The 72,089-nt window shown below is 42.6% G+C and overlaps 1 non-coding gene and 1 pseudogene across 1 annotated transcript; one reads left to right on the top strand and one right to left on the bottom strand.

Moving 5' to 3' along the window:
• Positions 1-11,226: 11,226 nt before the first annotated feature.
• On the bottom strand, positions 11,227-11,301 carry Trnat-agu. The gene has a single exon. It is a non-coding gene; the product is annotated as a tRNA-Thr (tRNA).
• A 12,878-nt stretch (positions 11,302-24,179) lies between these two features.
• Positions 24,180-54,299, top strand: LOC124547104 (annotated as a pseudogene).
• Positions 54,300-72,089: the final 17,790 nt, after the last annotated feature.

Raw genomic sequence — 72,089 nt, 5'->3', positions numbered from 1 at the left:
AGACACAACACTGCATTACTGAACATCGACGGTCCTTACGATTTGTTGAGTGCTATGAGTCGTTGCTGTTGGTAAAGGGTACTTTAGATTTCAGCCAACGGCAGTGTGGTTCTTTAGTTGCTAACCAGTGTCCTCGAATGTATAGTGTCTTAGGTAAATGGCTCAAATGGTTCAAATGGCTCTGAGCGCTATGGGACTTAACATCTGTGGTCATCAGTCCCCTAGAACTTAGAACTACTTAAACCTAACTAACCTAAGGACATCACACACATCCATGCCCGAGGCAGGATTCGAACTTGCGACCGTAGCAGTCTCGCGGTTCCGGACTGAGCGCCTAGAACCGCTAGACCACCGCGGTCGGCTCTTAGGTAAATGTCTGCACTCCTAGTACACAATGAAATCCCCGCGCCACACATCTGTTACATGCCACTAGAAGGGCTAAAACTAAATGACGATGCTAAACCCCATTTTATCAACGCAGCATCTTTAGTGTATTTCAGCAGCGTGCGCGATGTATCCAATTTTGCACGTGGCAATACGACTTGTACACCCCGTTCAGTCACTGTGCCTCCAAGGACCCCTTTGGAGCTTCGACCGTGAGCACGTTGACACTTCAGGACTTCACCCGGAAAGATGCAAGCCGAATCGGTCTAAACTACACGAACAAAATTTGAAAATTCTATCACACTGAACGTCGGGAAGTGGTCACCCGCATTCAACAATGTTCACAACATATAAAAATTATACCTCCTCGATAGATTGAGAAAAATGCAACGGAACGGCACGCTGCCTATGTGTAGGTAAATGAGATTGCAATTTAGACCTAGTCTTTCGTAAGTCTAATTTGTAACGTGTTAGTTAAAATTTTAACCGTTGTACACCATGTCAGATATGACTTTTTTATGTTTTCGTTACTTATCCTGAAATGCAGATGAACGTCTACTCAAGATTCCTTTAGTCGTCTGAAGCGGTCTCTCTCGTCTTCGCTATAGGGAGAAGTCTGGCTCTGCCTCCTGCCCTGGTTGTGGCGCGGGGTGGGGTGGGGATGCAGGAGGCCGCAAGGCGAACGACCAATACTGCTGATTGCCGCCGGCCGGTAATCCCTCTCGGCCATTGTTTTACTTACGGGCGCAATTGAAGGATTAGCCGAGACCGCAGCCGCAGCGCGGTTGCTATGAGACGTGGCTCTGCGGCTGGGCGGACTCCGCCAGCTTAGGCGGCCTCTGCAGAGCTGTCCAAACAGCGCGGCCAGACAAACGCTTCCACTCCAAGACGCTCGCGTTACTGAGCCGCTGTATATCCTCCTGGTCTGTAGCCGAAATCCGTGCAGTCACGCCTGGTCGCACGGAAACGAGGCCTAGGAATCAACTGCAGTCCTGTAACTTACAAATCAAAGAGCAAAGTAGCAAGGTGGATGTTCAACGTCCCGGGTCGGAGAACATTCACAAAGTGGACAAAAATAAAGACGGAAGTCATTCGTGGTTTCGCTTAATCAGTCATAGTGACACACGCCTCAAGTGATTTATGGAAAGAAAGAAAAACGTAAATTGAGGGATTTGGACTCTTCCCTCCCGAAAATGGATACAGTATCCTAGTCAATGTGCCACCTCTCTGAATCATTTATGAACTGTTAATAAAACTAGGTCGCTTTAACAAGGGAACGAACCATTGCCACTATTAACTACGTTACGAATTTAGCGGCATGAAACATGTCAGTTCAGTAATTTGACAGTAATTGTCTTTTTTCACGATGTAAGGGTACGTAGGGTAAAATCACTCACTGTAAGCTGCATGTTCACTGGCTTCGTCCACCCACTACCCCACGCTAAGTGTAATAATTAAAGGTAATGTAACGCAGAATAAGAACAACACACGGTTAGGTGCAGAAACTAAAATTACAAATTGTAATTAACACGTAATTTATCCACCTAAGACATCACTCAGACAAAAAGCACGATTTAACTACTGTACAAATGAGACTTAGTAAGTGGTTTTACATGGCATCAACAAAATACACACCCACTCAGGTCAATTACAAAGTTGGGCGCAGACCAAAGGTAACCACTTCGTCTTGTGCTATTTCCATCACGGCAAAGTAGTGGCGCCTATTGGTGTGAACAAAATATTAACAATCGCCACACACAAGGAAAAGTGGCCCTAATGGTCACAGTTTTATGCGACTCACGGGACAGCGTAATTGGCCGGCCGGTGTGGCCGTGCGGTTAAAGGCGCTTCAGTCTGGAACCGCGTGACCGCTACGGTCGCAGGTTCGAATACTGCCTCGGGCATGGATGTGTGTGGTGTCCTTAGTTTAGTTAGGTTTAATTAGTTCTAAGTTCTAGGCGACTGATGACCTCAGAAGTTAAGTCGCATAGTGCTCAGAGCCGTTTGAACCATTTGACAGCGTAATTGAAATGCGGAAAGATAGAATTGGCTACCGCTAGATGTTTACTCGAACTAGCCCTTATAATCTTTTTTAGAACTTTGAGGAAACCAGGATATGAAAGTATTCTTCAGCAAACGATGCATCGAACTCCTTGTGACCGTGAAACAAAAGAAATGTTCAGGAATAGGTTTCAGTTAAGGGTGAAAGGATTTACAGCATAAGATGCACTGATTCCTACGATTAGTAAGAATAGTCATATGAGATCCCACTACGAATCACAGTAAATGGAAGAAACACGAAAGTAATAGGGAGTAGCAGAAATGAGAATTGCGAGAAACGTTGCATGTAAATTGGTGACCACGATGTAGACGATGTTGAGGAATTCTGATACTTTGTAAGCACAATAACTTATGACAGACAAAGGACACAGGCAGGACCTTCCGGGCCAAAGGAATTTATTAGTATCAAACATTGGACTTAATCTAATGAAAAAGTTTCTGCGAATGTACGTTTGGAACTTAGCATTGTGTCTAAATGAATAATGGACTGTGGAGTAACCGAAAAAAAGAGGCCCGAAGCGTCTGAGGTGAGGTGCTACAGAAGGATGTTGAATATTAGGTGAACTGATACTACACACATCAAAAAAAGTTTTGCATCAGCCCGGTTCCCAGAATTCCTGCAGATAGATATTGACTGGGGATACTGTATCACAGACACAGTCCATTTGACTGTCCAGAGATATCACTAAACACGCCCAAAGTTGTGAACAAACATGCATGAGCAGCGCCTATTAGACGGAGGGGGTGCGACAGCCGATCAGTTCCAGTCATTCCACCAGGAAGGAGGTATACGGTCCGTGTTGTCTGTAGTTCAATCATGACTAAACAGTCAATACCGCGGCTCGATCGCGTCCGCATTGTTACTTCCTGCCAGGAAGAGCTTTCAACAAGGAAAGTGCCTAGGCGTCTCGTAGTGAACCAAACCGATGTTGTTCGGAAGAGGAGGAGATACAGAGAGACAGGAACTGTCGATGACATGCCTCGCTCAGCCCGCCCAAGGGATACTACTGCAGTGGGTGACCGCTACCTACGGATTATGGCTCGGAGAAACTCTGACACCAACGCCACCATATTGAATAATGCTTTTCGTGCAGCCCCAGTACCTCGTGTTACGATTCAAACTGTGCGCAACAGGCAGCATGATGAGCAACTTCACTCCTGACGTCCATGGAGAGGTCTGTCTTTGCAACCAATGCACCATGCCGCGCGGTACAGATGGGCCCAACAACATGCCGAATGGACCGCTCAGCACTGGCGTCAGGTTCTCTTCACCGATGAGCATCGCATGTGCCTTCAACCAGACAACAGTCGGATACGTTCTTGGAGGCAACCCGGTCAGGCTGAACGCCTTAGACATTATATCTTACATGATTCTCCATCGTTAACTGTGCGTATACAATGAAGAGCCAAAGAAACTAATACACCTGCCTAATATCGTGTAGGGTCCCCGCGAGAACGCAGACGTGTCATGGACTCGACTAACGTCTGAAGTAGTGCTGGAGGGAATAGACACCGTGTATCCTGCAGGGCTGTCCATAAATTCTTAAGAGTACGAGGGGGTGGAGATCTCTTCTGAACAGCACGATGCAAAGCATACCATATACCCTCAATAATGTTCATGTCTGAGGAGTCTGGTGTGGTGGTCATCGGAAGTGTTTAAACTCGGTGTGCTCTTGGAGCACTGAAAACTCACGCAGCGCAACCTGTTTAGCAGAGATGTTACCCGCTATTACTGAGATGCTATTGAAGCTTTACTTTTCCGCGTAACATCCAAAATACTACCAGAACCACAATTTCTGTATAAAACGTATAAAACGAAACCCTTACAATTACACTACCAAAATACCAAAACTCACCTCTTACTTTTAGTGTCTCATTAACTAATCTAATTCCCTCAACATTCACTACTTTAATTCGATACATTCATTTATCCTTGTTCAGCTTTTGTTGATTTTCATCTTACATTCTCCTATCAAGGTGCTGTCCACTCTGTTCAGTAAACCTCAGAGTTTTTGTTTCTTTCCCCTGAACATTAATTCCTTTACCAAATTGTTCTTTGGTTTCCCCTAATTCTCCCACAATGTACAGATTGAATAACATCGAGGATAAGACACAATCCTGTCTCACTTTCTTCTCAACCACTGCTTCCGCTTCAAGCCTCTCGGTTCTTGTAAATGGCGTATTGCTCCTGTATAAATTGTTAGTAATTTTTCGTATCCTGTACTTTAACCGCATCCTGTACTTCCGACCCTATAGTCGGAATTCGTAGTCAGTGTTGTCACTATCTTTCCATACAATGCTGTGTCTATAGTGTAGGAGAAATCCTCGGATCAGATTCCCAAATTTCTCTGGCAATCAAAATGATCTTCCTCGAGGTCGACTGCAGTTATGACGCTGCACCACACCTTACACAGTCTGAATTGTTGTCAGAGGTCACAGTCACAATCTCCTTCCCCCATTTTCCTGTCGTCTATGCCTATTTCCTTCTGCATAAATAGCGGGAAATTGAAAATACGAAGAGGGTCTTTGTCCTACTGACTGGTGGTATTGCGCCGGTCTGCATGTGTGACAGATTTCCCTTGTATATTTAGGACATAATTTATACAGCGTGTTTTCGTGTGAGCGTGCAAAAAAAGGACATAGAGAATGTTCCAGTGAACAATCTGAGATACGGAACTTGTAGTAGGAGAAGCCAGGTTGAGGAATTGTGTACTGTTCTGACTAGCAATCCTTTTTTCTAGCTTATTTACAACTAACTGGCGTACAAGTTTACACGTTATATGCTGTTTATTTACTTGTACATTCTCTATTTCCTGCAAGAAAACGATCAGGATGAGCCTGATTACCAGGGAGATATGACGCATGTTTTCTTTATTTTACATGTCCATAAGGTGGTTCTGTTGTATCGTATTTACATTTTCCCATGAGAGAATGTGCTATCAATTAACGGCAGACCCATTCGTTACTCAGTGCTATTCAAAGACGCACAGTACCATCCGATGAAGTATTACCGGTACAATATTTCCTGGTATCTGGATTGGAAGGGGAGGTCCTATTCCATGGCCTGCGGGGTCACCTTATCTGAATCCTCTTGATTATTTCCTATGGGGATATATATAGTCAGTTGTGTATGAGACGCCGGCGTATACGGAGATGGGATTACCTGTCAGAATAATAGCTGCCTGTGATGCGGTTCGAAACATACTAGGGGTATATGTCAAGGTGCGTCAGAAGCTTGTTCGCCGATATAATGGTTGCATTGAGGTTGATGGCCGTCAGTTTCAGCACATCTTCTAAGATACAATACAAATGGTATATTCATTGTGTCAATGATGGTATTTGCAGTTATCTAGTGTAAACAAAAATGTACATAGTGACGTGATTTTATTCCTATTATCTCTTTAAGGTGGTTTCTCAGACGCCGGATTCCTACCTCAAATTGTTCAGTGGAGCATCCTCTATGTCCTGTTAAATTTTTGCACGCTCTTACGGAAAAACCCTGCATGTCACGTGGTCACTTATGGTTACTGTGTATTTTCCAAGATAACGTTACCATAATTAATGTAATTTGTGGCCCTACAATACACGGCTGGAAATAGGGTCGGAGGACTGCCTCTTGAAGTGCTTCTTTATTCCATAACTTAGAAACCCACTATCGCCTTCAGGTACGGTGCCTTGTTAATCTGCTCTACTCTACAGTCTGTGTATCGAGTTCTGGTACTGCAGTATACTGGTTAATATCCTGTATTATTCTGTATATAAGGGTGCCACTCAGGATGGGAGTTTCTCTCCCTACTGCTGATATATAGCGCTGTTCATCGGTTCACAGAGCCTCGAAAATTATTTCCATCCTTTAAATATATCTTAGGTCTTAGGGTTATATAAGCAGTTTTGATCACTGAAGGTGATAAGTACTCTGCACATTATTATTATTGCTACATCTTGGATCTTTACAGTACGTACGAAACTTTGACAGCGGCAGTTGATCAGTTTTCCGTGTCATCAACATATAAGAGAGTGAAGATGGGTTCCACCACTGTTAGTTGGCTATGGTGCCGATTTTGTAAAAATGAGTAAACATTAAGTTGTACTAAAAATGGCTAACGTCAACACACCTGCCAACGATGCGATAAGATTGTACCACACTCCACCTCACGTACAATCCATGTATTTTTGTCCATATAAGGGGCAGCTTTGACAGCTAGGATTGTGCTCATGAAAGTTCCTGTTGGTAGACATTTGGAAGAAGAAGAAAGATCATCTGAAGAATACTTTGTAGACTGAAAAATATATACGATTTCTTCCAGAAATGCATTTTCTTTTATTGGGACTACTGGAAATTAGTTTAGGTACACAGTACCATCCTCGGGCTACGTCCTGTTTTGACACACATACATGAGTACCAAGCGTGATGACTCCAAGCCACAGGATGGGCTGAGCATGGCACTGTGTACTGAAAATGGGAACCAATAGACAAAATAAATTATTGCCACTTTAGATGATAACATGTTTTTTTTCTGATTCTGGTGGTCGGTTTTCCATCCAACAGTATGCCAGGAATATGTTGTTTGTAGATACTCTGGTTGGGTAGGGGATCCGAATCACTGTTGGATACTAAAGAGACCAACGAACACTTGGTGGCGTATTGGAAAAGAAAACAAATAATCGCGTACAAAAGGTTTAATTAAATTTTGCACATACATTTACAAATTGGAAACAACTCTTTCGTCACTCTCACTTTCTGCAGTTTTAAAAACATCCATCCCAGTTCTTAACTTAAAATTTAAATCTACAGCAGTATCACCTAGCTCTTTCCCCAACTAGTAATCTTACAAATACAAAGAAGGTATGAACATGTGACCTGTAATTGGAATTTTCATGCTCATCACTCCTCTGGTAAAGAATTCCGGATTAGCCCTTAATCGGATATCTATGAGGGGAGTGTCAAAGGGAAGGTAACCATGAGAATAAGTTTAAAAACTCAACCAAAGGCCAATTTCCTACGAGTCAGGGTGTGGAATTTCAAGAGTTTGAGCGTGGTAGCGAAGCTAGAAAATCTGAAAAGGGAAATGCAAAGACTCAGTCTAGATGTAGTGGTGGTAAGTAAAGTGAAATGGAAAGAAGACTAAAGATTGCTGGCCAGACGAATATAGGGTAATACCACCAGCAGCAGAAAATGGTATAAAGGTTACATAATACAAAAGTATGGCAGAAAGTGAGTTACTGTGAACAGTTCAGTGGTGGGGTTGTTCTCATCAGAAGCGATAACAAACCAACACCAACAACTATAATTCAAGTACACATGCCAAATTCGCAAGCAGAAGATGAAGAGATAGAAACTGTATAAGCGGATATTTAACGAGTAATTTAGTATAAAATCGGAGGTGAAAAACTTATAATCATGTGGGATTTGAATTCCTTTGTAGAGGATGGAGTAGAAGAATTGGCTATGGGAGAATATTGGGTCGGTAGTAGGAATGAGAGAGCAGAAAGACTAACTGATTTCTGTAACAAATATCAGTAATGCCGAATACTCCGTTCAAGAATGACAAGAAGATGAGCTATTCTCGGAAAAGGCCTCGAAATATGGGGATACTTCAGTTAGATTACATCATTATCAGGCAGTGATTCCGAAATAAGATAATGGATTATACGGTATACCCAGGAGCGGGTACAGACTCAGATAACAATTTAAAAATAATGAAGCATAGGCTGAAGAGTAAGAGATCGGTTAGGAAGAACCAGTGTGCAGAGAACGGGGGTACGGAAGCACTAACATATGAAGAGATACACCGGAAGTTCTCTGAGATTATAGATACTGCGATAGTGAATAGCTCGGTAGAAAGTTCAGTGGAAAAGGAATGGACATCTCTAGCTAAACGCTGTCAGAGACGTTGCAAAGGAATAGAAAGCTACAAGGAATCTGTGAGGAAACAACTGGTAGCAGAAGAAACACTTCAACTGATCGACAAAAGAATCGACAGCGAAATTCAGGAGTACAGAAATACGAACACTTAGGAAATAAATAAATATGAAGTACAGGGAAGCTAAGTCGGAATGGCTGCATGAAAAATATGAAGAAATCGAAAAAGAAATGATTGTCGAAAAGAATGACTGAGCATACAGAAAAATCAAAACGTCCTACGATGTAACTGAAAGCAAGCGGGGTAAGATTAAGAGCGTAATTGGAATTCCACTATTAAATGCAGAGGAGAGAGCGGATAGGTGGAAAGAGTACATTGGAGGCCTCTATGAGGTGAAGAACTTGTCTGATGACGCGACAGTATATAAATCAGTAGTCGTTGGGGAACAGGTAGGGACTCAGTTATTACACCAGACTTTGAAAGAGCTTCGGAAGACTTAAGCTCAAATAAGATGAAAAGAATAAATAACATTCTATCAGAATTTCTAGAATTATTGGGGGGGGGGGGGGGGGGAACAGGATTGACAACAAAAAGGCTTTTCGCGTTTGGTGTATGGACTGTATAAGACTGGAGATACAGCATCAGATTTCGGATAAACACCAACCACAGAAATCCGAAACGGAGAAGAGCGAGAATTATCGCACAATCAGTTTAACAGCTCATGCAGCCAAGATGCTGACAAGGAAAATATACTGAACAATAAATCTATTATATGAAGATCAGTTTGGTTAAGGAATTGTAAAGGCACCAGAGTGACAATTGTGACTTGTGGTTGACAGCGCAAACAACACTGAAGAAAAAGTAAGACACGTTCATCGAATCGGTCGCCCTAGAAAAAGCTTTCGACAGTGTAGAATTGTGCAAGATGTTCGAAATTCAAGGAAAAATAGGAGAAGATCAGAGGGAAAGATGAGTGATATCCAATACGTACAAAAATAAAGAAGGAACAATAATAGTGGAAGAGAAAGAACAAAGTGCTCGGTTTAAAAAGGATGTAAACCAGGGTGTAGTCTTTCGCCCCGACTGTTCAATCTATACACCGATGAAGCAATGACGAAAAACAAAAAAATAAAAAATAAAAGATATAAAGAGTGGAATTAAAATTCAAGGTGAATTTTTTGAAGTTGTAGTCAGCTGTTGTATGTTACATGTACATCACATCTGCACATTTCTATCCCATTAGGATAATTTCTATGTTGTGCATCGTATTGTTTCAGTTTTTTGTCTTAGTGTGTATATGCTATGCATAGTATATCGATATACTAGTATTAATAGTGTACCACCAAACACTGTTACTAATGAGGTGATAATAGGACTGACGCTGGCGGTGGCGCCACATCTGCTGATGCCACTGCTGCCACTGCTGGACCTCAGGTGATTTGTGCTCGTTGGTGAGTTGACTCTCAACTTGTGGTTGAGTGTTATTTCAGTTATAAACCGTAAGATAAGGCACTCTTGCTAAAATATCGTTGGTCTTATTAAGTCACATATTATAGCGATAGAGGTAAGTATGATATAAATATAGCCATCTCGGGTAATAAATTATAGTGGTTTAGTTATTGGGTATAAATTAGGTCCTAAAAACACATCTGAAATCCGGCAACTATCTAGGTTGGAACAGTACCACTAGCCGATAGGACAAAGCCCCAGCTACGATTTTGAATTTCCTGCCATTTATAAGCAAAGCAATTGGCGTAGAAGGGAGGAGGAGAGAAGGGAGAGAGGAATGTGGACAATGGTCTTGACATTTGGGGCTATTTGGCAATATCAATACCAGAAGCTTTCTACTAATACGGCCCCCATACTGGCTCCTATCAGATTTCCCAGCCGTCTGTAAATAATTCGTCTTACAGTCGTGATTTATTAAACTCATAGTGGGAATATGCATCTGTTTATTTTGAGATTGGAATAATCACCATGTCCAGTTAGTCTATAGGTATTTCCCCTTCTCGCACATCTTGCACACCATGTGGAATAGTTTTATCATGTCTGCGTCTCAAGAATATGGAAGTTTGCGCTTAGGTACTTCACAGTGTTCTGTTAAACTCACAGTATCATGGTCTCTCACCTCTTTCTCATCTAATTCCGCTTCCCTTTCTGTATATTGTCTTCAAGTTCATTCACTGTGTGTGCCCTTCCATGTACTGTTAGCTTCCCCTTCTTCGCTTAGTACTGATTTTCCAGCAGTGCTGTTGATATTCTTACAGCTGATTCTTTGTCCAAAGGCTTCTGTATCTTTCCTATAGGCGGTGTACATCTTCCCCGTAATTATACTTGCTTCTATGGCCTTTTATTTGTCCTCTAGCCAAGCCTGCCTAGCCAGTATACATTCATCTTCTACTGTATTCCTTTCCTCTGTTTCAATCAGTTGCTGTGTAAGGCCCCGTTTGAAACTCTCAACAATCTCTACTTCTTTCAACATTCAGGTCGCATAATTTTAATTTCCTTACCGTTTTTCAGTTTCTTCGCTTCACTGTACGATTCAAAACCAATTAATAGCGGTCAGGGCCTACATCTGTCCCTGAAAATGCCTTGCAGTTTACTATCGGGTTCGGAAACGTTTGTCTTACCACTGTATAGCCTATGGGTAACCTTGCAGTATCTCCTCATCTCTTCGACGTATACAACCCTCTTTCACGATCCTTAAATCAGAATCATGCTTTAAGTTGATGTAAATACGAATGTTTACGGGGCCTTAAAAGTCTTCAGAGACGCAGACCGTTTCATGTGGTACAATCATACATCAAGTGGCCTTCCTGATGAAGGACACTTGTAGTGGTACGAACTTAGAATTATCTTAATACCTTCAGCTGCTGACGGGCGTTGATATATATCAAGGGGGACAGGTGAAAATGTGCGCCCCGACCGGGACTCGAACCCGTGATCTCCTGTTTACTAGGCAGATGCTCTGTCCAGCTGAGCCACCAAGGGCACAGAAGATAGTGCGACTGCAGGAATTACCTCGCGCACGCCTCCCGCGAGACCCACATTTTCACCTTGTATGTTCACACAAAACATTCGTAGTGTCCCACCCCAACAGATATCCATATAACTTGTAGTGGTGGCTACAGTATGGTACATTTTTCAAAACGACGTTCTGTACACTACACATTATGACTTTAGAGATAGTATTCACTGCAGTGTCGTGCTCTTCACAGGCTGCACCTTTACATATGAGTAAATTGTCCCCAGAAACAAATGCATTGTTATCCAGTCCTGTGTCAATAACATGTCATCATGCCAGTCACATGAATATTTCAGAGTAATAATGCACTGGAATACTGAGAAAATCAGTTTATTTACAACACAGATTGGTTACAAATAAGTTGTAGACTACTACACAGTTCCAGTGAACGAAACCGTTATCAGGCGAATTGTTAGGGGATATAGTTTGTATACAACGAATGCTATTACCAGCAGTCACGAGCTTCTTTTACTTTTGAGAGAGTGTAAGCGAAATCTTAGAAATCATTACCTGACAGGGACTCGGAGACAGACGCAGTACGTCTCGCCAAAATCTTTTTCATAAATTCCCGAAGTAGTACCTCAGGGAATAAATCACAAATATTCATTAGATCAGTGCGTATAATTCCTGTAGGGATTGCTCAAATTAATTCTAACTTTTTAAACAGTCATTCTTCTCAGGCTTGATCTGTAAGGTAAGGAGCGTTGAACATTTCCCTCATGTAGGGTAACACAGCCGTGAATGTGTTAAAGGGAGTGGCATTGTTACACTCAGCTATCACTTAAGTAACAGGTATTTATTTGATTGCGTTTCGCCCCATGTGACGCACAATAAAGCAACTGTCTTTTAGTAAGGAATCTTACTAAGCGGTACAAATCCGGGAGCTTAACCTAGAGATCACATTTCGTTACATAATTTACCTAATCACTTGCCTACGACCAATCTTACACGTTTTAAATAATGAAATTATTCTATTATAGAACGAAAAATGTCAGTTTAGAATCTTAAAGAATGTAGTCTGAGCCATTTGCTTAACATCCGAGTCATCTAACGTAGAGGATCTCTGTTGAAGTCCAGGTACACATGTCAGAGACCGAACGATCTGTGCACGGTTAACAGGTGTCAGTTTTCATGGTCGTAACACTTCCTAGAAGCGAGTGATCACAAAAGCGAAGACATTAAATCATATGAAGTGGTATCAATTATGCTGTTACTGATCTTTGAAGGAAAGTGTCATGGTTGTACTGAGTGATGAGTCTATCTGACTTAGTGGAACCCAAACGTAATGGCGTAGAACACACGGCAATCACGTTCACCGCAGTCTGAAAGAGGTGATGTTGAAAATATGAGCTGCTAAGACATATTACCTTGGGTCGAGGTTAACAGCATGTAGAAATTCCTTTGAAGGACATCGTAGTCGCCGTTGACGCTATAAATTACGTTGCTTTGCTGTTTTTTGTTCACGTGTTGAACAGCTGTGGAGCATCTCTAACAGTAATCACATTCCGTTTTAGAGTAGTGCGAAGGGAGAAAAATGTGGTGGAGGTATTATACTGATCTAAGCATGCAAACAACGGTTACTTCGGTAAGCATATCACTGATTTAAAAATAAATGAAAACACCACTGTATCCTCCACAGAAACGAATCCCTATAGAAATTAACGTTATCAATCCTGCACGAAAAGGGAGAAAATAAGAATTACTGAAGTCTAATTTCTCTTTCACACCACCTAATTAATGTTCTTCACCTACAACCCTCTTCGCAGGGACTCAACTCTAAGCGAAATTACCTCATTTAATAGCTGTATCGACGGGTAGGGGAAAAAATTGCATTCCTTAACAGCTAATGACTTCTTCTCATTAGCGCACTCTGCTAAGTAGTTATCGACTTTTAAAATTAATTATTCCGCCTTATTCCAGTTGAGAAACGGCGTTCGTTCGCGGCCTTTGTTTTTGTCGGGGACTTCCCAAGATTAATAACACCGTTGGTAAGAATAGCAAAATAATGCGCCTTTTGTAGCACGGACCTGGTTATCTCCATTAAGGAACAATTAGTGATATTAATGATAATGCAGTTTTGCAGCCGAGAGTTGGTGGCTTGGAGCTCCTATATCATGGTCCGGACTGCGGATATGGTGGAGGGAGGCGTTGTCTTGGTGGTCGGTAAGTCGGTGTGTAATCTAGTACAGAGACCAGGCCGGGCCCCTGGCTCAAGGTGGGGACATCTTTTAAAATTTCTTTGTTTTATTTTTTAACTGGGACAACGATGCACCGGCCTGCTAGCTAGCTTACGGGCGCGCGCCTCTTGAAACTGGTGATAGATGAAAGCATTGTTTACTTCGCGCAATATTATCACAATTGTTAAATGAAATTAGTTCGCTTTATCGTGTTGAAAAATCGTTTATTCCGACTGAAATTTCAACACGTAGTCATTTTCAAGCATTCTGAAAGCGATCAGTCGTCAAATATAGTACACGTTAATACGGAACTGACGACGGCTGAAAATGAATATTTCAGAGCTACTTATGTGGGATGTTGTAACACACTCAGAGTAACACAACGCTGTGACATACTGTGAAAGAGCAGTTACATGTGGTGGTGTGAATTTATCTGCAGCTCCATACACTATACACTTTAGAAATCTAGTGAAATAATAATACAAACACTGCAGTATAAATTCATTCGTACATGGTGTAAGTAGGCTGTTTATGTTTTCTTATTGGCAACGGTACGTAGCGCTCTGTATGAAAATCACTGGCTGTGCTGTGTGCAGTCTGTGGCTAGTTTGCATTGTTGTCTGCCATTGTAGTGTTGGGCAGCGGCAGCTGGATGTTAACAGCGCATAGCGTTGCGCAGTTGGAGGTGAGCCGCCAGCAGTGGTGGATGTGGGGAGAGAGATGGCGGAGTTTTGAAATTTGTAAGACTGTCATGAACTGCTATATATAATATGACTATTACGGTAAATACAGTGTTTGTTCTCTATTAAAATCTTTCATTTGCTAACTATGCCTATCAGTAGTTAGTGCCTTCCTTAGTTTGAATCTTTTATTTAGCTGGCAGTAGTGGCGCTCGCTGTATTGCAGTAGTTCGAGTAACGAAGATTTTTGTGAGGTAAGTGATTTGTGAAACGTATAGGTTAATATTAGACAGGGCCATTCTTTTGCAGGGATTATTGAAAGTCAGATTGCGTTGCGCTAAAAAATATTGTGTGTCAGTTAAAGCACAGTCTTGTATAATTCTTCAAAAAGGGGACGTTTCATAATGGATCAAAAGCGACAAAGCTGTAAACATACAAAGAGGATGAGCTCTGAATTCAAAAAAAGGCTAGTGTACGGAGCGATGTCATCTGGATTGTGAAATGTGGGCGCAGAAAGGAGGAAGCCGACATAAATTAGCGTTTTTGACTCCATACCCCGTACCTTTTATGTCTACAGCTTTGCCGCTTTTGTGTTCCATTTAGCATGTCTGCTACACGAGATTTAACATCTTTTCAACGTGAACGGTACATGGAACAGCAGATAAATTCACACCACCACACGCAACGGCTCAGCATGTGACAGCGTTATATTATTGAGTGGGCTACAACATTCCATGTAGGTAGTTCTGAAATATTCATTTTCATTCTTGGTCAGTTCATGTTAAGGTGTACTATATTTGAGGACTGACTGCTTTCAGAATGTTTGAAAACGAACACGTGTCGAAATTGTAGTCGGAATAAATTACGTTTCAACAACCTTAAGCTAAATGATTTCGTTAAAAAATTTCATGAAACCTTTAGACCCTGTCATCACAAAATTATCATAGTTTTTAGTACTCTGTGGAGAAGTGAACAGTGATAGCCAAATCTGATGCAGTTTGATGAAAATATATACGAACACAACTATTTCTGTATCATGAAAATATGTGGCCCTTGCTTGTTGTTAAATGTAATGTGTTCTTGGCTTTCTTTCTTAGGTGGATTTCAGTGATAACGAAAGCTTGCAGTGACTCCCCGTGATGTTCTTTAGGAGGAACAGACTGTCCTGAAAGACACTGCGATGGTGTTCCGTCGTCAGTAGTTGGTACTGAGCCGTGGTGACTGGCGCTAGTTATGCTCCACTTGCTTCACTGTTGTCGACACTCGGCTGGTCTTCCATCTCTGACTGTGCGGCCTTGAGTTTTCCGGGTGGCCGGAGGCTCTCTCTGGTCGGCGTTCAACGCGGCAACATGTTTTGAAGGCAGGCCATACTCTCGATCCGCTGTGCCTGAGCCTCGCCGTCCTTGCCGTTTTGCCGCACGCCGAGTGTACGGTGCTGATTAGTTGACGCTTTTGCGTGCGAAACGGTGGCGGGTCCGTCATGTCATGCTGGACACCTTGTCATCGTGTAACAGGAAGCATTAAGCTACATGTGATTAATATTCTGCTGTTAACCTGTGAGGATTTGTGAAACTTCTGGTGGCATGTTGTACCTGCCGGAGATCAGTTAAGGATGTTTCTGAATAAGAGAGTGTTATACGGAAGTTACGAAGTCTAAGGCTTTGAAATGTTGTTTTCGTAAAGCGGAATCTAATTATTTTGGGAAATGCAAAAGGTAACAGAGTTTTACTGCTTGGTTTAAAGTTCCTGGCAGTGTAAATTTGATGTAATATGTTAGTCAGTGTGCTTTTCGCCCAGTTTTGGTTTTAGACTTTCTTTAATATGAAAGGCAGAGCTTTTGTTAGTGTAATTTTAATTGTTCTTTTATTCGGTAAATGTCTCAGTTTGGTTTTCAGTTATGTTACAGATAGTCTCGTAGTTAGTAAGCCTTGCATGGTCGTGAAAAGGGCGAATCACGAGTTGCATTTGGCTGTCGCGTGAATTATTTGCTGTTACAGAAATGGTCGGGTATGTGAGGCAGATGAGGTTTGTCGCCTTAGAGGGCAGGCTGAGATTGTGAGTGTGTTCGGCGTGTTTTCCGGCCTGGCTTGCAGCCTGATCATCTTCGAATTGCTTGGCGATTGCTTTCCACCGGTTTGTTCCGAGTACCACCGTGTATAAGCCACACTTCCATCCTTTAGTTATGTATCCGGCCTGTCCGCCGGGACGGACGAGATCTTTTCATAAGCAACGCAAGGTGAATCATTAGCGTTATGTAAATTTTGGTTACGTAAGCAACGCACTTAATAGCGTGCATATGGTGGTGACTGTCTGTGATCCTTTTGCAATCAGATCTAACTGTTATTTTTAAAAATGCTGTTGTTAAATTAGTTCATGATCATATAGTTTTTTTCTAAGTTTGGTGAAGGACAAGCATCCGAAATTTAAGGACTTGGTCTTTGGTAGTTCCATTTTCAATTTTGTATTTTTTTTAAAGAGAACAAAGGTTCGAATTAAATTTTTATATTGTTATTCCGATCCTGTATTTTTGTAATAATGAAATTTGTTCTTTAGTTGAACTTAAAATTATGTGTCAACCACGAGTTTGTCCATCAGCAAAGATCCCTAGCTTCCCATCTCCTTTGAGTAGCTGGGGTTAAATTGCAATTTTGGTTTCCCATCCACGTAATTTGAACAGGAACACAGCTCAGGTGCAGAACAGGTAGACATAATTCGTAGTGAAATCATACAGAGGAAATTATTCTGTTCTGAGTGCCTATACTTCTAAGTGTCTGATGGGACGATAGTAATGGCATGTCATCGGTAGCAGTTATAGCTCAGCGTGTTTCTACACCACCTTGTAAAACACCGAGCAACGTATTCCATGAACAGCTAAGAATATTAGCCGTTAGCCATGTAAAATATGTCACAATGAAACATAAATCGCTGTAGTGTTTCCTCTTACCTACAGACTGTTTGAGGAGCACTTCTTCTCCCGAATGTTTACACAAAAAGAAACGTCTGTCAACATGATGCTATCCGTCAAAGCTAACCCTTATACAGGTTCAGCATTAATAAAACCTAAAAACAGCAGGGACTGATTCCTGACTAGAATTGGAGGAAAAAAGGTCCTATGAATATGTGTCCCAAAATGCATCGTTGTCACGGTAGATGGCGCTGACGAATGGAAGTTCCTCTGACCAAGTGCCGTGTGTTCCTTGTGTGTTGCAGGCTGTATGATCGACGCACCTCATAGAACACGGGTGTTTCATGTTTTCTTGGAAACGGAAGGTATTGCACGCATGGCGTGGCCTGCTCGCTCTTCTGATTTGAACCCCATAGAGCATGTCTGGGACGCACTGCGGAGACGGGTTGAATCACGTCAGCATCTACTAATTACCCCCCAAGACTTGCGACCAGCTCTGCAGGAAGAATGGACGTCATTGCCTGAACATGGGATTGAGGACATCACTCACAGCGTGCCACGTCGTCGTCAGGCCTATACTGCTGACAGAGGTAGTCACATCCCATACTCAGCGCTTCGTGGCGTTTGCTGTGTTATTCAGTGGTTTGGCATTTAACTAATTTGTAAATGGAAATGATAATCTTATTTTATTAGATTGAGTAATTACTAAATAATTTTTCTCCCGGCTAAAGATTTGATCAAGTTGCTAAAGAACTTCAAGTTAACGTCGTGTTAAAGTGTTGTCTGTAAGTTGTGTAAGTGTCACTAAATCACAATTCATACAACAGATTCTATACAACTATTGATTAAGATGGAAGCAGTTATCTTCAGCAAAATGAGCATTAAAACCACCGAATATCAGCCGCGCACAACACTGACGTATGTAACCTAAAACAATATTCTTCGTAACTCGTGCGTAATTAATTTCGGCTCCATACATCAGCTAGAAAAGTTTCTTATAAGGATCGTGCTATGAGCACTGTTTTTAAAGAACCAATCTGATTCGAATCATTTCCATTAAAATGAGTTCGGGACCACCGGTGCACATTTATTTTTACACATTTGCATTACCTTCGGCATTTATCCTGCAGAGTTGCGTAATTTAAATTTGAATTTGCCGCTGAGATAATTGTTAAGATGGCGCAAGACAATTGAAAAAGACTTTCTACTGTTAGAGCAAATAAGTAAGTATTTAAAATGCTTATTAAACGCTATAAAATCTACTTTCGTATTGTGCACTATTTAGACTTCATCAAGCAAACATTTGGTTTTTTTCTAAGGACAACACAGACAAAAACGCGATACAAATCTCTATCATCAATAGCTGCGCTCCTTTCAGCGGAAAGAAATAACTAACACAGATAATGCTTACTGAGAGAGGAATTAAAGTTACAAATAATTATTCACTCATGTTTATAATAATAATGAATTCTATTTTCAAGTAATAATTAACAAATAATTACAATTTCTTAACAGACCTCAGTTCGATATGCGTCCGCAACCTACAAAAGCCAACCAACAAAAGGTAAAAACAAAGGAAGACAAACGCAGATCATAAATGGAATTTACAATTATCATTGTCTTTGTACGATACACATCGATATGTCCAATTACATCAGAGAATATTGTATAAATAATTAATATTTATCATTGTTTTCACTATTTTTTCATATGTCGAATAGATAATGTTTATAACTGTTACAGGCATGATTTCCTCTCGTCGCACTGTAGCTAAAATTTATCTCGTGGATAATACAACTTCAATCAGTTGCCAGAATGTGTGTGCAAATCCGTTTAAGTTGGAAAAAACGAAGAATATTTTTTTCTACCTTTACGCATTTCGTAGTTGTTTACGTTCTGTATTTTTTACATAGCTACAAGCGCACATGAGTTCTCAAGATCTCATCTCGATACCTGACAGCAGTTAAACATTACAGATTCACCCGTACGATTTCACGAGGAGCTGTTCGAGTGGTAAGCATAAATCCTGCGCATATCTCTAGGGATCCTCCTCTATATTGGTCTCTTTCCACAGTGTTTTGGTCGCGCAACCGTATTCCACGTTCCCTCCAGAGGCGAATCCGTCGAGAATCACTGTCCAGACCAAATCGGTACTTATCTGTGAAAAGAACGTTGGACAATCATTCGATCGTCCACGTGGCATGTTGACGACACCGCTCTAGACGTTCCCTTCCGTGAAGACGCGTCAGAGATACACATGCAGCAAGTCTCCGACGATAAAGGCCACTCTGCTGAAGCCTTCTGTAGAGATTTTGCCTCAATAAAAAACGTCCAGCGGATGCTGCGATGTCAGCTGCCAGTTGTTGTGGAGTACTAACGCAGTACCGTTGTACGCTTGCAGACAAATAATCATTTCTCTTTCTGATGTCACACGTGGTCGGCCCTGCTATGGTCTTCGGTATACAGTTTCGGTCTCTATAAACTCGCCACATCCAAGAAGCAACAGAACGATTCACCTTATGCCGTCGGGCCACATCGGTTTGCAACTGTTTTACTTCCATTCTTCCTATGCTTCTCTACTGCAGAGAGTCTGGTAGGAGTGTTGTCTGTGCCATACTGGACCATCTGTGACTGTGTACTCAGAGACTGTGATTGTGGGACTTCCGACCAATAAAATTCCGTTGGTTTGGTGGATACCCTGACGCCATCGCTAGCGTGGTTGTCCGTTGACCAGAATGCCATCTTCCTTGAAGAACACGATCTTTCGGACATGTGTTCACAGTTGGTATGATTATATCGTGACTTAGACACAAAAGGGCAAATGGCGGTTTGCTTCCTAAATTTTTGACACCAGTGTATGTATGCTTGATATGTGCTTGAAGTTGTGCAACGTTCTTCTACCAGTAATTCTTACCAGAGGGTATCGAGACAATAGCACATTTATATCTCCCCGTTTCATTAGAAACATTTTGTAGGCATACTGAACACACAGATTTATTTACGTTTTGTTTTTCATCACTGTTGGTAGAAGCACATATTTTTTTTATAGTTACTGATTGCTTTATCTTCTTGAGGACGTATCTGATGGTAGTTTACATGTTATTACAGCTGGTTGGGCTGATTTAGATCCTGAACAAAATCACCTAATGTTGAGAAGGGAATATAACCTCATTCATGTTTCATCAAGTACAAGGTGCACAACTTTGCTTCCATCGTTTGCCGATAGGTGGCGACAACGGTAAATAGCGGTCGAAAGAAGCACATCGCAGACGTCAGGCAGTTACCTTGGACCTCGGTCAACATAACCACATCTACATCTACATCTACATTTATACTCCGCAAGGCACCCAACGGTGTGTGGCGGAGGGCACTTTATGTGCCACTGTCATTACCTCCCTTTCCTGTTCCAGTCGCGTATGGTTCGCGGGAAAAACGACTGTCTGAAAGCCTCCGTGCGCGCTCTAATCTCTCTAATTTTACATTCGTGATCTCCTCGGGAGGTATAAGTAGGTGGAAGCAATATATTCGATACCTCATCCAGAAACGCACCCTCTCGAAACCTGGCGAGCAAGCTACACCGCGATGCAGAGCGCCTCCTTCGCAGAGTCTGCCACTTGAGTTTGCTAAACATCTCCGTAACGCTATCACGGTTACCAAATAACCCTGTGACGAAACGCGCCGCTCTTCTTTGGATCTTCTCTATCTCTTCCGTCAACCCGATCTGGTACGGATCCCACACTGATGGGCAATACTCAAGTATAGGTCGAACGAGTGTTTTGTAAGCCACCTCCTTTGTTGATGGACTACATTTTCTAAGGACTCTCCCAATGAATCTCAACCTGGTACCCGCCTTACCAACAATTAATTTTATATGATCATTCCACTTCAAATCGTTCCGCACGCATACTCCCAGATATTTTACAAAAGTAACTGCTACCAGTGTTTGTTCCGCTATCATATAATCATACAATAAAGGATCCTTCTTTCTGTGTATTCGCAATACATTACATTTGTCTATGTTAAGGGTCAGTTGCCACTCCCTGCACCAAGTGCCTATCCGCTGCAGATCTTCCTGCATTTCGCTACAATTTTCTAATGCTGCAACTTCTCTGTATACTACAGTATCATCCGCGAAAAGCCGCATGGGACTTCCGACGCTATCTACTCGGTCATTTATATATATTGTGAAAAGAAATGGTCCCATAACTCTCCCCTGTGGCACGCCAGAGGTTACTTTAACGTCTGTAGACGTCTCTCCATTGATAACAACATGCTGTGTTCTGTTTGCTAAAAACTCTTCAATCCAGCCACACAGCTGGTCTGATATTCCATAGGCTCTTACTTTGTTTATCAGGCGACAGTGCGGAACTGTATCGAACGCCTTCCGGAAGTCAAGAAAAATAGCATCTACCTGGGAGCCTGTATCTAATATTTTCTGGGTCTCATGAATAAATAAAGCGAGTTGGGTCTCACACGATCGCTGTTTCCGGAATCCATGTTGATTCCTACAGAGTAGATTCTGGGTTTCTAAAAACGACATGATACGCGAGCAAAAAACATGTTCTAATATTCTACAACAGATCGACGTCAGAGATATAGGTCTATAGTTTTGCGCATCTGCTCGATGACCCTTCTTGAAGACTGAGACTACCTGTGCTCTTTTCCAATCATTTGGAACCTTCCGTTCCTCTAGAGACTTGCGGTACACGGCTGTTAGAAGGGGGGCAAGTTCTTTCGCGTACTCTGTGTAGAATCGAACTGGTATCCCGTCAGGTCCAGTGGACTTCCCTCTATTGAGTGATTCCAGTTGCTTTTCTATTCCTTGGACACTTATTTCGATGTCAGCCATTTTTTCGTTTGTGCGAGGATTTAGAGAAGGAACTGCAGTGCGGTCTTCCTCTGTGAAACAGCTTTGGAAAAAGGTGTTTAGTATTTCAGCTTTACGCGTGTCATCCTCTGTTTCAATGTCATCATCATCCCGGATTGTCTGGATATGCTGTTTCGAGCCACTTACTGATTTAACGTAAGACCAGAACTTCCTAGGATTTTCTGTCAAGTCGGTACATAGAATTTTACTTTCGAATTCACTGAACGCTTCACGCATAGCCCTCCTTACGCTAACATTGACATCGTTTAGCTTCTGTTTGTCTGAGAGGTTTTGGCTGCGTTTAAACTTAGAGTGAAGCTCTCTTTGCTTTCGCAGTAGTTTCCTAACTTTGTTGTTGTACCACGGTGGGTTTTTCCCGTCCCTCACAGTTTTACTCGGCACGTACCTGTCTAAAACGCATTTTACGACTGCCTTGAACTTTTTCCATAAACACTCAACATTGTCAGTGTCGGAACTGAAATTTTCTGTCGATTTGTGTCTGCATCATAAAGTTGTTCTTGATTGAAACCGTCAGTTTACGAGCCTAATTCTCGTCATTTGCGGGAGGTGTTACTATTTTGTTTCAATATGAAGAAAACAGCGGCAAAGTCTGATAGAATGCTCTCAGGTACGTATGGTAAGGACGCTATTAGTGAAAGAACGTGTCGTGAGTGGTTTCAACGCTTCAAGAACGGTGATTTTAACGTCGTAGACCGGCATAGTGGTGGAAGAGGGAATGGTTTCGAAGATGTAGTATTGGAGACAACGCTGAGTGAAGACTCGCATCAGACTCAAGAAGAATTGGCACGATTAGTGGGAGTGACACAGCAAGCCATTTCGAAACGTCTCAAGGCTGTGGGCACGATTCAGAAAGAAGTAACTTGGGTCCCGTGTAAGCTGAAACCACGACACGTTGAACGGCGTTTGTGTGTTTGTGAACAGTTGCTTCAGACGCAAAAACGGAAACGATTTCTGTGTCGCATTGTGACCGGGGACGAAAAATGGATTCATTACGATAACCCTAAACGCAAAATCTCATAGGAATATCCCGGCCATGCTTCCACGTCGACGGCCAAACCGAATATTCACGGCCGGCCTTGGTGGCCGAGCGGTTCTAGGCGCTTCAGTCCGGAACCGCTCGACCGCTACGGTCGCAGGTTCAAATCCTGCCTCGGGCATGGATGTGTGTGATGTCCTTAGTTATGTTTAAGTAGTTCTAAGTTCTAGGGGACTGATGACCTCAGATGTTAAGTCCCATAGTGCTCTGAGCCATTTCGAATATTCACGGTTCCTACATCAAGCTCTGCATTTGGTGGGACCAGCTCGGCGTCGTGTACTATGAGGTGTTAAAACCAAGTGAAAAATCACAGGTGCTTGTTATCGAACGCAGTTAATGCGTTTGAGCAGAGCATTAAAAGACAAACGGCCGCAATACGGCGAGAGGCACGATAAAGTGATTTTGCAGCAAGACAACGCTCGACCCCACTTTGCAAAAGAGGTCAAAACGTACTTAGAAACGTTAAAATGGGAAGTCCTACCCCACCCGCCGTATTCCCCAGGCATTACTCTCTCTGACTGTCATCTGTTTAGATCAATGGCGCATGGCCTGGCTGACCAACACTTCAGATCTCATTAAGAAGTCACAAATTGGATCAATTCGTCGATCGCTTCAAAAGATGAACAATTTTTTCGACGCGGGATTCGTACACTGCCCGAAAGATAGGAGAAAGTAGTGGCCAGTGATGGAAAATATTTTGAATGATACATGTGTAACCACCTTGTTGCATTAAAGCCTGAAATGTTGGGGAAAAAAACGGCGGAAGCAAAGCAGTAGATAAGAAAAATTCTTTCTTTTGCGGCATAATTTATTTGTTTTTACCATACTTGTATAGTCCTGTTTCACATGATATATGAAGCAGTACAGATTGCTAAGAGTGCGTCAACAGAATAGCAGAATACACAAAGAGGAAATTAAATTTACTCATGAGCAAAAATAGCTGGAGATCAAGCGCACACGCACTTACACAAACACGCACACACACACACACACACACACACACACACACACACACACACACACACATAGACAGGGTATTCTGACACATGTTGTACACAAGAATCATGGATCTCACATACAACTAAGTGAAACAGACATACATTTGTTACGAAAACGCTTTAAATACAACATTAACAAGAGTGAATTAACAAACGCAGACATGAGGGACAATATAACAGAGGCAGAACATTTTATGACAGAGGTAAGAAAAAACCGAAACAACGACATAAATGAGGAACTAGTCAGAGGATTCACAGCATTAGAAGTTAATGGCTTCATGATAAATAAGAGCGCCTTAGGAACTATAACGGCAGAAGAGCCTTAACTGTCAAATCAGTAAAGGGAAAAACTTTATGAAAGGCGGGTAGTAACTATAAAAGCAGACCAATATATTATTACTGAGGCAACGGATGAAGAAATCACTGAACTAAAATCTTAAAATCTGATCAACTATCAGACTTCAAACAAAGCTAGAAACCAATGTAAAAGAATTCAAAAGCAAACTCACATAAAATCTGAAACTAAATTTTAAAAAAATACGTAAAGACAGTATTCACATGAGACTGGCTATTAATTTGAACAGTGGTCCCACATATCTCACTGCCAAGTCTTCACACAAGAACATTTTAAACAATAGGGCAACAGGAGTTTAAGTACTCCTTCGAATTAATCTAAAATATGATTTTAGATACATCCTGTCAAATACATAGCTGTTAACTTTGACTGTGAAAGATATAATTATTTATTTGATGACACAAAACACTGTAAGAGAAAAACAGACAGGAAATTCGGAAATCCCTAACACTGCTACAGAAGATCTTCTACAAATCATAAACGGTTCAGCTACTGAATCCTACTGAATCACACGGAACTGCATCTTTTCCTGAGCTCATAACGGTGGATAATCCCCGTTGGACAGGATAGATTTGCAAACGTATAGTGTACTGATTGGAAGCGCTACACCAAAAGTGCTCCAATGCAGTTTCTTTTAAAGTATGACGATTGAGATAAGACTGCATTATTAAGGATATTATGTGTAATTTGTTGCATACTTAGAGGTTATTTTAGAATTTTGATATGCAGTTTGATTTGCAGCGAACATTGCGCGCCAAAGGCGACGAACGGTTTCTTTGTTACAGCTTGGAAGTGAACGGTTGAATTCCATAATGATACATCTACAGTCATATAAATGCACTAAAAATAGTTGAAATTAAATGTTATCGTATCATATAAACTTGGTAATACACTCTGAATTTCGGTTTTGTCTGCGTATTTAAGTAATCACTTAATGACGTAATTTAACTTTACCGATTAGTACACAGGTCGCAAGATACAAAGAGCAAATTATCGGTATTAAGACTCCTGACGTGTACTCTTGTCATGTTATCCCTCAGTGCGGAAAGAGTAATGTAGAAATTAGTCACTGGTATTTGCACTTCCGCAATATTTTCGGGGTGAATCAAGTTCAACTTGCACCTAAAATAGTGCAGAAATGCACAGTGCTATGGATGTGCGATTTTCACAGAATGTATTGGTTATCAGGGGCTCGTACTGTTGACCAACGAACACATCGTAATAATACCCTTTTTTTTCAGGCATCACCCTTTTAAATGGAACAACGCCTATTGACATTAACAAAGTAAAAGAAAGATAAATCAGAATGTTTACGAGATAATTTAGTTTGAAAAGTTCCCATACCAACAACTGTGCAATATCTTTGGTAGCCCACATTAAAGAACAACGAAAATGCAAACACTAGTTACATGGTTCCTTACCAGTAACGGGACAACTGTCCATCACAAGTTGTGTTCAAAATGTCCACCGACAGAGGCTATACACTCTTCCAGTCTCTTATGGAATGACTTCTGTACACGCACCTATCATTTCAGAGGAGATGTATCACCAGGCTGCAGTAATATTTCGTCGCATATTGTCATGTGTAGCTGATATGCCCTTGTAGACAGCATCTTTCACAGAAAAAAGATTCGGGGAACGGGCCGGACAAAGCACAGGTCCTCTGTGTCCAGCCTAACGATTTGGTAACAATTCGTGAAGACATTGTATAGTACTTCACTATGGGCGGATGTCCCCGTGGTCTAGGGGTAGCGTCTTTGATTCATAATCAAAACGTCTTCGGTCCCGGGCTGTATACCCGCCACTGTTTAAATTTTGATAAATAATCAGCATTGGCGGCCGAAGACTTCCGTCATAAGAAGTCAGCCTCATTCTGCCAATGGCCTTGTCAAAGAGGGCGGAAGAGCGGATAGAGGTTCAGGGCACTCTTTTGTCCTAGGGGTGGGAAATTGCCCCTAAAGGCGAAAGAATCAGCAATGATCAACGACATGAGGATGCAGAAGGCAATGGAAACCACTGCATTAAAGACACGTAACGTGTATCCACAGGACATGTGACCTGTATTTGAAGAATTGTGTCATGATGATCTCTCCATTGGCAAAAGATTCCGGAATAGTCTCCCATTCGGATCTCCGGGAGGGGACTGCCAAGGGGGAGGTTACCATGAGAAAAAGATTGAATAATCAACGAAACGATAACGTTCTACGAGTCGGGGCGTGGAATGTCAGAATCTTGAACGTGGTATGGAAACTAGAAAATCTGAAAAGGGAAATGCAAAGGCTCAATCTAGATATAGTAGGGGTAAGTGAATTGAAGTGGAAGGAAGACAAGGATTTCTGGTCAGATGAGTATCGGCTAATATCAACAGCAGCAGAAAATGGTATAACGGGTGTAGGATTCGTTATGAATAGGAAGGTAGGGCAGAGGGTGTGTTACTGTGAACAGTTCAGTGACCGGGTTGTTCTAATCAGAATCGACAGCAGACCAACACCGACAACGATAGTTCAGGTATACATGCCGACGTCGCAAGCTGAAGATGAACAGATAAAGAAAGTGTATGAGGGTATTGAAAGGGTAATGCAGTATGTAAAGGGGGACGAAAATCTAATAGTCATTGGCGACTGGAATGCTGTTGTAGGGGAAGGAGTAGAAGAAAAGGTTACAGGAGAATATGGGCTTGGGACAAGGAATGAAAGAAGAGAAAGACTATTGAGTTCTGTAACAAGTTTCAGCTAGTAATAGCGAATACCCTTTTCGAGAATCACAAGAGGAGGAGGTATACTTGGAAAAGGCCAGGAGATCCGGGAAGATTTCAATTACATTACATCATGGTCAGACAGAGATTCCAAAATCAGATACTGGATTGTAAGGCGTACCCAGGAGCAGATATAGACTCAGATCACAATATAGTAGTGATGAAGAGTAGGCTGAAGTTCAAGACATTAGTCAGGAAGAATCAATACGCAAAGAAGTGGGATACGGAAGTACTAAGGAATGACGAGATACGTTTGAAGTTCTCTAACGTTATAGATACAGCAATAAGGAATAGCGCAGTAGGAAGTACAGTTGAAGAGGAATGGACATCTCTAAAAAGGGCCATCACAGAAGTTGGGAAGGAAAACATAGGTACAAAGAAGGTAGCTGCGAAGAAATCATGGGTAACAGAATAAATACTTCAGTTGATTGATGAAAGGAGGAAGTACAAACATATTCCGGGTAAATCAGGAATACAGAAATACAAGTCGTTGAGGAATGAAATAAACAGGAAGTGCAGGGAAGCTAAGACGAAATGGCTGCAGGAAAAATGTGAAGACATCGAAAAAGATATGATAGTCGGAACGACAGACTCAGCATACAGGAAAGTCAAAACAACCTTTGGTGACATTAAAAGCAACGGTGGTAACATTAAGAGTGCAACGGGAATTCCACTGTTAAATGCAGAGGAGAGAGCAGATAGGTGGAAAGAATACATTGAAAGCCTCTATGAGGGTGAAGATTTGTCTGCTGTGATAGAAGAAGAAACAGGAGTCGATTTGGAAGAGATAGGGGATCCAGTATTAGAATTGGAATTTTTAAGAGCTTTGGAGGACTTACGGTCAAATAAGGCAGAAGGGATAGATAACATTCCATCAGAATTTCTAAAATCATTGGGGGAAGTGGCAACAAAACGACTATTCACGTTGGTGTGTAGAATATATGAGTCTGGCGATATACCATCCGACTTTCGGAAAAGCATCATCCACACAATTCCGAAGACGGCAGGAGCTGCCAAGTGCGAGGATTATCGCACAATCAGCTTAACAGCTCATGCATCGAAGCTGCTTACAAGAATAATATACAGAAGAATGGAAAAGAAAATTGAGAATGCGCTAGGTGACGATCAGTTTGGCTTTAGGAAAAGTAAAGGGACGAGAGAGGCAATTCTGACGTTACGGCTAATAATGGAAGCAAGGCTAAAGAAAAATCAAGACACTTTCATAGGATTTGTCGACCTGGAAAAAGCGTTCGACAATATAAAATGGTGCAAGCTGTTCGAGATTCTGAAAAATGTAGGGGTAGGCTATAGGGAGAGACGGGTCATATACAATATGTACAACAACCAAGAGCGAATAATAAGAGTTGACGATCATGAACGAAGTGCTCGTATTAAGAAGGGTGTAAGACAAGGCTGTAGCCTTTCGCCCCTACTCTTCAATTTGTACATCGAGGAAGCAATGATGGAAATAAAAGAAAGAATCAGGAGTGGAATTAAAATACAAGGTGAAAGGATATCAATGATACGATTCGCTGATGAAAGTGCTATCCTGAGTGAAAGTGAAGAAGAATTAAATGATCTGCTGAACGGAATGAACAGTCTAATGAGTACACAGTATGGTTTGAGAGTAAATCGGAGAAAGACGAAGGTAATGAGAAGTAGTAGAAATGAGAACAGCGAGAAACTTAACATCAGGATTGATGGTCACGAAGTCAATGAAGTTAAGGAATTCTGATACCTAGGCAGTAAAATAACCAATGACGGACGGAGCAAGAAGGACGTCAAAAGCAGTCTTGCTATGGCAAAAAAGGCATTTCTGGCCAAGAGAAGTCTACTAATATCAAATACCGGCCTTAATTTGAGGAAGAAATTTCTGAGGATGTACGTCTGTCTGGAGTACACCACTGTATGGTAGTGAAACTTGGACTGTGGGAAAACCGGAACAGAAGAGAATCGAAGCATTTGAGATGTGGTGCTATAGACGAATGTTGAAAATTAGGTGGACTGATAAGGTAAGGAATGAGGAGGTTCTACGCAGAATCGGAGAGGAAAGGAATGTGTGGAAAACACTGATAAGGAGAAGAGACAGGATGATAGGTCATTTGCTAAGACATGAGGTAATGACTTCCATGGTGCTAGAGGGAGCTGTAGAGGGCAAAAACTGTAGAGGAAGACAGAGATTGGAATACGTCAAGCAAATAATTGAGGACGTAGGTTGCAAGTGCTACTCTGAGATGAAGAGGTTAGCACAGGAAAGGAATTCGTTGCGAGCCGCATCAAATCAGTCAGTAGCCTGATTCCCAAAAAAAAAAAAAAAAAAAAAAAAAATAGGCTGGACAGCAGTCATACTGGTACAACAGGATCCTCCTGGTCTGTAAAAGAACGTCGTCTACCAGCTGTGGAACATGGTCTCTTAGGAAGCTTCCATACTTGTCCCCATTCAGTGTTCCATCTACGTTACATGGCCCTATAAGCTGACGGCTCACTATCCGGCATCACACTCACGCTCATGCACGCGGACATTCCGCCTGGCGAAGGCAACGAGAATTGTCAACAGTTCAGTAGTGCATGTTTTGGTGGTTAACCTGGCAGTGATTGTTAAATGTGGTTTCACCACTAAACAAGATACATGACACATGTGGACTCCCTTGTTTTAATGTCCATAATGGTTTCCATGCAACTGTTGATGGAGAGACATGTGATAGTGATGCAACCTGTGTCGATGGAGAATGCGTGGAGGACTTTCATGACTCATGCCACTTCCTCCTGCAGTTTCAAGGAAGCTAACATGCGGATCCACTGCAACAGCAACAAGAATATTGATTTCCCCCTGTTCTGTAGTCACTTGTTTCCTTCTGTAACATCTTCTAGCTCTTACAATACCACTTTAACGTAACTACTTGAGGAGACACCCATGGTTTAGGGGTATTGTTTCTGATTGGTTATCAAGTCACCCACAATGCAGGTTTCGAACATCGCTACTGCTTAGGTTTTGAATAAAAATCAGCACTGGCAGACGGTGACTACTGGCATAAGAAGCCATCCTTATTCAGCCAACGGCCCTGTCAAATAGGACGGAGGAGGAGATTGAGGACAGTCTCTTGTAACTGGGCAGGGAAACTGCCACTAAAAGCGGAACAATCAGCAATGATCAACGGCATGAGGATGCGAAAGGCAGTGGAAACCACTGCATTAAAGATACTGTGTGTATCCACAGGACACGATCTCTCCACTGGCAAATGATTTCGGAATAGTCCCCCATTCTGTTTTCTGGGAGCAAACTGCCAAGGGGGTGATGATCTTGAGGAAAGGAGTGAATAACGAAAGAAAGGATAATGTTCTACGAGTTTGGGTGCTGAATGTCGGTGGTTTGAACCTGGTAGAAAAGGAGAACGCTGACGCTCAATCTAGTTATAGTGGGAGTCAGCGAAGTGAGCTGGAAGGAAGACAAGGACTTCTGGGTAGACGAGTATTAGGTAATATCAACAGCGGCAGAAAATGGTATAACGGGAGTACATTCGTTACCAATTTCAGTGATAAGGCTATTTCATTGCAGTTGACAGCAAACGAATACCGCATCGACAGTTCACATTTACATGCTAAAGATGAAGACCTAGAGAAAGTAAATGAGGATATAAAACGAGCGATTTAGTACATAAAGAGAGATGAAAACCAAATAGCATGCAGTTGTGTATGGAGTAGAATAAGGTGTCGCGAGAGAGTATAGGCTTGATAGAAGAAACGAGAGAGGAGAGAGACTAACCGAGTTCTGTAACAAATATCAATTAGTAATAGCGAATACTATGTTCAGTAATCACAAGAGGAGGCGGCATACTTGGAAACGCGCCGGGAGGTACGGGAAGATTTCAGTTAGATTACATCACGGTCAGGAAAAGATTCCGAAATCAGATATAGGATATTGAGGTGTACCCACGAGCAGATGCAAAGTCAGATGTCAATTTAGTATTGATGAAGAGACAGCTGAAGTTTAAGAGACTAGTAATGAAGAATCAGTACATAAAGAAATGGAGTACCGAAGTACTAAGAAATGAATAGATAAGTTTGAAGTTCACTTAGGCTAGTAGACAATGCGATAATGAGCAGCTCAGTAGGCAATACAGCTGAAGAGGTTTGGACGTCTCTAAAGAGGGCAATCACAGAAGTTGGAAAGGAAAACTACGAAGAAACCATGGATAACAGATGAAATATTTCAGCTGATCGATGAAAGAAGGAAGTACGAAAATGTTCAGGGAAATTCAAGAACAGAGAATCACAAGACACTTAGGAATGAAATAAACATGAAGTGCAGGGAAGCTAAGGCAAAATGGCTGCATGAAAATGTGAAGATATCTAAAAAGGAATGATCATCGGAAGGACGGATTCAGCATATAGGAAATTTAGAAAACCGGTTCGGACGCTGCAGTTGGTAATGGAAGCATGTCTGAAGAAAAATCAAGACACTTCAAAGGATTTGTCGACCTGGAAAAAGCTTTAACAGAGTAAAATGGTGCAAAATATTCGAAATTCTGGGAAGTATATGGAGAAACTGTGTGGAAAGACGCAGAAGTATCGCGGTTCAGGACTGAAGCGCCTAGAACCGCTCGGCCACAGCGGCCGGCGGATCACGAAGTAGACGAAGTTAAGGAAATCTGTTACGCAGGAAAGTAACCTATGATGGAGCAAAGACGACGTAAAAAGCAGACTAACACTGGCAAAAAGGCATTCATGGACAAGAGAAGTCTGCTACTATTAAACATAGGTCTTCCGTTGAGGAAGAAATTGAAGAAAATGTTCCTCTGGAGCACAGAGTTGTCAGATAGTGAGACATGGACTGTGGGAAACCAGAACAGAGGAGAATCCAAACGTTTGAGATGTGGTGCTACAGAAGAATGTCGAAAATTAGGTGGCCTGATAAAGGAAGAAATGAGGTAGTTTTCCGTAGAACCGTCGAGGCAAGGGAAATATAGGGAACACTGACAAGAAGAAGGGACATCTGTTAAGACGTCACGATATAAGTACCATGGTACTAGAGGGAGCTGTAGAGGGTAACAACTGTAGGGGAAGACAGAGACTGAAGTACATCCAGAAATTATTGAGGATGTAGGATGCAATTTGTACTCTGAGGTGAAAAATTTAACAAAAAAATTAGGTGCTTGATAAATAATTTCCATGATGGTTAACGTCTATTGGGATATCTCGCTGCATAAACCGTACAACGAACTGCATTCTTCCTACACTCTCTATTCCGAATTTTTCAGCATTGCTAGATCCCATCCTACACTCACGACCTACTGCGTGGACCGCCACGCACTAACTTGCCAGCCAGTGCACTCAAGCAGCAAGCATGTACACTGTAAACAAACATAACAGCATCGTACCTAGCAACTAGGCAGGTTGAACGGCACGACCAAGTGTCGGTGTGGGAACTTTTCAAAATAAAGTATATCGTAAACGAATCGCACTAGAATCCTGAAACAAATACCATTGACATTCCAATTTACCCTCCTTTTAGACTGTTGATATCAATAGCCATTGTACCCTTTCTAAATATTATTACAACCTGACTATTGGCTAACAACGTGAGCCCCTGACTACCAAGCCATCTTCTGAAAACCGCACGTCAGTAGCACTTTCGATTTCCGCGATACATGCTGTGAAAAATTTCACGTGATTCACGCCGTATATTGGTCAGAAACAGTAAGAGAAGTTTGCAAAAGTATTTCAGGGTAGGTTGTGTTTCAAGAACAATGGCTCAGTACCCGAGTTAATCAGTATCGAAGTTATCCAATCACGCGATTATATGAGTAATTTCAAGCAGCCCATCAGAGACGATACGAAAACTGGACATAGGACGGTAGTATGGACTGAACGCGATTCAAAGGCTGAGCAGTCTCGTTCGCTGTCGCCTAAGCTATGAGAGCAGCATACACTAATTGTATCTGGCGCTATGCTTCAATTTGCGCGCACAACTGCCTGATTAGATAATTTCAATGGTAATTAACTCGGAAACGGCACAAATTAAGGAACTTTACTAACAATTATGTCGCAGTACAGCCTGCCCAAATTCGGAGTAGGTATTAAAATCCATGGAGAAGAAACAAAAACTCTGAGCTTCGCCGATGACATTGTAATTCTGTCAGAGACAGCAAAGGACTTGGAAGAGCAGTTGAACGGAATGGACAGTGTCTTGAAAGGAGGATATAAGATGAACATCAACAAAAGCAAAACGAGGATAATGGAATGTAGTCGAATTAAGGCGGGTGATGCTGAGGGAATTAGATTAGGAAATGAGACACTTAAAGTAGTAAAGGAGTTTTGCTATTTAGGGAGCAAAGTAACTGATGATGGTCGAAGTAGAGAGGATATAAAATGTAGACTGGCAATGGCAAGGAAAGCGTTTCTGAAGAAGAGAAATTTGTTAACATCGAGTATAGATTTAAGTGTCAGGAAGTCGTTTCTGAAAGTATTTGTATGGAGTGTAGCCATGTATGGAAGTGAAACATGGACGATAAATAGTTTGGACAATAAGAGAATAGAAGCTTTCGAAATGTGGTGCTACAGAAGAATGCTGAAGATTAGATGGGTAGATCATATAACTAATGATGAAGCATTGAACAGAATTGGGGAGAAGAGGAGTATGTGGCACAACTTGACAAAAAGAAGGGACCGGTTAGTTGGACATGTTTGAGGCATCAAGGGATCACAAATTTAGCATTGGATGGCAGCGTGGAGGGTAAAAATCGTAGAGGGAGACCAAGAGATGAATACACTAATCAGATTCAGAAGGATGTGGGTTGCAGTAAGTACTGGGAGATGAAGAAGCTTGCACAGGATAGGGTAGCATGGAGAGCTGCATCAAACCAGTCTCAGGACTGAAGTCCACAGCAACAACAACAACTCAGCCAGCCCTGCAACTTCAGTACAAGTTTTCCTGGCTTTCTGACATGTATCAATTTCTGAACAATAGTAAGGGGTGAAAGCAAACTGTGTAATTCAGCATAAAACACTTCGATTCAAGTAACAGTGTTCGTGTGTTGACTGCAAAGAATATCCTTATACCATAATATTTTATCACGAGTGTTTTTAGTCCAGTATTACTTTACGTCAATCACCCAAAATGGCTGACAGAGTGATTATGGATGGCCGTGATCAGTTGGAAATTTCGTGGCTGAGTCTCTTCCTTCATATTGAAATATTAATATAACTAAAATCTTGTTTTTCACGTTTCGTCTGTTAGGTTAGAATTAAATTATAATTAAGTCGTATACTGGGTGAGCTAGTACTCTACCTACAAACTATCAGACGTGGTAGTACAGATCAAAACAAGGAAAAATGTAGATAAAAAATGGAATCTGCTCATGACATAATTATCACGACATTCCAGAAGGGAACCACAACTGACTACATAACGAGACTTACCCCCATTAATCTATCTTGAACCGCAACTGGTGCGCAAGAAGCAGTTTGCGGTACGTCTTTCAGTTCTTTTCGGACATGAACGAGAAACTTCATGGATTTGCTAATGAACTTCCTCAACTATATGAAAAATACGCTCCCTCAAAGATCGGAAAAGTAAGAAGGACACCTGTACCTCGGCTAACTAAAGAACTAAATCAACTCATGAACATTAGAGATGCTGCACAACGTGCATACAAACGGGGCCCTTTGTTTGAAACAAAAGCGGAGCGGAGTCAGTCAAGCTGTGAGAAATGCAGAACTCAGTCACGTCTGTACATCTACATCTACATCATACTCCGCAAGCCATAAACTGGTGTATGGTGGAGGCTACTTTCGGTACCACTATCTGATCCCTCCAATCCTGTTCCACTTGCGAACAGTGCGTGCGAAGAATTATTGTCGGTAAGCCTCTGTATTGGCTCTAGTTTCTCGAATTTTCTCCTCGTTGTCAATACGCGGCATGTGTTGTCCGACTCCTACTGACAAGTGCTGTGCCGAAATTTCAGTAGTAAACCTCTCCGTGATGCACAACGCCTCTCTTGTAACGCCTGCCAGTGGAGTTTGTTTAACATCTCCGTAACGTTCTCTCGCCAGCTAAACGATCTCATGACGGAATGCGCCGCTCTTCGTTGGATCTTCTCTATCAGTCCTATCTGATAGGGATCCCCGATAGATGAGCAATACTCAAGAATCAGGCGAACTTATAAGCCACTTCTTTGGTAGATGAGTTACATTTCCTTAAGATTCTTCCGATGAGTCTGATTCTGGTGTCTCCTTTTCCCACAATCTGTTTTATATGGTCAATCCACCTAAGGTTGCTCTGGATAGTTACGCCTAGATATTTTACGGTAGACGCTGTCTCTTGTTCCAGAATGAGATTTTCACTCTGCAGCGGAGTGTGCGCTGATATGAAACTTCTTGGAAGATTAAAACTGTGTGCCCGACCGAGACTTGAACTCGGGACCTTTGCCTTTCGCGGGCAAGTGCTCTACCAACTGAGCTACCGAAGCACGACTCACGCCCGGTCCTCACAGCTTTACTTCTGCCAGTATCTCGTCTCCTACCTTCCAAACTTACCCGCGAAAGGCAAAGGTCCCGAGTTCGAGTCTCGGTCGGGCACACAGTTTTAATCTGCCAGAAGTTGCTGTCTCTTGTTATTAATAGTGTAGCTGTACAGTAGTGGATTTCTTTTCCTATGTATGCTCAGTCTGCAAAATTTATTTATGTTCAGGGTCAGCTGCCAGAGCCTGCACTAATCATCAATTCTCTGCAGGTCGTTCAGCAAATTCTGTCTTCTGGCGTTGCTACTTTGTTATAGAGAACTGCATCATCTGCGAACAGCCTTAAAGAGCATCCGACGCTTTCTACTAAATTGTTTATATATATTGTAAACAGCAACGGTCCTATCGCACTTCCCTGTGGTACTCCGAATATTACCTGTACATTAACCGGCAACAGAAATACACCAGCTGTCCCATGGAAAAATATGCATGGTCTTAATATAGGCAAAGAACCCAACATGTATTTCACTTCAGCTACAGCCACAGGTGAACGGCAAACGAAACAAAGATAAATTGATTACTTCATGGGGTTAAACGACTGTGGCCACGAAAACATGTTACTGAGAAAAGCGTCAAAAAAGCCTTCATACGTATCAGATCAGCATCTATTAGACACGATGGCATCCTAGTTCCTCTACTGCCCACTGTAGCACGTATCTTCAAACTCTCCTTAACCACAAGCGTTTTCTCTGAGACCAGAAAACAGGGACCAGTTAAGAAAATATCTAAAAAGGACTAGCCACAGCACCTCTGATTACCGGCCTACGAGTATTTGCATTCTTCCTGCACTATCCAAGCCCCCAGACATACTAGACCAATACCAATCAGGTTTCCGTAAACGTCGCAGCACAACAACTGCCTTAATGAAGGTAATAGACGGTCTGATATTTGGCATGATTGCACAGGAGGCGACTGTCATGTGCTTCTCAGACTTCAGCAAAGACTCTGTTGACTTGGACATTTTTACTTGCAGAAAATTTCTCGCAGAGCGCAGTGTAATGGTTTCAATCATACTTGACGAATCTCCAGCAATGCTTCATGTCCATCATCTTAAGTCCCAACGGAGGCTGGCAGTATCTAGCGTCCCCCAGGATTCGATATCAGGTCTCATACTTTTTTCCACAGTATGTCTGCGATGCGTCATGAGCCCTGTCCTACTGCCTGTGCAACATGTAGGCTGATGATCTTCAAGCGTTACGCGTATTGGGAGAACTAGTCGGTTGCCTACAATTAGTGCAACATAAGGTGAATTTGTCTGCGCAACTGTACGGCCCCAGGGCCGATAGAACGACGCGGCCGGGCTGGCCGCCACGGCTGATCCAGGCGAGCCACTCGCGTTATCAAAGGAACGGTTGTTGGAAAAATCCCGAAGTTGGGAATCTGGACTGCTGTTACTCGCATGTCCTTTGTGCAAGATATGCTCAAGGAAGTGGCAGAGTGTCAGAAGATCTTAAAGATGACCGAGTCACAATAATTCGCAGTCACGTTGCACTATAGCTATCATCCCTGAGAGCTACGTATCTATCTGCTTTATTTATTGATTTACGACTTTTTTTTGCATACTTTTCATTATGCAAATGTTTGTCAGAGCATCGTATTCCCCACATATACAAAGCAAAAGAATGCAGCTTGAATACCTCATTTCCTTTTTATATTTGTCTTTTTATTTAATGTATAGTTTACTAGTTTGGTAGTAACTTTATTTTATTGCAAGAGATAATTTAAAAGTGGTAAATCGCATGTGTTGGCGGACACCACGTTTCTAAAAGAATGCCGAAAGACACTTCTGACATGCAGGCCTAAATAACTGTTTAAATTACACTCCTGGAAATGGAAAAAAGAACACATTGACACCGGTTTGTCAGACCCACCATACTTGCTCCGGACACTGCGAGAGGGCTGTACAAGCAATGATCACACTCACGGCACAGCGGAAACACCAGGAACCGCGGTGTTGGCCGTCGAATGGCGCTAGCTGCGCAGCATTTGTGCACCGCCGCCGTCAGTGTCAGCCAGTTTGCCGTGGCATACGGAGCTCCATCGCAGTCTTTAACACTGGTAGCATGCCACGACAGCGTGGACGTGAACCGTATGTGCAGTTGACGGACTTTGAGCGAGGGCGTATAGTGGGCATGCGGGAGGCCGGGTGGACGTACCGCCGAATTGCTCAACACGTGGGGCGTGAGGTCTCCACAGTACATCGATGTTGTCGCCAGTGGTCGGCGGAAGGTGCACGTGCCCGTCGACCTGGGACCGGACCGCAGCGACGCACGGATGCACGCCAAGACCGTAGGATCCTACGCAGTGCCGTAGGGGACCGCACCGCCACTTCCCAGCAATTTAGGGACACTGTTGCTCCTGGGGTATCGGCGAGGACCATTCGCAACCGTCTCCATGAAGCTGGGCTACGGTCCCGCACACCGTTAGGCCGTCTTCCGCTCACGCCCCAACATCGTGCAGCCCGCCTCCAGTGGTGTCGCGACAGGCGTGAATGGAGGGACGAATGGAGACGTGTCGTCTTCAGCGATGAGAGTCGCTTCTGCCTTGGTGCCAATGATGGTCGAATGCGTGTTTGGCGCCGTGCAGGTGAGCGCCACAATCAGGTCTGCATACGACCGAGGCACACAGGGCCAACACCCGGCATCATGGTGTGGGGAGCGATCTCCTACACTGGCTGTACACCACTGGTGATCGTCGAGGGGACACTGAATAGTGCACGGTACATCCAAACCGTCATCGAACCCATCGTTCTACCATTCCTAGACCGGCAAGGGAACTTGCTGTTCCAACAGGACAATGCACGTCCGCATGTATCCCGTGCCACCCAACGTGCTCTAGAAGGTGTAAGTCAACTACCCTGGCCAGCAAGATCTCCGGATCTGTCCCCCATTGAGCATGTTTGGGACTGGATGAAGCGTCGTCTCACGCGGTCTGCACGTCCAGCACGAACGCTGGTCCAACTGAGGCGCCAGGTGGAAATGGCATGGCAAGCCGTTCCACAGGACTACATCCAGCATCTCTACGATCGTCTCCATGGGAGAATAGCAGCCTGCATTGCTGCGAAAGGTGGATATACACTGTACTAGTGCCGACATTGTGCATGCTCTGTTGCCTGTGTCTATGTGCCTGTGTTTCTGTCAGTGTGATCATGTGATGTATCTGACCCCAGGAATGTGTCAATAAAGTTTCCCCTTCCTGGGACAATGAATTCACGGTGTTCTTATTTCAATTTCCAGGAGTGTATATTAAACGTCAATACGTTGTCGTTTAACATGAGATCACTCTCGCATGAATGCTGCTTTATTTATTTGTGAACCAACGGCTGCTTCATTTATTGTAAATGGTCTGAAGATAACCGTGTGTTTGTAGCATTTCTTTTATTTAAATACTGTATAACACCGGGTGTCCCAAAATAATGTATACACTCTTTGAAACTGAACATCTCGTTAATGAAAGGGGTTAGAAATAAGATTTTAGTGGTGCTACGTGCCTCATGGCCCGAGTTAAGGTGGTAAATGTTCAAACTGGTGTCCGTCCATTGCAGTGCACCGTCGACAACGACTTAGGACTAAGCGACATGCCAACTTAACTGTTTCCAAGGGAGTAGCATCACAGGCTTGCTCAATTTGCTCTCTAAGATCATCCACTGTGTGTGGTCTCACTGCGTAAACTGTTTTCTTGAGAGCACCCCACAGAAAGAAGTCTAACGAGCGGGATATTCTACACTTCACCTTCGTCATGTCCATCTGCCAGGGAATGTACGACTGAAAAATGCCCTCACATCCAGGTGAAAGTGAGATGGCGCCCCATCATGTTGAAAGTAATAATCTTCATTTCCAAACACAACATTAAGACCACGAGTTATCACTTCCAACATCTCCGAGTCACCCGTGACAGGTTTATCAAAGTAGTACGGCCCGATTAACCATCTAGAAGACAGACCACACCAGCCTATTACTTCTGGTAGATTAACATGCCTTTGTTCGGTCACGTATGGATTCTCCCTGGCCCAGTACACGCAATTATGGCAGTTAATTGTTCCATCAAGTTTAAACGTCGCTTCATCTGACCAAAGAATTCGATCTTGGCATCTTTGCTCTTCTCCACATCTGTTAATGAACCATTCACAAAATTCGCTTCACCTATCAGGATCATCCTCGTTAAGAACATGGAGAAGTCTTGGAACGTAAGACTTAAAGTACTGAGACCGCAAATTTCTATGAACACTGCCTCTGCAGACCCCAGTCTCACGAGAGCATTGCCTCACAGGTTTCTTCGGGGGACCGTGTGTATGCCTGGATTACTGCATCATCACTCTCATTGTCTGTTGAAACTCTCTTTCGTCAGCTATGTTCCTTCTTCATATCGTGCTCCGTTCCTTCGACTTCAAACTTATCTTTGATTCTTGTAAATGTTACTGTTGTCGATGGCGGTGTTCCAAATTGAACTCTCCAACGTCGGCGTACCGCACTCACACTCTCGGTTTTCCAGTAACACTTTAGCACCCATTTCCGTTGTTCAAACGATAACGCCATGTTTGCTGACAATCCTGAAACAAAAGAAAGCATTGTTTTCTTTTTCACCGCCATCTAAATTATTACCCATAAAAATTGTATTTCTGTCTCCTTTAATTAATGAGAGATTCTGTTTCAAAGAGTCTATGTATTATTTTGGGACACCCTGTATATTACTTTAGTGCAGGAAAGCGGTCAAGTGAGTCAAATCATGTCTGTAGAGATTGAGAACGATGTACTCTAGGTGGTAATGGCCTTCAGCCAATGGAAGTTGGACAGTGGCTGAACACTGCTGGAGTCAAGCGGCGACAGGAATTCTAGAGTTTGGATCGAATGCTGGAAGAAGGCACGCCGCCTATTGTGCGTGATTCAGTGGTGTAGGTGATAGATTCTGGGCGACGAACGGCCGCTACAATCCTCTAACGTTTGAAGGGGCTCTAAGTCCACAGAGATCTGAAATTGCTCCGCTTATATAACGGAACTGCGGACAGACAGAGTATGGGTTACTAAGTTTGTATCGCTTATATTAATTTGTGAATCATCTTGTTGAACTCTGAACTGTTTCGAGCTGATCAGTATTTCGTATACTGTGATCACGAAATGAACTTAGTTTCCGCGAGTCTTGGATGACTGTTTCGTTTAAGGATTTTGCAACCATTCTCGTAACGTCCTCTATGGAGCTTTACTGCGTTTGATAAGGATATTTTCTGTTTGTATTTTGACAGAATATCGTGGAACCACATACCGTTTATTTGAGATGTCCAGTCTTGAATAAACATTGTTGAACATAATTCTCTGTCGCCTACATCAATTACAGACCTTAGAATGGAACCCTTGTTGTTAAATTATTCGTTTAACTTTTATATTTCTGTGTATTTTATTAACTAGCAATCCTATCCAGTACAAGGACTAATTAACGACAGAATCGCAACTGCAGGTTATTACTTGCAGTTAATTAGCTGCAGCGTATGAAAGCAGACATGCGCGGCTCAATCCCATGACTAAATCGAGCCATCATTTTTAAACAGAGCTGTGCAGAGCCCAAGTACCTAAAATACGAGTAACGGCGGATGAAGAAGCAACTGGTTTGCTGGTATGGGATGCGGTTTGGAAGACCAACTACTCAAGCAGTAACCGATAGGTAACGTCGCAAACTCCAGCTATAGCTATGTGCAGAACCAATAAACCCGAAGGCAGCTATCGAGAATCTCAATATTGAGCTGTGCGCTCTATCAAAATGGACACTGGATGCAGCGTTAAAACTCAACCCAAACGTAACACAAGGGGCATTGGTTTCTCATCCTAGAGTCACTAGACGGAAATATCGGCAACGCTTACCATATTTAACCCTAAATGGGACAAATATTAATTCTCCCTCACCAAAGAGTCTAGGTCTAACACTAGATGAAAATATAAATTTGACTGAACACTTAACCCACTTTCCAAGAAGGCATCAGCATCTCCCTATGCCCTACAGAAGTGTGAAAAGCTCTTCCCTTCCTGACCCAAAAAGAAGTATTAGAAACACTTTTACTTCTAATTATGTATTACAGTAATTTTATTTTGCGAAGCCTTTCTCAGGATAGTTCACACAGCCTGGATCTGATTATGAATGCCTGTGTTTGTTACATCTGTGATGTTCTACTCTTTTACCATATTTCATCAATCTCTCTGCACACACCCACAAGTGAGGCTTCCATATTCTCTGTTATCAACGTACACTCGTATTTCCCCTCGACCTTAAAGCTCTTATCTGAACAATATGGCAGAAACACACGTTACTATCAGAGCAAAATCTTTTTTGCCCCCCCCCCCCCCAATCTTTCAGCCACTTTCTCGAAGTCCTTCTCAGTAGCAGGAACCTCACTCGGAATAATCTCCTTATTTATACTAGAGAACTGAATAACACCTCCCGCATCAGAAGACAGTTAATGCTATATCATCTAAGCAACGATGATGATTACCACGTCCCTGCACGTACATGTTACCTGTACACATCCTTCCTTCCATGCTGATTTTCCCTTTTCCCCGCGTTCTTAGCTGTTGCAATTTACTTACATTTCTTTTCCCCAAATATCGCTATGTCGGGAAACATGTATTTTTTACATCTACACCTACACAATATTTCTCATGTCTGCCACTCTCATTGTTATTATTATTATTTATTTACTTTCTCAGACGTTATGTCTGGTCAAAAATGGAAAGTGACGCGGACCTTGATCAAGCGTGACTTCCTTTTAACTGTACGGTATATGTTATATTGCATTTAGGAACTTTCGGGTGATTGAACATGTATCAATAATTACGGATTTCTGTAGTTGTATATATAAGTTTGGATGTAGCTGTATTGCATTGACGTACTGGTGGATATTGTGTGGTATGACTCCTGTAGTTGATAGTATAATTGGTATAATGTCAATTTTTTCCTGATGCCACCTGTCCTTGACGTCCTCAACCATGTGGATGTATTTTTCAATTTTTTCTCCTGCTTTCTTTTGTATATTTGTTGTATTGGGTATGGATATTTCGATTAGCTGTGTTAATTTCTTCTTTTTATTGGTGAGTATGATATCAGGTTTGTTATGTGGTGTTGTTTTATCTGTTATAATGGTTCTGTTCCAGTATAATTTGTATTCATCATTCTGCAGTACATTTTGTGGTGCATACTTGTATGTGGGAACGTGTTGTTTTATAAGTTTATGTTGTAAGGCAAGCTGTTGATGTATTATTCTTGCTACATTGTCATGTCTTCTGGGGAATTCTGTATTTGCTAGTATTGTACATCCGCTTGTGATGTGATCTGCTGTTTCTATTTGTTGTTTGCAAAGTCTGCATTTATCTGTTGTGGTATTGGGATCTTTAATAATATGCTTGCTGTAATATCTGGTGTTTATTGTTTGATCCTGTATTGCAATCATGAATCCTTCCGTCTCACTGCGTATATTGCCTTTTCTTACCCGTGTGTTGGATGCGTCTTGATCGATGTGTGGCTGTGTTAGATGATACAGGTGCTTGCCATGTAGTGTTTCCTTTTTCCAATTTACTTTCTTGTATCTGTTAATGTTAATGTGATCTAGAGGGTTGTAGAAGTGGTTATGAAATTGCAGTGGTGTAGCCGATGTATATATATGAGTGATTGCTTTGTGTATTTTGTTAGTTTCTGCTCGTTCTATAAAGAATTTTCTTAAATTGTCTACCTGTCCATAATGTAGGTTTTTTATGTCGATAAATCCCCTTCTCCCTTCCTTTCTGCTTAATGTGAATCTTTCTGTTGCTGAATGTATGTGATGTATTCTATATTTGTGGCATTGTGATCGTGTAAGTATATTGAGTGCTTCTAGGTCTCTGTTACTCCATTTCACTACTCCAAATGAGTAGGTCAATATTGATACAGCATAAGTATTTATAGCTTTTGTCTTGTTTCTTGCTGTCAATTCTGTTTTCAGTATTTTTGTTAGTCTTTGTCTATATTTTTCTTTTAGTTCTTCTTTAATATTTGTATTATCTATTCCTATTTTTTGTCTGTATCCTAGATATTTATAGGCATCTGTATTTTCCATCGCTTCTATGCAGTCGCTGTGGTTATCCAATATGTAATCTTCTTGTTTAGTGTGTTTTCCCTTGACTATGCTATTTTTCTTACATTTGTCTGTTCCAAAAGCCATATTTATATCATTGCTGAATACTTCTGTTATCTTTAGTAATTTGTTGAGTTGTTGATTTGATGCTACCAGTAGTTTTAGATCATCCATGTATAGCAAATGTGTGATTTTGTGCGGGTATGTTCCAGTAATATTGTATCCATAATTTGTATTATTTACCATGTTGGATAGTGGGTGCAGAGCAAGGCAGTACCAGAAAGGACTTAATGAGTCTCCTTGGTATATTCCACGCTTAATCTGTATTGGCTGTGATGTGATATTATTTGAATTTGTTTTGATATTAAGTGTGGTTTTCCAATTTTTCATTACTATGTTTAGGAACTGTATCAATTTAGGATCTACTTTGTATATTTCCAATATTTATAGTGACCATTAGTGGGGTACACTATCAAAAGCTTTTTGGTAATCAATGTATGCGTAGTGTAGCGACCTTTGTTTAGTTTTAGCTTGATATGTCACCTCTGCATCTATTATCAGTTGCTCTTTACATCCTCATGCTCCTCTGCAGCAGCCTTTTTGTTCTTCATTTATAATTTTGTTCTGTGTTGTATGTGTTATTAATTTCTGTGTAATGACTGAAGTTAATATTTTGTATATTGTTGGTAGGCATGTTATGGGGCGATATTCAGCTGGGTTTGCTGTGTCTGCTTGATCTTTAGGTTTCAGATAAGTTATTCCATGTGTAAGTGTATCAGGGAATGTGTATGGGTCTGCAACGTAACTGTTAAATGATTCAGTTAGATGTGAATGTGTTGAGGTGAATTTCTTCAGCCAGAAATTTGCTATTTTATCTTTTCCAGGGGCTTTCCAATTGTGAGTAGAATTAATTGCTTGGGTGACTTCATGTTGCACAATTATCACTTCAGGCATCTGCGGTATCATCCTGTATGTGAGTGTTTCTGCTTGTATCTACCATGCATGCCTGTTATGTTGTACCGGGTTTGACCATATGTTGCTCCAGAAGTGTTCCATATCTGTTATGCTTGGTGGATTGTCTATTTTAATGTGTGTGTTATCTATTGTCTGGTAAAATTTCTTTTGGTTTGTGTTGAATGTATGGTTTTGTTTCCTTCTATTTTCACTTTTTTTGTATCTTATAATTCGTTTGGCCAATGCTTGTAATTTCTGCTTCTTTTCATCTAATTGCTCTATCGCTTCTTGTTGAAAGATTTTACCTAGCCTTTTTCGTTTTTTTTCTGGCGTTTCATTTCTTATAAATTGTGGTAGCTGTCTGATGTCTTTTCCCAGTTTTTCTATTCTGATCTGTAGCCTGTGTTGCCATGCTGCTTTTGTGGGTTACTTCTATGTGTTGGTTGGTTCTGATCTCTGCCTAGTGTGTATATTTAGTGTAGTGAGTGCTCCTATATAAACCAGTAGTTGTAGCTCTTCCATAGTTGTGTTTTCATTTATTTTGTTGTGTATGATTATGTTGATAGTTTTTATTGTTGTTTCGACTTGTGGGTTATTTGGCGGTCTATGCAAGAATGGTCTAATGTCTGCATTTGTGTCTTTGTATTCTATATGTGTCAGCTGGAATTTCTCTTCTATATCTAACATGTGTGTCACTTCGTGTTCTATTTGTGCTTGTTCTGGTGGCTGTCTTAAGATTTCGTTTTCCTCTGATTGTTTAATTGATGCATGTTGGTCTTTGTTTGCTTGCTCTGAGATGTTTGAGTCCATTAGTGTATTTTCATCTTCTTCTGGTTGCACATTATTTTGTTCCAGTATTTGTTGTACTTGTTGTTTGATGTTTTCTAATTCTGACTGGGGTATCCTGTTATTTTTGATTATTACACGGATCTGATCAGCTAGTCGTTGTTCTGTTAAAAATTTTAATTCTGTGTAGCTGGTAATAAATGTTGTGTATACTTGTGATCTGTATCCAGTTGTGTTGGTTCCTAGGTTTGTTGCTTGGTAATAACAGAACATGAGGTGTTGATTAACTTCATCTGACGATCTCACCCTCTGTCTTTGTTTTCCCTCTAGGGTGGTTGCAGGAAGCATATCCTGCAAAACACCTCTATTTGGATTTAAATCATTTTCCAGTTGTAACTCTCCAGGCTTTCCCGGCGATCTAATGACATCTTGGGTTGTCGGGTGTTCTGCCGGATATCAGCGTCGTACTTGCACGATATTTCGGTCACTTAGCTCGTGCCCTTCATCAGGTGCGACCTGAGACTGCTCCTCGAGTGGACCTGGTCCAGTATTTATGCCTATGGCCTTCCCCCTCCATCAACGGCGGCAGGCGCTTCCTCTGTGGTCCGCGCCCATTCCCTGCGACCTGCTGGAGCGTTGCTGCTCCGTTTTCCGTCCGCTGCAGTTCTAGGTGTTCCCTCTGCGGTCCGCGCCCACCAAACCCGCTCCTGGGGGTTTCATCTACGGTCTGGGGTACCAAGCGTTCCCCCTGCGGTCCGCGCCCGCTCACCAAGACCTGTTGGAGCGTTGCCGCTCCGTTTTTCGTCCGCTGCGGCTCTGGATGTTCCCTCTGCGGTCCGCGCCCACCAGTCCCACTTCTGGGTGTTCCATCCTCGGTCTGGTGCGCCTGGCAGTCCGTCAGGGGCTCTTTTTCCATCTCCATGTCTCTGGTTCTTCTGTTTGTGTAGTGTTGCAGCTGGCCCCGTTGCTCCTTTAACAATTCCAGAGCCGGATCCCAGGCTCTGCTTAGCTGGTACCCTGTGTCACGGTTCATAAGATCGTCAGCCATTTTAATTTCTATCGATTCTCTTATAACACTGTCCCAAAATCTGGGTGTTTGTGCTAGAATCTTGGTATCCTCATACTTCATGGCATGATCTAGTTCTAGACAGTGTTCAGCAATGGCTGACTTAGTCACCTGTCTTAATCTAGTGTGCCTCTGATGTTCTTTGCACCTGATCTCCACAGTTCTTGTCGTCTCGCCAATGTAGGACATGCCACATTGACAAGGTATATTGTAAATTCCTGGTTTTCGTAACCCCAGGTCGTCTTTGACACTCCCCGGCAGTCCCCCGATCTTGTTGGATGGACAGAAAACACACTTGATATTGTGTTTACGGAGGATCCTACTAATTTTGGCAGAAATAGAGCCATCATAGGGCAGATATGCCACCTTCTTTGCTCAATTGGACACAGTGTGTACCGAAAACCAACACACACTGATTTATATCTGCAGGCCAGCAGCTGTCACCACCCTGCACAGAAGAATGGGGTTCTGAAGACTTTGGTCCACAGAGCACGTGCCCTGTCAGACCAAGAGAATCTGCCTATAGAGATAGAACATCTCAAAACAGTTTTCTCCAAGAATGGACACACGGACAGACAAATTGAGAGGGCACTCCAACCAGTCACTATACCACAGGTTCCTGAAGAAGACCAAGATGTAGAACACCCGACAACCCAAGATGTCATTTTCCTGTTGGCTAGCAGTGTCGTTACCATTGTGGGCGGGCATAGGGTTCAAGCGTCGTCCCCGACCATGACGGCGCTTCTCCGAGGCTTCTTTAGTTCTGTCCTGAACCAAGTAATCACACTAAAAGGGGTGTTAGGCCTATTAGTGGTTTATTCTTTTCGTCGCCTTTTTACGACTGGCAGAACACACCGGAGGCCTATTCTTTTCCCGGGCCTCCACGGGGTTTATTGTTATTATTATTCCTATTATTATCATTATATATCATTTTTTATTATTATTTTTACTTTTTTCATTATTAGTGATAGTAGCTACAGTATTAGAAGTACTGGCGGTATTACATTTATTTTGTCGTAGTATTATTCACTCACATTGTCAGTACATACACTCAAATCATTTTAGTACTACTTAATTAAGTTTTGATTTCTTAAGTAACTACGTATAAAAAGGGTATTGTATCCATGAAAACGTGTCCGATGTGAGATAGGGCCTGTTGGCCCTAATCAGGTCATATTAAATGAATAAGTAAAAAAATATTTTGAGAAGTAGTATTAGGGACCATAACAAGGAAAAAATCCAGTAAATATCCACTAAACACGGTCTCTAACGCCATACATCAAGATTTGTGAGCAGTTGCTCATTTTCGCTACTGCGAAACACACCTACTCTACTAACAAGTCTTTTTCTTGTTGTGGTCCCCACCTCCTCGCAAAACATGTACAGCAAAGTGTTTTCAGTAGAAGAGATGTACTTCACTGCATCGAAGATGAACAACTCATAGCTCGTAAGGCACGTTGTTTGGAGTCCATGTTTACTCGACATTCTTTTCGTGTTCTGGTCCATACTACCAGTACTCAAACTTTGTTGATGAAGTTCTGGGCCGCGCGGGATTAGCCGAGCGGCCACAGGGCGCTGCAGTCATGGACTGTGCGGCTAATCCCAGCGGAGTTTCGAGTCCTCCCTCGGGCATGGGTGTGTGTGTGTTTGTCCTTAGGATAATGTAGGTTGAGTAGTGTGTAAGCTTAGGGACTGATGACCGTAGCAGTTAAGTCCCATAAGATTTCACACACATTCTTTGATGGAGTTCTGGTTCAATCTGTACATTAGTCGCACTATCTCTTTCTCGTGGAAAAAAAACCACTACACTGCTTAACGAGCTACTACGTGGCTACATTTTGCTCCATATATGGCGCATTCTGTATTTAGCCTCTGTGCAGGACATTTGTCGTTTCCAATACCAATGATCGCAGCTTACTGGGTCACATTCCACGTGTAGCTGGTCGCAGTTGGCCCCGGCGTATCAGAACTATAGAGTCCGCATTTCGATTGTACGATCGGACGCCTGTCGATAAGCAGAATCCAGGCTCGGCGAGGCACGCACGCGTGCCCAGTGGAGCGCGATTGACGGCCACTGACATCACGCCACGTCATGTCACGTCACGGCAGCGCGTCAGACGCACACGATCACGCACCATGGCCGGAGGAGCGCGCTCGCACAAATGTGTGGTTACACACACAAACACACACACACACACACACACACACTCACACACAAGCGCGAGTGGGTTTGCGCGTGCGTGCGCGCGTTGCACACACGTTCACATCACTGCTTTCTCACGACGCCCCGTGTTGCACGAAACAGCTACCACCTGTCCGACGGCATTTAGCGATTGACAGTTTGAGAATGAGTTCCATTTTACGAGACCCTGCTAGATGTTAAATCCACAATTTTACGTCCTCGCTGTCATACGACTGCGCGATTCTATGTACGAGGCAGTACACGTCACCGCAGGTCCGCTTTATGGTCGGTATATACAGTTCTTACTTGTCAGATCCGAGCTCGTTTAATGCTGAATCGACAGATTCATTTTATGTGCCCTGAGTACTTCCATCGGGTTAGTAAAGGATTAGCTGTCCAGAGACTTCGAAAACCTGTTTCGCGGTCTTCTGCAGAAGCTGGTTGCCTGGTTCTAGATACAAATATGAAACTGGTGTCTAATTGTTTACGAACTATCAAAGTTTTTTTTCTGTTTTAGGTTCGCAGTACGTAAGTAGTGGATGAGGTGCAGTGCCCAAGAAGCCATGTTAACCAATCAGGACAAGGCGTAGTGTGTCCTGTGATACCATGAGACACGATCACCAACCACAGTGCAGAGACACTTCCAGACAACATTTGGAAGGAAACCACCTGATCTCAAGAGCATTAAAGCCTGGTATGAGAAGTTCAAGAACACAGGATCGGTTGCTGACCTTCCGAGGTCTGGTCGACCAAGAATCTCAGCAGACAGAGTGGAAGCTGTCAGTCAGTCTTTTCTGCGAAGTCCGAATAAATCGGTGCGCAGGGCCTCACGTGAATTACAGATGCCAAAAAGCTCTCTCCATGACATTTTACACAAACGTTTATTGTTTCGTGCATACAAAGTGCAAATCGTTCAGGCCTTGTTGCCCAATGACAGTACACGTGGATATGACTTTGCGGTCGAAATGCTATCACGTATTGTGGACGATGATGGTTATCTCAGACTAATTGCCTTTTCCGACGACCGACCTTATTTGTCAGTGGTGTAGTGAATCGTCATAATGTGCGCATTTGGGGTTCACAACCCCCTGGCGAGGTCATGGAGTGCACCAGAGGAAGTCCAAAGGTGAATGTTTGGTGCGCGCTATTTGCACGATCGAATTATCGGGCCATTCTTCTTCGCTGAGGCTACCATTACATCTGCAGTGTATCTGGACATGTTGCAAGTGTATGCTGTTCCTCAGCTGCTTCAGTATCAACCCGATGTCTTGTTTCAGCAAGACGGTGCACCGCCTCATTGGGGTTTGGACGTCCGTGCCTATCTCGATATGACCTTTCCTGGGCGATGGATTGGTCGTGATGGGCCAACGGTTTCGCCTCCACGCTCTCCTGACATAATCATATTAGACTTCTTTTTAAGGGGTTATGTCAAGGACGAGGTCTGCCGAACACGTGTACCAGATCTTGAAACCCTGCGGCAACGGATAACCACAGTCGTTGAATCGATCCCTCCAGTGATGTTGGCTAATGTGTGGACGGAAATTGAATATCGCCTAGATGTGCTACGTGCTATGAAGGGAGCTCATGTGGAAGTTTACTGATCTGTCAAAAAAACTTTGATAGTTTGTAAACAATTAGACACCAGTTTCATATTTGTATCTTACTTCTAGCCTGAGTTATCAATTTATGTCATCAGGTAAAGACTTTTGGGATACCCTGTGTTTTCAGCGTAATGTCTCCCTTCAGTGCTCCACAAAACTCTTTCTTCTTCTACTAGTATTTCTGTATTACTGTTTTTCGTAAGATTCTACATCAGTATGAAACGTAATTACTATTTTAAAAGATGTACAGAAATATGTGTGTGACTTTCCGTTTCTGACTATGATAGTATCCTAACTAAGAACAAAAAGAAAAATGATGGAACAGGAAAGAAAACATTACTCCTCCAACAAATTATAAAGAAATCAGTTCTCAACTCTCTGACGGCGAGTTTTCAAATATCCACCAATGTCTCTGTTCTGTATTGGTGCAACGTGATACAACGGCGCAGCAGCGACCAGACGCTCCCTGCAGGTAAGGATTTTTTCTGCCCGCCCGTCCACACAATATACGGCCGGAACCGGCCGGGACATTGAGACGGGCCGAGACCACGAAGCAACGCGCACGCACCACTCTGTTTCGCAATGTAGTCTCTAAATACAGTCCACTTTCACCAATCATTCACGCACTTTCATTTCAACCGCCCTTGCTTTGCAACGAGTGATCTGCATTCTTTTGGACTGTGGAAGAGCGAGGCAGCGCAGAATTTACCGCGCGTTTTGCGGTTGCCTACGTTCTCCGGGCACGAATATAACTAGTCGAATATGTTCCAGCACAAAAGTTCTGTGCGTTGATTTGCACCTACGACGAATTACGAGTATCCGGCTATCGTGGCTTTCTGTGTGATTCTCCGAGACTACCACACGCTCCGCATGTCTCTCACGCATCAGCAGTGATAGACATCGGCACTAGAGCTCTCCAAGGTACAAACGCCGCGAGAATTGTGTTGTGAAGTAAACCTCAAGCCAGCAGACGTCGTAACACAGCCAAGCAGTTCCGACGACACGACACCAGTGTACCAGTGAGCCCTGTCCTTCGCCGTCTCCGCCAGCAGCTGCAGCCCAATCAGCGCTCTACAGGTACCGTCGTCCTGCTCTGCGAGCAGCCTGGCTCTAGTTCCTTAATCGATTATACTTTGTGCTAATCTCCTGAAGCATGGATCCCATCCAGAAACGAAATTTAAGTAAGGAAGAAGCAGTAATCAAGTCACGAGTGACAAGACTCTAAACATTTGTTAAAAGCTTTCAATATGGATCCAATCTCTACGACACTGCTAAATACAAGCAAGGATGAATACAGCGACATCCACATTCAGTTAGATAGTAACGATGTAGAAGAATCTCATAATGCAGACAGGGAGTCGTATGAAGACTTGTGCTTAGATTTAGAATCAAAGATAGCGACACTTCTCCAGTCAAATGTTGTGTTACCACCTAAGTCTGTAAGTTCATGCAGTGCACGTGAAATAAAGCTTCCAGCAAGTTCATTACGAAAATTCAATGGTAACATAGCAGAATTTACGCACTTCTCCGATACCTTTAGGGCATTATTTATCAGCAATGAAGCCTTAACTGATGTCCAGCGATATTATTATTAATTATCATGTGTGTCTGGTTGAAAACTTACCGGTTACAGAAAGTAACTTAACATTGAATGGGATTTAATCGATCAAAAGTGTAACAATCCCAAGTTAATTGTTGAATTGCATGTAAAAGAACTTCTGAATCTGCCCACTGTCAAAGTTCAACCTGCTAAGGACTTACAGATGTTAATTAATCAGATAATAAGAAATCTGAAAGCGATTGAGGTAATGCAGGCCGGCATTCCATTGCATGAAATATTGCTGTCGAACATTTTGTTGGATTATATTAGTGTGACTCTGAGGAATCAGTGGGAATGTAAAACAGGTGACACCACATTTCCGCCTCTGAAAGATCTGGTGGCATCTGTAGAAACCAGCTGCCAGACGTTAGAGCTCATTCATCCAAAAAAAAATGCTGCCACAGTCCCAGCAGCTGGCCGCGATGCATACTAAGGCAGAAGGCTACAGTTCTCCACGTACATTTCTCGTGACTGCTCCCGACTGTGCGTTCTGAAACTCAACGCATAAACTAAGTAGGTGTCCTAAGTTCAAAGAGAGCGACACTGCTAAAAGAATACACTTCGTAAAAAGATAAAAACTTTGTTTCAACTGTCTGTCAACTGCCGTGCCGGCAACTGCTGCATTTGTAGAAAGCACCATAACACATTATAGCACAAGGAACAAGCCAGTAAAGAGAGTGGCAGTAGAAACGAAGAAACGGATGTACAACGACAGCAAACATACTGCACTGTGAAAGGAGACCACCAACGTGCAGAAGTATTGTTATCTACTGCACTTGTAAACATCACTGACAAAAATGGGAAGGTATACAAATGCAGGGCATTTCTCGACAGTGCCTCACAAATGAACTATCGGATGGGACTACGGATGGGACTACGGCTCAGTCGCCATTCGATACCAATAAGTGGCATCAACCATGTTCAAATCGCGCAAGTTTGCGGTGTGCATATTTCATCAAGAGTTGCTGACTACAGTACACCTGCAGTCTGTGCATTGCTACCGCGTGTAACAGGGTCACTGACAACAGAATCCCTTGAAACCTCCACTTGGCTGCTTCCTAATCACGCAAGGTTAGCTGACACATCATTTAACAAACCTGGTGAGATTGATCCTCTGCTTGGAGCATCGATCAACTGAAAAGAGATAACCACCAAACCTAACAGGAAACATCATTTGGTTGGATTGTGTCAGGAAAGATAACTCCTCATTCAGTTAAGTACAACGCTCGAAGAGCGCTGTCATGCCTAGCACGCAATACCATCCTTAACATTCAGGTCGAAAGGTTCTTGCAACAAGAAAAAATGAAGCCTGTTTCTGTGCACAAGAAAGAAGAAAGTGAAGAAGAGGATGGTGGTGATGATGACGACGATGTTGACGGAGAAAACGACAAGTCGGGGGACGAAACAGTTCCATTGCTTGATCAAACCCTGGAGATATCACGTACAAGAGAGAGAAAGAAGGTGGAAAGATTCACAGAAGAATTCAGTGAGCGTAAAGAAACGGAGGCAATTGAAATATCAGAAGGCAAAGGAACTCCGCTGGGTGAAATACCAAGAACTAAGGCATTTCTCAAGAAATTCAAGGCTGATGCTCTAAAGCAGCTTCACAGAGCTCTGTTCAACATTTGAGAAGGTCACTCCTGTGAGAAATAACATATGGAATTTCTGTGGGTTTCATTTTGACAAATGGTCAGACCAATATGAAAAGAAGATGAAAGGGATTAGAAAGATGTGGAAGATGAGCCTGATGAAGGAGCTAACAGTGATGATTCAAAATCCAAGCCAAAATCAAAGAAAGGTCGCAGAAGCCAATCTAAAAATAAGCATCCAAAAAAGCTAATGCTAAAAACACTCCAAACAAAATGCCTGAGAAGAAATCTTCAGCTAAAAAACGGAAATACTATAGTAACAGTGTTGACGAGTCTTCATCTGAAGACGAACTCCTCTCAAAAAAGACAAAGGCTCCACCTACAGATGAAGAAACGAAGTCGTATGTCAAAGAAATTTTCGAAGGAGCTAACTCGAAGAAATAACAATGAAGACTGTTTGTAAGCAAGTATATGCTCATTATCCACATTTTGACTTGGCACACAAAAAGGATTTAATTAAAGTAACGGTAATGCTGCTGCAAGTTTTACTGATTATCGTACCTGCACTTCACATGCATTTTGCAGAATACTATGCAATTGTAAATAAAAATGACCACATCAAGAGAATGTTATTTGACTTAATTATTGGTTTATAAAATAACAAGAAGTAATATCTTGCAGTTGCAAAAACCAAACAACTTTAATAGAAATACCTTGGGAATAAGTCCAGATGTCTACTGAAGTGTGCTTGTTTGTTTCAGTGTTTCAACATTCTACTTTAATAGAACTGTGTACTTTTAAGAGTAGTTTCAAATTACCTTTATTACTGAAACTTTTTCATTTTATTAATACATTTTAGGCACTTATGATTAACATATTATTCCAGAGAATATTCTATTCAGTACCTTCTCATTAGTTACGTGATCTACCAATGTATGTGTGCATAGAATTCTGAAATTGTGTAGATTGAGAGTAAGAGATACATTAACAGATACACAGATTAGTTAAAGACTATGAAAAAGTGCTGAAAGCTAAAATAAGAAAATGCATTATAACAGCTGCGGCACCTATGCTCGCCACTGTATATTTTTACAGTAAACCCACTACGGTATTATTCTTTGTACACTTTGGGATGTTCGATACATGATGAAGATCTCTTGATTTATATGTGCTTATGGTGTCAAGTTCCACAGTATTTGCATGTGCGTTTCGCAGTATGTGAAATGGATCTTCGTACACCAAGAAAACTTGCTAAGAAAAACTTTCCTTTATGAAATAAACGAAGCGATTTGAGCAATACTTTCTGGCCTACCTTTATTTTGATGTTCACTCGTGAATTCTGTAGCTTCTTCCTTTTCTCTGAGACTTTCTTGATGTTTTCCAATGCTGAATTAATTATTTCACTATGTCTTAAACGTAGTTGTGTCTGGAAGGCTACTAACTGTTTTATACTATCGTCGTGGATTATTCTTTACTATAAAGAGTGGAGGCAACGTTGTAAAATCATTCGGTAGTTCGTTAATGATATTTTGAAAATCAGATTGATTGAATCCCACTTTCTATGTTGATGATAGCAATACAATCTGCAAAGTTTACCTAATTCTTTCATAATGCGTCCTGAAGGGTTACAACATGGCTTAAACGTGATATAAATATTTGTCTAATGCTTCTACGTATCAAAGTTTTTAGCAGTATGTCAGAACGAAATTGTGGGCCATTATGAGAAATTACTTTGTCATCATGCCCTACTTCTTTCAGAAAATTCTTTACGAATGCTATACGAACAGATTTTGCAGTAGCTTTCCTGAAAGGTGTAAATGACACAAATCTAGAGGTAAGCTCAACAGCTACAAAAACAAATGAATGACCATGACTGGATCTGGTAACAGCACCGAAAATGTCAACAGCAGCTAATCCCCTTAGTTCCACAGGAATGATTGGAAATAATGGTGTTATGTGCGTAATGGTAGACTGTTTTGCCTTTTGGCATAGATTGCATTTTGCTTAGACAGTATGATTTCGCTTTTCCATATTGTTGAAGTGACATGTATCCCGTAATTTAACGGTGAGAAAATGTTCATGATCAAAACCATCGTTTTTCTAAACTGATGAGTTTCCTCTTATACTCGCATTCCATTCATTGTGTCCTGAAAACACATCATGTTCACCAAAGAAGTGATCACCATCTTCAAAACTAGTGCGTTCAATGTGATTTCCAACGTGAGAATGAGTGAACCTACTGTTATCGTTATCGCGACCGATCTTTTCTTCGATACCGGCAAGCTGATCCTGTATCTTTCTTACGTTACGCTTATTTTGCTGATTAATCGTCACCTGCCCTTCTTTAAAATGTTGCAGGGAATGAAATTCTTCGGTATCAGTGAACAGAACCGGCTGAGCATCGTCTTACCTTTTATCTGAATCATAATTTGCGTCACTCTCTCTGATAATACTTCGACTCGTTTTGCAACAGTTACCAACAGATATTGCTTCTTTGAAACTTCTGTATTAGTCTGTAACTATAATGACTTGAACTTTAGTGCTAATTCCTCTGTTTGCAGTTCTTATTGAACATGATCACGTCTGGACTAAAAATTATTAATATCTGACTTGAGTTCCTCGCTTCCTGACTTTTCGACCGTTCTGAGATTTCCTCGAATTTACGATTTAAATTGTCATTTGCCTCACCACGAAACAATCTGAAGTTATCTTCCTATGTGCTGCTAGATTCGCTGATCTTTGCAGTTATCTCAGCATAAGAATTTTTGATCTCCGCAATTTGAGTAGTATTAATTGTAAAACATTATTACTGAAACAGGGGAAGACAAAATTATTTCTCTCTGTAGAAACACTACTGAATCTCTCATAACAAAATCGGACTGTGCTGCGATATTTTGATCGCCTGAATTGCGTGTAGTTTCTTGCAGTTCATCAAACATGACGCAAATAATAGCCTACGCTCTGATTACTCACGGTATTGTTTGGAAGTTCCCTGATTTCATTATCCTGAGAAGAATTTTCTACACCATGTCTCAAATTATCCGAAACTTCATTTCAAGCTTCTTCTACTGTCTTGTTCATTCCTGCCCGTGCTCTAGTTTTCACTGTCGTTGTAACAATAAAGAAAATGGCACAAAAATGCAAAATATCTGTCTTAAAACAAAACTCTTAACTTCACTGTTACAAAATAAATACTGATCTATAAAAGTGATGAAATAAAAGTTATGAACTATCACAAAGCAACGCGCAGGCAACAAAAATGCTATGCAACAACTACTAAGTGCAAATGCATTTGCAAGGCGAAGCATCTCTAACTGCTAAATCGTCCAACGAAACGAAATCCTCGCTCACTGGCCAGGCGAAACGCGTTCGTAATGATTATTTTAAAAGATGTACGGAAATATGTGTGTGACGTTCCGTCTCTGCCAATGATAGTATTGTGACAGAATAAAAAGAAACACCCACGAATTATAAAGAAATCAAATCTCAACTCTCTGAATGCGAGTTTCAAAATATCCTCTAACGTCTCCAAGCAACTGTCTTGCACTGTTGCTCTACGCAACAAACAACTTACCTCGTCTTGCCGCTGAAACTTCGTGATCAGCTCACACTAAAATATTTCAAAAATCAATGCTGCCATCCATGCAGAGCGCAATGCATGGACTAATTGAAACAATTACTGCCATATTTTTATACACAGAAATTGAATGATCTGGAGGGGTTTGGTCAACTAACCTCAAACGATGTAAAGAAAAAAGAAGGAAACCAGTAAAACTTTTAATTTACTATATTCTGAAAATTGATTAATTAAATGCAAAGAAACTTTTCACAGACTTAATCCTTCCACAGTATCAGTACCCAATAAACACTTCATTGGCCACGGTAAAGATATGAATATTAGTCTGAGTGTATCCACGCACAAATCTGACAAAATCCTTCCAGTGCGCAAGCAACCAACAATTACATGCACCGAAAAGACAAATTATTAAAATCCTCAGTTAATAGCAAAGTCTCCTCCGGCGCTACTAGCACGATCTCGGCAGGCTGCGACCTCCCATGTCACGTGGCTTCTCTCCACCGTACACTGCGTCCGACCACTTCCGATTCCCCTCGACAACCGCTCGCTCGCTACTACTAGCGATAATAATATCTCAGAGTTCGTGTGTGCACAAAACAGAATGGTAGACGCCCAACTATCGAATTTGTTTAGTTAATCCTTACCGAAGCTTTCCTGAATCGTATCACGTGCATTCATAAAAGCGTCCATATACGAGGCCACTGCTGTTTTGATGATCTTCGGTTCTACATAGCTGTTTCAATCCATACAAGTATTTGCTCTCTATTGTCCACTTTCAGTACAAAAATCATTCTAAATTCGCGCATTACTATCATGAAAGGCATAAATTTCATTACGATTCGCTTCTGTAAACAGATGTATAATTTCATCGTGTTATTAATAAGACTTGGTCGAAGTTCTGACGCATTGTGATATTTCTGCATGGTGTGCAACAAACATTGAGAATGAACCATGGTAAAAGATATCTTAATAGGTTGTATTAAGCATTCTTACGCTCTTCCTTCTATACATCACGAAAAAAAGTTCAGTTTCTAATATTTCAGGGCTCTTAAATAGTACGGCAACTTATAAAAGGAATATGTCTCGAAAAGGTATTCGGCCTATCACTTATAAAAAGCATCTACTTCTTATAACAGCGTTATAAACATAGACGAAACGCCACTGTGACTTCAGTGTAATTTTGACTATGCACCTGGCAAGAACAAGATTTATTGTAGTGCGTCTGGGGCCTTAGCTTTGCAGGAAATTCGAACAGGACCTTCTGTATAACTCAAATGTGGGTCGATTCAACTAAATACCCAGGAGCTAAAATTATCAAGAGCTTAAACTGGAGCGATAACGTAGACAATATTATGGGGAAGGCGGACCAAATAGTGCGTCTTACAGGTAGAATGTTTACAAGTTCCTACAAATCTACTAAAATAACTCTCTGTGTTCATGCTGCATCAGGCATGAGTTTGTCTCAAGGTATCAGAACCAATCACGCTCTTCTTCAGATAAAACTCCAGTATTTGATTTGACTCCACATGAACAAGAATATGTTAAACGAGGATGCCGCCGAAAAAAATTTCTCTACTGTTCTGGAGAGGCTGCCTTTATAGACTACACTTGTCCGACTTTTACTGGAGTGCAACTGGGAGGCAGCTCGTTTTGTATCATCGAAACACAAGGGCGAGAGTGACATGAATATGACATGCGAATTCGACTGTCAGTAGTCTTAAAAGGAAGTTTTCGTTGCGATGAAAACTTTTCATGAAATTTCAGTCACCAATTTTCTCCTCCAGGTGTGAAATATTTTGTAGTAAATTGTGACATACGAGGGTCGTTCAATAAGTAATGTCCACATTTTTTAAGAAGCCATTAATCTACATAGATAGACGTCCTTGTTGGTGCTTCACATTTGATGTTTGTTCGGTGCGCCGGTGAACGTTTGTGTTCAGTGTATGGCGATGCTGCAAATGATGAGAGTACACATCATTACAGGGCCCTCACCAGTTTGAGCATTCCCCTGCTGACATGAAGGGACCACGGATTCATGAGGCTGTCTGTACACGTCCATCTGCTCGATACAATTTGAAACGAGACTCTTCCGACCAGACAACTTGTTTTCAGTGATTAACAGTCCAATGTCGGTGTTCACGGACCCAGGCGAGGCGTAAAGCTTTGTGTTGTGCAGCTATCACAGGTACACGAGTGGGCCTTAGGCTCCGAAAGCCCGTATCGATGATTTTTCGTTGAATAGTACGCACGCTGACACTTGATGATGGCCCAGCATAGTAATCTGCAGCAGTTTGTGGAAGGGTTGCACTTCTGTCACGTTGAACCATTATCTTCAGTCGGCAGGATGTTTTCCAGCCTGTGGCGATGTCGGAGATTTTATGTTTTATCGGATTACTGATATTCACGGTACACTCGTAAAATGGTCATGTGGGAAAATCCCCACTTCACCGCTACCTCTGAGATGCAGTGTCCCACCGCTCGTGCGCCAACTGTAAGACCATCTTCAAACTCACTTAAATCTTGATAATCTGCCATTGCAGCAGCAGAAACCGATCTAACAACTGCGGCACACACTTGTTATATAGAAGGTGCCGACCGCAGCTCAGTGTTCTGATTGTTTACATATCTTCGAATTCGGATGGCTATACCACTTTCTTTGGAGCTTTAGTGTATAAATAATGACAACAGTATTAAGTAAAAGGAGCTAAACAATGGGAGGTAAACTGTTCAGATTTTATTATTTATTTATGTTGGCGCCATTGGCCACTGGGACAACGGCGATACGTTGAACTGCTCAGTATACTGGAGACGAGGCCGACCACGGGGCGCGCGTTAGCAGGAAACAGAAGTAAGTGAGCTGCTTCGATGGCAGGGAATGGACACTGCCGAACCGAAAACGTGCTAGGGGTCGCAGCGCATGTTTACAGCTTGCCATGTTGTGTGGGACGTGTCTGTAGCTTGTGTAGATGCTAAGTAAAACCTAGTGTGAGGGTAATTAACAGTGGTAGGTGTTTCACCAGGTCAGTGTGTGATAGGTACAGATTACAAGTATTAAATTGCGACTATAACAATAAAACATCGTCAAAATGTGGAAAATTCTATGTTACATAAATGCCATTTGTACACACTTTTCGAGTGCGGGTTGGTCATTCTGCAAATCCTTACAGTTAAGACAGCAATGTTTATAAACTTCTTCTTAAAGTTTCATTGTGCACGCATTTTCGACTATGTGGAAAACTTCCATTTCGCGTGAATATGGCGGGGTATAAGTGTGTTCTTCAGTTCTAAGATGTTCTGCGGAAACCGACTTACATGAATTCTCACCAATACTTTGTAGGACCCGTTTCTAACACATCAAAAATATTTTGCGTCACTTCGGTTCAAAGTGTTTCGGAATCTGTATAGAAAATTGCAATGGAGATAATCCACCCTTTTGATTGCTCGTGAAAACCACACATTGCATATTGTACCACCATGCAGCGAGACCTTCAGAGACGGTGGTCCAGACTGCTGTACACCCGGCATCTCTAATACCCAGTAGCACGTCCTCTTGCATTGATTCATGCCTGTATTCGTCGTGGCATACTATCCACGAGTTCATCAAGGCACTGTTGGTCCAGATTGTCCCACTCATCAACGACGATTCGGCGTAGGTCCCTCAGCGTGGTTGGTGGGTCATATCGTCCATAAACAGCCCTTTTGAGCCCGTCACAGGCATGTTCGATGGGGTTCGTGACTGGAGAACATCCCGGCCAGTCTAGTCGAACGATATCGTTATCCTGGAGGAAATCATTCATAAGATCTGCACGATGGGGCGCCTATTGTCGTCAATGAAGACGAATGCCTCGCCAATATGCTGCCAATATTGTTGCACTATCGGTCGGAGGATGGCATTCACGTATCGTACAGCTGTTCCGGCACCTTCCATGACCACCAACAGCGTACGTCGGCCATCCCAGAAGGTCGGGGAACGTCCACCTTGCAGCACTATCTGGAGCCTTTGACACTGACCGGCTTGCCTTCAAACACGTCTCCGACGATTATGTGGTTGACGGCATATGCGACACTCATCGTTGAAGAGAACGTGATGCCAATCCTTAGTGGTCCATTCAGCATGTTGTTGCGTCCATCTGTACAACACGGCATGGTGTCGTGGTTGCAAAGATGGAACTCGCCATAGACCTCGGGAGTGAAGCTGTGCATCATGCAGCCTACTGCGCACAGTTTGAGTCGTTACACGAGGACCTGTGGCTGCGCGAAAAGCATTATTCAACATGGTGACGTTGCTGTCAGGGTTCTTCCGAGCCATAATCCGTAGGTAGCACTTATCAAATGCAGTCCACCCTTAGGCGACCTGAGCGAGGCATGTCATCGACAGTTCCTGTCTCTCTGTATCTCCTCCTCTTCCGAACAACATCGGTTTGGTTCACTACGAGACGCCTAGACACTTTCCTTGTTGAAAGCCCTTCCTGGCAGGAAGTAACAATGCGGACGCGATCGAACCGCAGTATTGACCATCTAGGCATGGTTGAACTACAGACAACAAGAGCCGTGTACCTCCTTCCTGGTGCAATGACTGGAACTGATGGGCTGTCGGACCCCCTCCGTGTAATAGGCCCTGTTAAAGCGTGGTTGTTCACATCTTTGGGCGGGTTTAGTCTCTGAACAGTGGAGGGACTGTGTCTGTGGTATAATATCCACAGTCAACGTCTATGTGCAGCAGTTCTGGGAACCGTGGTGACGCAAAATTTTTTTTGGTGTGTGCATTTCAATGATAGCTTGTCAGTGATATGAGTCTATTTCACTTTTGAACATGATAATTAAAACTTTTAAAACCAGTAAACTAAAGAAAATAAAGGTTTCATTGTTTATCTGGCGAGTGACATTTATCTGGAATTCTCAGTATGTTCTCTTAATTAATATTTACATAAAATATGAAAGGCAAACGGTAATTTGGGATTACAAATAAATGTCCAAACATTTTTATCGACACGTAAAGAATGTGCTCAAAAACTACAATTTGTTTCTATCTCATCGAGAGAGAAAGAGAGATCACATCTCTATAGGACTACATGAAAATACCTTCCACTGTACATCGTCGGCTATCCGGATAATTTGTGACGAAATGACGCGTTACGGATGGTTGCCTGCTAAACTGTGCGATGAGACAGAATCTTTTACGAAAGAAAAGAAGTTAGATTTTCTACAGAGACTTAAAAACAGCTCTATGCTAGTAAAAATGCGGCGTTTATATCTTGTGAAAGATGCCAAGAAAATTATCCCTTAATCTTTCAAAGTTCCTTTGTACGGAAGTTAGCCCATCAGGTCGTCCGCGTCAAAATCCAAGCAGCCTGCCAGGAACATTCGCACCAAACTAGTTCTTCGTTCCTTTTCTTCAAACTAAAACGGCTCTAAGCACTATGGGACTTAACATCTGAGGTCATCAGTCTCCTAGACTTAGAACTACTTAAACCTAGCTAACCTAAGGACATCACACACATCCATTCCCGAGGCAGGATTCGAACCTGCGACCGTAGCAGCCGCGTGGTTCCGGACTGAAGCGCCTAGAACCGCTCGACCACAGCAGCCGGCCTTAAAACTAAACAAACGTAGGTTTTGCACACCTAGACTACGTTTATCACTTCCAAAAAAGGCACATTTTTGCTGGTAATGAGCATTTCAAAAGAGGTAACTTACGGACGCACAGATGTCTTTACAATGACGTATTTTAGCGCGCTCAAATGCTTGGATTTGTGCGTGCAATGAACTGACTGACAGACTTCAAGTCGAAATAACTCGGAAACGGTGTAATTTAATCTTCCCTGCAACACCGTAACAAGCTTTTCAGACTGTTTCTGACTAAACAAGAAGAGGCGCCACCGACTACAGAATTCAGAGCAGATCGTTTCTGGGCCAGAATTACACTCCTGGAAATTGAAATAAGAACACCGTGAATTCATTGTCCCAGGAAGGGGAAACTTTCTTGACACATTCCTGGGGTCAGATACATCACATGATCACACTGACAGAACCACAGGCACATAGACACAGGCAACAGAGCATGCACAATGTCGACACTAGTACAGTGTATATCCACCTTTCGCAGCAATGCAGGCTGCTATTCTCCCATGGAGACGATCGTAGAGATGCTGGATGTAGTCCTGTGGAACGGCTTGCCATGCCATTTCCACCTGGCGCCTCAGTTGGACCAGCGTTCGTGCTGGACGTGCAGACCGCGTGAGACGACGCTTCATCCAGTCCCAAACATGCTCAATGGGGGACAGATCCGGAGATCTTGCTGGCCAGGGTAGTTGACTTACACCTTCTAGAGCACGTTGGGTGGCACGGAATACATGCGGACGTGCATTGTCCTGTTGGAACAGCAAGTTCCCTTGCCGGTCTAGGAATGGTAGAACGATGGGTTCGATGACGGTTTGGATGTACCGTGCACTATTCAGTGTCCCCTCGACGATCACCAGTGGTGTACGGCCAGTGTAGGAGATCGCTCCCCACACCATGATGCCGGGTGTTGGCCCTGTGTGCCTCGGTCGTATGCAGTCCTGATTGTGGCGCTCACCTGCACGGCGCCAAACACGCATACGACCATCATTGGCACCAAGGCAGAAGCGACTCTCATCGCTGAAGACGACACGTCTCCATTCGTCCCTCCATTCACGCCTGTCGCGACACCACTGGAGGCGGGTCTGCACGATGTTGGGGCGTGAGCGGAAGACGGCCTAACGGTGTGCGGGACCGTAGCCCAGCTTCATGGAGACGGTTGCGAATGGTCCTCGCCGATACCCCAGGAGCAACAGTGTCCCTAATTTGCTGGGAAGTGGCGGTGCGGTCCCCTACGGCACTGCGTAGGATCCTACGGTCTTGGCGTGCATCCGTGCGTCGCTGCGGCCCGGTCCCAGGTCGACGGGCACGTGCACCTTCCGCCGACCACTGGCGACAACATCGATGTACTGTGGAGACCTCACGCCCCACGTGTTGAGCAATTCGGCGGTACGTCCACCCGGCCTCCCGCATGCCCACTATACGCCCTCGCTCAATGTCCGTCAACTGCACATACGGTTCACGTCCACGCTGTCGCGGCATGCTACCAGTGTTAAAGACTGCGATGGAGCTCCGTATGCCACGGCAAACTGGCTGACACTGACGGCGGCGGTGCACAAATGCTGCGCAGCTAGCGCCATTCGACGGCCAACACCGCGGTTCCTGGTGTGTCCGCTGTGCAGTGCGTGTGATCATTGCTTGTACAGCCCTCTCGCAGTGTCCGGAGCAAGTATGGTGGGTCTGACACACCGGTGTCAATGTGTTCTTTTTTCCATTTCCAAGAGTGTATTTCAGCGGCCTGCAGTTGTCCTGTATGTTACTCGCGTGGCTGTGAAAGCCTGCTGGTTGCCTGGACCCGCTTGATGCCCAAAGTGGTATCTGTAGCTTCCGTTGCAGACTTTCATGGCTTTAAAGCAAAATTACATAATACGAAATCAAAATGTTCTAAGAAGTGTACGTTGATAACTATGACCAATCAAGCGATAACCACTGATGTCTTCTTGAAGCAACAGAATGACTCAGTCTGGAAAATACATAGCTTCGTTTATATCTACATCACGTGTGACAGAAAACTCTTTATTTTATTCTAACGAAACATGAGTAAAAGCGATGTAAAGGTACTGATGCAGTAGAAAACTTTCTATATGTTCGACATGGTTGAAGTGTGGGGCTATCCAGAGTAATGTGAAATACAGAATAAAAAAGAAAAATATTGTGTGAATATTTTCAATTTCAAATTCCAGCCACAAGATGCCATTAGTCCGGCCCAAAAGTACACGTCTCCTTTCTGTGTGGCAGAGGTAAGCTAAATGGATGGACACCCCCGCTCTAATGAAAGTTTACTCTATGACACATCCTGTTCAATACTTTTACATCATAAACTCCCTTTTTACATCGACTGGAAGCTTGCTATATATTTTTATTCCTGACTCAGTAAGTGCCTTGGTACTTTCGTATGAACTCACTTTTAGCATTCTAGGCAATAGACAGCAACTTCATATGATTCAATGAAGTTAAGTTTGTTTTCGTGATTTCATCGAACTTTAGTACGTGTTGCAGGGCCTTAGTAAAAAAAATTATTTTCCTTTGATCGTGGTTATCGATATTACAATGCCTCTGCAAGAAATCTGTATTGTCGGTTACATACATCATCGCTGGGTATGCATATTGACCCGAAAATCTAAATATCCTGAGAGACTTGAAGAGACTCCTGCAGGATGTTATTTCAGTAACGGCATACATTAATATAGCTGCTCGAAGTATGAAAATTTTGTCGACTGCAGCAGCATTTCTATTATAGAATGGACGTATGGAAAATACGAGAAAAGAATTTTTCTCTGTTAACAAAGTTAGAAATGGCCCTCAATGGAAGTGTAACGTTTGCGGTCTTCAGCTGGAGGCATTGAAGAATATTGGAAGATGGGTATTTGTTCTGCAACTTTTCGTCACTTTAGAGGGTTAGGAAATTAACGACAGCTACTTTTTAGCAGACGAAGAACGCGGCAGTCACCTAAGTTAATATGTACCACTGTAGGCATATGGCTCTTTTGCTCTCGGTTCACCTCTTTTTAGTACTTTTGGGGTTACTTTGGCCAAGTAAGAGGAACCTGGTGAATATCCCATTTCCAGAAAAAAACATTACATCTCGTGGTCGATTTCCGAGTGAAGTACTTATTTTGTAAGTCACATAACGCGGTGTGAAGCTCATTTCAGCCGATTTACACCCAGTTTCTTCAAGGCGGTTGGCGGAAGGACGCTCTGCTTTGATAGGTTAGACCAGGCTAAGACAGCCAGCTTCGTATGGGGCCCGCAGTAGACGCTTTGACAATCTATTTCCATCCAGTCTCACGAGTATAATTCAGGATGTACAAATTGAACCACAGTTTACTAGGGGCTCACTTTTCGTTTTTGCCATTTGGTTTTCCCGATCAGCTAGTGGAATTTATAATTTTGTAATAAACTCTCACTGCGTGAGTGGTGCGTGATCCAATTAAATCTGGCCGATGTGTGCTGCGATAATCGCGGGAAGTACGTGGTGGTGGTGGTGGTGGTTAGTGTTTAACGTCCCGTCGACATCGAGGTCATTAGAGACGGAGCGCAAGCTCGGGTTCGGGAAGGATTGGGATGGAAATCGGCCGTGCCCTTTCAAAGGAACCATCCCGGCATTTGCCTGAAACGATTTAGGGAAATCATGGAAAACCTAAATCAGGATGTCCGGAGACGGGATTGAAACGTCGTCCTCCCGAATGCGAGGAAGTAGGTCCTATTGCAACTGCATGCGAGAGATTTGTCCACACTCAACTTCTAGATGCGACTTACAATGTCTACGAAATAAATTGTGTTTTAAAGAAGTGTCCGCAGTTGCCAACTTCCTATAGCTACTCGTTTCAGTATCATGTTGATATAAAATATATGTCGGAATATGGCCTCTTTTAAGCCTGTGTAACTTCGTACCAGGGCACAGCTTAGAGAAATGTATACTCTGCACTGTCAAAACAAACCGTAGAACCATATTTCCCGTGTCGAGACGGAAGTATCCGCAGGCACCAAAGGTCAGTAAATTAACTCTCCATAAACAGTTGACGTCTCACAGGACATAATGATTTCATTTGCATTTCTTCAGAGTTAGAGAAACCATTGCAAAGTAACCAACTTCTCTGACTGCGCTCTTACATTTATGCCTGTTTTAATGAGCTTCTGTAGGCTTTAAATGGGCAGCAAGTCAAAATAATCATGAGGTTAACATGGAGGAGAGAAAAATAGTCAAATCAGACCCATTTCAATTTTATGGGTTATAGGTTACTAGCTGTTACTAGCTGCTTATTAATATTTTAGTACAAGCTCATACGATCAAAAGCTTCTACCGAAGACCAGTAGAATAAATTACGTTTGAGGCATATATGGGCAGTGGTTTGAAGATTTGTGTTAGGTGGGCTGATGTAGACAATTTTATATAACTATCCCATATAAAAATTTCTACCATGAGGAGAGTCCATAATTTTCTTCGTGTATGCCATATCCAGATGAAACCACCCCTTGTTCATTAGATCCTGAAGAGCTACCAAAATGTGAAGTTGTTGATTATACGTTTCACGAGCTGGTACAAATAGTCCAGGTATTTTATTTGGTACCAGTATTATCTAATTTAGCTGAAAAGATGAGTGTGATAGGGTACTTGAGTTCCTCAAACTAAAAAAGGGTATGTGGAGACCTAGTGACACGCCTGTTGCCATCTTGGATGACGGGAGTATCCTTAGAACACTCATCAGGAAGATGTGGAACAAACAGCAACACGTTTCCTCCACGATTATTGATTTAAATATTCAAATTCGTGTTCGCGGTAACCTGAATGGACCGTCTAAGAACACTTCCAAAACATTACAGAATTACCTCCAGCTTGAACCACACGTTCCACATATTGCTAGTTAAATGCCTCAATGTGCGGTCGGGGCATGTATGCCTGGTGACAATAGAAAACAGGCAAAACAATGTCTCGTCAGGATACACTACACTCCTCCAGTCCAGCTACTGTCTAGTTTCGCACTCCTGCTAGTAATCTAGTTGCAACGGTCCTGCATCCATTGGGAACAGCAGTTACTGTCGGATTTAAGGCCTTGCGCCACCGCACTATTCGCCCCGATGTCCTATTTTATTTCTTTTGGTGACTTCCCTTCTTCAGGGGTCTGATTTTTGACTGCGTACGTTGAGGGACGTCTTGCTGCGTTTGTGACACTGTTGTAGCAACGTTTGAATTTTGATTTTTTCTGTCTGTTTAAATACTTTGCATAGGGTCTCTAGAAATATCGAGAAAGATTTCTTAAAATTTTCGAAAAATTTAAAATTTTTAGAAATTTTCTTAAAAAGATTCTTATCCTATTTTAATCATATGCACACTCATGCTCATAAATTAAGGATAATTGCAGAATGTGGTGCCATACAACGTTGCACTACACAAAACTGACGCTAATAGCATAGGCACATAGGGAACACACACGACACAGGTCTGTAAGTTCACGGTATTCGTGACAAGTCGAGAAAACTGTCCGGAAACACATGTGCTACAAAACGCCACAGTTTTTTGCGCGTGTACCCCGACATCAATATGGGTTATGATCACCATGCACAAGTACACAGGCCGCGCAATGGGTTCGCATAACTGGATCAGGTGGTCGAGCAGCTGCTGGGGTATAGCCTCCCATTTATGCACCAGTGCCTGTCGGAGCTCCTGAAGTGTCCTAGGGGTTTGAAGACGCGCAGCGATACGTCGAGCGAGAGCATCCCAGACGTGTTCGATGGGGTTTAGGCAGGCCACTCCATTCGCCTGATATCTTCTGTTTCAAGGTACTCCTCCACGATGACAGGTCAGTAGGGCCGTGCGTTATCATCCGTCAGGAGGAAGGTGGGACCCACTGCGACCCTGAAAAGGCGAACATACTGGTGCAAAATGACTTCCCGATACACCTGACCTGTTACAGTTCCTCTGTCAAAAACATGCAGGGGTGTACGTGCATCAATCATAATCCCACCCCACACCATCAAACCAGGATCTCCATACAGGTCCCTTTCAAGGACATTAAGGGGTTGGTACCTGGATCCTGGTTGACACCAGATGAAAACCCGGCGAGAATCACTGTTCAGACTATACCTGGAATCGTCCGTGAACATAACCTGTGACCACTGTTCAAATGACCACGTACTATGTCTTGACACCAGGGTTTACGGGCTTTCCTGTCACTAGGGATCAGTGGAATGCACCTTGCAAGTCTCCAGGCGAATAAACCATGTCTGTTCAGTCGTCTGTAGACTGTGTGTATGGAGACAACTGTTCCAGTGGCTGCGGTAAGATCCTGAGCAAGGCTACCTGCAGTACTCCGTGGCCGTCTGGGGGCACTGATGGTGAGATATCGGTCTTCTTGTGGCGTTGTACACCGTGGACGTCCCGTACTGTAGCGCCTGGACACGTTTCCTGTCTGGTGGAATCGTTGCCATAATCTTGAGATCACACTTTGTGGCAAACGGAGGGCCCCTGCTACAACCTGCTGTGTTTGACCAGCCTCCAGTCGCCCTAGTATTCTGCCCCTCATAACGTCATCGATATGTGTTCTCTGAGCCATTTTCAATACACAGTCACCATTAGCACGTCTGAAAACGTCTGCACACTTAGTCGCTGCACCGTACTCTGACATGCACCAACACTCCTCTGCGTATGTGGACTGCTGCCACAGCCACTGTGCGACGACCGCAGGTCAGATGCAACACATTTGATTTAAGCCTGCAAACCGCCCACCAGAGCGTTGTTTCACCATGTATCAGCATTATCCTTAATTTATGAGCATGTGTGTATTAGGTGGAATTAATTCCTTCTTATGTAGTTCACCTGAGGATGCTGTTTCACTGCAATGAAACCAGTTGTGACAACAAAGAAATCAGTTGCAACTGCTGTGCGATTCATTTTACTTCTATTAATTAAAACAGTTGCTGTTTCCGAGGCGTGATATTTATCTCTGGTCCCTGTCGGCTGAAATCCTTTTACTTTACATAGCTGCGGGTGGTAAATTATTCATTGTAGATACGTTGAACCGTCCTCTTTGGTGCACCAACAAACTACAAAGTTCCCTCAAGGTGTAGTCCGTGGTACGTCCAAGCACGTATCTCCTTTCTGCCGGTGCGTCACGTCTTCTGGCCTACCCATTCCACTGCCCTGATTCAATACAACCGACTATCACATACACACCACGCCTCTGCCATGACCTACGTCAACGATAGAGGGTCACCTACCCTCCTCTTACCAGTTCTACAACATCTACAGCGCTACAAATTGCCTAGAGTGATCATTTAAGAGTGGGTGGGGACTAATCTTCTGTCTGGTGAAATTTCATACGGGGGATTTAGCTGACCTTGCCGCTGTCGTTTTATGCAGTCCACAATGTTATATCTGGTCTTCAAAAACAGCATGAGATTTTTATATTCTCCCACTCGCTCTGTACAAACTATTAGTCGTACAGAAAAAGTGAACAGGAACTTTTTGTATGAAATTTAATGTAGTTAGATTTTTAGTAGGATACGGTTTGCTGGAGCCCAATGTTTTCTACTTATCTATGAAAAACGTACGAAAGCTACCGTCAGAAACAGCTCCACCCCCCACACTCGGCTTCCCCGATCAGGATTTCTAGCATGTTGTTCGTGGCACTCCTTCCTACCACAATGCAAAAATTTCCCACTACACGAACTATTCCTTATACTGGACGCTTTTCGGTCTGTATTGACTGCGTTACTACGCTACCAGCACAGTCGGCTATTTCGTAACATTATCAATTGAAACTTGCCCCCGAGTGTAATGAAAAGGAAACAACTATTGTAAACATTACACTGAAACTAATCACATTCACAAAACTCGATTCAAACATAAACTATAGCGGCACAGTAGATTAGTAGTCAGAAGGCCTGACGAATACAACGATGCAATTGTTTATTTTGTGCTGCTAAAATTCACAAAATTAATAGAAGGAATTAACACAAACGTCAGTTTTACAGTTTGTAAGTGCTCAACTAAGTCAGTGGCGTAATAAGGCCAGTCAATGAAGACCAAAAAAGGTCAAACATCACGAATAGTTCATGTAGCCGGAAATTATTTTACAGCGGAAGGTGGTGGTGGTGGTGGTGGTTAGTGTTTAACGTCCCGTCGACAACGAGGTCATTAGAGACGGAGCGCAAGCTCGGGTTAGGGAAGGATTGGGAAGGAAATCGGCCGTGCCCTTTCAAAGGAACCATCCCGGCATTTGCCTGAAACGATTTAGGGAAATCACGGAAAACCTAAATCAGGATGGCTGGAGACGGGATTGAACCGTCGTCCTCCCGAATGCGAGTCCAGTGTGCTAACCACTGCGCCACCTCGCTCGGTACAGCGGAAGGAGGGAGCGCCGCCGGCCACGGTGGCCGAGTGGTTCTAGGCGCTTCAGTCCGGAACAGCGCAACTGCTACGGTCGCATGTTCGGATCCTGCCTCGGGCATGGATGTGTGTGATGTCCTTAGGTTAGTTAGGTTTAGTTAGTTCTAAGTTCTAGGGGACTGATAACCTAAGATGGTAAGTTCCATAGTTCTCAGAGCCATTTGAACCATTTGAGAGAGCGCCGCTAACAACTGGCAACTGATGATTGTGCTGGTGCAGCTGCGTTTGAAGGTCAGTCACGGTATATACGTTTGTGTTGAATACCTCGACAACGTAATCCAGTACAATATTGAACTGCATTACACTTTGCAAGAAAAGATCCTGTTTAGTTTTTTTTAGGACTAATAGTTGTCGTGTAGCAAAAGAGAGAATATGAAAACGTCGCGGAGGGTTTCTGAAGGTCAGATACTACATGTCGGGTTGCATGCAGCGACAGCGGTCGGGTCAGATGAATCTCCCTGTATATGACACATCCAATATTTGAAAGTGGTTTTAAAGGGCTGAAAATTTACTGAACCGCAACTGAATTATAACTATCGACGATTTTTCATTTTCTTAATCAAAAAAACTCGTTATCTTCCAAGACGGTTCGACATTTTTGGAACTATAAGCCAGCTGAGATTGATGATAATTGGGATTTGTGAATTACAGTAGAAGTGAGCAGTAAATGATTAAATTTATTTGTGAAATTGTATTTTAGAGTGAGTGTGGGCTTTCGACTTAGACTCGTTATTAATTATGATTGAAACTGACGGAGTTTCACTTAGTAGTTAATCACCCAAAATGAATAATTTTATGACAGCACGGTAACCCAGTTTGTTGTTTCTTGTGGTCATTATTCCGAAAACTGCGTTGATGAAACTCAACTCACTAGTCTATAAAGTCTCTTCAGCTTTGTATTACTACTGCAAGCTAAATCCATTACAGCTTGCTTATTAACAGTCAGTCCTTGATCTCCTACCGTTCCCCCTTCACAATGCCTCCCCC

The sequence above is a fragment of the Schistocerca americana genome, chromosome 1 (genome assembly GCF_021461395.2).
Source record: "Schistocerca americana isolate TAMUIC-IGC-003095 chromosome 1, iqSchAmer2.1, whole genome shotgun sequence".
NCBI classification, from domain to species: domain Eukaryota; kingdom Metazoa; phylum Arthropoda; class Insecta; order Orthoptera; family Acrididae; genus Schistocerca; species Schistocerca americana.
This window is presented reverse-complemented; position numbering and strand designations above follow the sequence as displayed.